The sequence below is a fragment of the Uloborus diversus genome, chromosome 4 (genome assembly GCF_026930045.1).
Source record: "Uloborus diversus isolate 005 chromosome 4, Udiv.v.3.1, whole genome shotgun sequence".
Lineage (NCBI taxonomy): Eukaryota > Metazoa > Arthropoda > Arachnida > Araneae > Uloboridae > Uloborus > Uloborus diversus.
Window position 1 is genome coordinate 121,654,517 of NC_072734.1, and position 72,089 is coordinate 121,726,605.

Consider the following 72,089-nt stretch of genomic DNA (forward strand, 5'->3'; position numbering starts at 1 on the left):
TGTTCGTTGCTTCAGAGTATTGTACTATGAAACAAATCCTATCCTTTTTTTTTCGATGGAAGAAACAAAAAAACGAATGCATTCTCAATGCATCAAATGAGAATATTGAAGAAAGCGAACATTCAGAATCTGAAACTGAATTTGAGGATAACGTAGACCAAAACGAAGAAAACATTAAGAATCAAGTCAAATCAATTTCAGAAAGACGGTCATCTCTTATTGAAAACTGCTAATTTTGTAGCACTAAAGCATGGGAAAACATGGTATCCCAGAAAAAGAGTAGAAGTTGACCATTTGCAAGTTTATGTCAAATGCATGTAAGAACAATTGGAATAAATAAATTTGCTTGGCCGGAAAAAACAAGACGAGTATTGGTATAATAGACTATACATGTTATGCACAATAGATCCACCTGGTACCTATATCAAAACGGGCATTTTCTATTCAAGAAAAAGACTCTCTTGCTGCCCAAAGCTGTTTATGTTATAAGGTACACTTCTTTGTATTAAATTAAAAATAAGTATGTACAAAAAAAAATCTGGGTGTGAAAATATTAAATAAATAAATATAAAAAAACGCCATAACGTACTAACTTGGAACGATTATATTTCCAAAAATAATAGGAGTGACACCGATTTTTTTTGTGCAAATGTTAGACAAACATGTTGGTTATCAACCTAATGTAGTATCAGATATCTGCTATGAGGGCGACAGTTGTAATTAGATTCTAAATATTTGTGTTTTTGTGAAATTTATTGAATAAAAGTTCCAATATCTGCTGGCGCCCTTATAGTGACACCGATTTTGATACATATTTTTGTTGTATGTAAGTGTGGCAAGAAAATGATCTAAAAATGTTGGTGTCATCATGAAGGCGCTTTGAGAAAATTGGCCTTGAATATATAAAAAAATTCATTTTCGGTCATTTTTAAACGGAGTTTGTGGGCGTCGCCCTCGTAGTGTCACCGAATTGAAAGCTGTAACAGTATCTAACAAGGCCATATAGTAATATGGAATTAAAAAATCCATGTCATTACAAGGGCGCTTCAAGCAACAAGCACATTAAAATCTGCAAATTTGAAAAACCGGCAAAAATGTGCCACGCCCCCTAAACAAAAAAAATTGTTTTCTCAAAAATGGTGAGTCAGACAAAGCTCAAATTTCGGATTTACATTACATTTATGATAAGGAACAACATATGTGAAAATAAAAAAAATTAAAAATGTCAACAATCACAAATGCTTTAAACTGCCTGATTCTTACAGACAATGGCTCTTAATTGCACAGGTTTATTTTGATGAGGACTACAATCCGAGTGCTTTGCCTCCCTTACGCATGATATATTTTATTACACATATAAACAACACATGAAAGAATTTACATCACAAAGAAGGGAAAGTACAACCGGAGGGAGGGCGGGAGTCGAACCCACCGCCTCAAGTGTGCCAATGTCAAGCAGTCACTCAGACCGCTCGGCCACCGATAAAACAGTTATAATGTTTAAATTTTGAGTTTAAATTTATGAGTGAAAATGTTTCCCGCGTCATAGTTCTGTGAAAGAATTTGGTGGATAGAGCATACTTTACTTAGAAGAAGTTGTAATTGCTCTCTTACTGTAACAGTTAACTTTTAAAAAATTTGAACTACTTATTTCGTCACAATGAAGAGAGTAATAAAAGAATCCTATAAATACAGTGCTGGCCAAATTATTAGACTAAAGAATTTTTTTTTTGTACACTATTTGTGCTAAAATACTATTTATTTTACTGGTAAAATACAGTACATACTGTACACTGATTATTACGTTATTTTCGCATAATTTAATGTTTGCAGGTGGCAGCACAGTCTGCTTTGTTTTTGTTCTTTGTTTACCTACCTAGGGCCGTGGTAGCCCGATCGGTAGAGTGTCGGATTCGGGGCCGGAGGGTCCTGAGTTCGAACCTCGATGGTCGAAGATCCACCGCCGTCATTAAAGGGGACTGGGCGACGTTAAATATGCTCGTGGTCTCAATGTCCTCCAAGTAAAATGATACCTCTGGGGGTGCTAGCACCAGGAAGCTATTAGCTCCTGGTCTAGTTCTAAATTCTCATTAACTGTTCGATCCGGTGATGGTGCTGCCATCTATCGGTATAAAAAATAATGGAGGCAAGGCACTTAGTATGCAGACCTTGACATAAATACAGTTGTAGTCAGTTGTGACTCGGAATCGGAATCGTTTACCTACCTACCAGGAACATAACCTCAATCAGCTTAAACAGTTCACTAGTTCTTTTTATTAGTGTGCTCTGTTATATTTATAGTTAGTTTTAGGTAATCAGTGAGTATGTGTATGTGAGTATATATAACAGTGAGTATAAACAATTTTTTACCTCCTTTTCTAAAAAGTTAAGAAATGGTGTAAACCATGTAAAAAGTTTGCCAAAAAGACTTAAAATGTTCATCAAGAACAAGGGAATACATAATAAATATTAGATAATTCTTTCACTGTTCGTTAATATGTCTATAGTTATGTAATCCATAAAAATTTGCTTTTAAAAGTCTTAGTCTAATAATTTGGCCAGCACTGTACTTCTTATAACTTCCTTTTCTCGATGAAATAAAAGCAGCACTTCATTGTCCAATTGCATTAAGCTCAAGATATAATGTTATTTTCAGTAAGTTACCGCCTGCAGTCCTCGGCTGGAATGACTGAGCTGGCGGTGTATTTATTTCATGTATAAACAATGTTATGTTTTTGCCTTCACTTTACGAGGTGAACTGCACCAGGTTGACTAAATTTTATTTTAGCTATCAGTGTGAAGGTAATCTGAGATTTAATGGGTAGTTTGCTACCTCCAGCTCTGTTATAGCTATTCCATATTCATGACCGTTAAATAAGCGTGAAACTGTAGTTTCTGGGTGGCGTAATCGAACTGTTTGGTATTTGATCATAGTTCTGCCTTGTTCCGGCTGAGAGACAGGAACTCTCATCTTATGTTAAATTAGTTTTTTCTTTGCTTTGCATATAGCAATTATTTTGTATTACTATAGTATATTTTCAACCAAGAATTTTCTTAAATTTGAACAAGAGTGGGAGCAGAATTTACCACTTATCCGTTGGAGGAAAAAAAAAAATGATTCCAAATGCTGCAGTTTCGTCGTGATAAAGTACTGAATCATCATTAAATCAACTTTCTTTGATTGGTTGTCCGATTTTGCTTAACATCATGCAGCAATTGCAAGATGCTACCTTTGTCTCATTTCAGAATCATTATTAAATCTTACAGAATATAAAATTTAGTGAAACATAACCCTTAAAAGTTTGAGAGAATGAATTTGATTTCAGTTTTTACACTGACAAATACAGTTTTCTTTTTGCATAAAAGTGACATACAGCAAAGCCTCTACAATCCTGATTGGAACTGGGGGGCGGGGGGGGGGATTCGGACTATCAAATCGTTCGGATTAGAGAACGACATGTCTTCTACATAGCAGCAATAAATACGTGTGCCTGTGTCGATGTCTTATTGCACAGTTGCTTCTTGCGTTCTGCATTGTCCGGGGACTTTAGGCCTAAAATTTCTGGAATTCATGAGAACCTTCAGAAACCCAGAAAAAGGGCTCCCACCAGGATTCGAGCCCACCTTACCCTTACACCAAGCAGCCGCACTCCATTTTAGAATAGCACAGCGAAGGATACAAATACATAACAAGTTTTGAGATTGCTCTAAATTACAATTTATATCTTGATTTGTGGCGCTTATTTTCATACGTTTTTAAATATAGAGTTTCAATGACCATGGTAACGACCTAATCATAACAATTAATAGTTTCTTACAAAATATATAACATAAGTGGATGTTATGCAATAAATTGCTTAATAAATTCAAGAAAACGCTTCCATAAACCTCAAAAGAATGCCACATTTATGTTTAGTCAACAATTTAACTTATGTTTTGTATCCAAATAAAGCGATAAAGATGGGAAACTTGCAATCATACAACAAAGTGGTAGAGCGCGTATCTTCCCTTACTGTAACAGTTTACATAAAAAAAAAAGAATTGAACTTATTTCGTCACTATGAGTAATAATGCCACACTAGTTGATCTTGATGTTTAGAGACACTTTATGTCTGCCATAAATGATTAAAAAACAAAACAAAAATGGATCACAAATATTCACAGGAAGCCATAAAGGAAGGAACAAAGAACATACAATGGTGGAATGAGCACCATGGCCTTTGCTGTTTTGTCAACACACGATCTTGCCGCAATGAAATAATTTTCAGGCAATCCAGAAAGTCCCGTTTTGTAACACAAAGAAAATAAAACACAACCAATTGGAACTATTCTTAGTTAAATAATAAACTACAATAGTCAGACTATTTATTTACATTAGTAACAAACCTTTTAAGAAATTTATTGTAGAGTGTCACGAGGGTGTGAATGCCCGTGTCGAAGCTCGATTACAACAATTGGGTAACAAACAAATATGACTTCGTTACCGTCTAGCAATTGCCTGACAGGAATTATTCACAAGAAAAGTCTTAGAAGGCTTTAAAAGATGAAAGTCAGTTGATGTAAGACCAGGATTTTAAGGATAGTGGGTCAAAACATTCCCTTATGACCATAGCCCGTGCAAACTTTTCCGATATTTTTGTGAATTTCACAACTAAGAGTTCCTCGCGATGAGAAATCTAATGAGAGACATTGTATCACATATTGCTGGAATATTGATTATTTTAATCACTTTAAACTTGAATAAACAAGCGTGACCGCATAAGTCAGCATTGCGTCATAAGTCAGCAGCAGCATAAGCCGCATAAAATGGAGGAATCGAAGACTTTAATTCGTGAAACAAAGATCGCAAGTCACGCGATTGATTTTAAAGCAAGGCATTGGAAGAAATCAGGTTTCTTTCGCTAGTTACACGCAAAACGTGTCAGCCATTCGTCGTTGTTGAGTCACATGACTTGGCGTCTTCGCCTCAGATTTGCTAAACCAATGGTTGAACCATGGACTTGCTCCTTCTATTTACTTATTCCTGCTCTATGGAAAGAGCACGTGTGCGTGATCTAACGAGAACAACTATTCCGTGGTAAAAATTGAAAACGGAACTTACTTTCTGATTTCCCATAAACATAATTTTGAGCGACATTCGAAATAGTCAATCAATGCATGAGAAGTTTTACATTATTTTTTTTCATACAATTTGATTACAGCATCGAAGACAGTTCTGCATCAACAAATGACGAAGATTCCGGAGGCAAACCACCTTCATTCTAATCACATTCAGGCACGAAGCAATCGTCATTGAAAGAACTTGGACTTGATACTTTTGTCTTGCGTTGATGTGACGTACGACCGCACTGCCCATGGCTGGTCGTTTGTCCAGGCTGCCGCTAGGACACACCCCTGGAGTTTGTCATGCTTGTTGTGTTGGCCCATGCTGGGAACTGGTCGAAGTCAAAAACGACTTTCCCGTAGCTGCTTATCATTAGAACTTCAATAGCTACACAAATGAGATTCATGAAAATCCCAGGCTTCAACTGAAAAAGAGCGAAATAGATTAATTTCATTCGTACTATTAAAATCCCCCCACCCAAATTTTTAGCAGCTTCATTAAAACATGACCTAACCCCCTTCCTCCCCCATATAGCTATAACTTTTATTCTTTTCTTGCCAGTGCATGGAAAATGCTTCAACGATTCTCAAAGTCTCATAATAAGCATACGGAAAATCTACAATTCCAGAAAATTAGATTGTTTCCAATTTAAGATAAATAAATACCTTTGTGCTGAACAGTAAAGTAAGACAATTTTTTGCATTGAAAAAGGCGTTCCCTGTAACGCCGAAACACGTGTCTGCTATAATTTGCAAATTTGTGCTTCTTCTAACGTTGTTTTGTCTTACTTTACTGTTTCCAATTTGTCTAGATAGCATACACAATCGGGAATCCAGTCTGCAGTCTGTGTGTCATTGAAATGCTGCGTATTCGGTCAATCAACCCCTGTAAATGTTACTTTTCCTTTGCAATAGTCCTTTTGCAGTAAAGCCCCTTCCATGTAAAAAAGTAAAAAAGAGACGATAGTAAGATAAAGTAATTCCGGATCTTGAAATTTGTTCAAAATCAAATGATTTTAAGGAAAAATACATGATTAATTAAACTCTTAAATATTGTGTCATTCATAGTTTCCTACATTAAAAGTGGAAAATTAGAGAAATTTAAGCTTGAAATTTGTGAAACTTAGCATAAATAAATGTAACTACACAATTTGAGCGTAAAAGGGATTTTTAAAATATAAGTAGGGATTCTTAACAATGCCCGTATAGGACCCGAAATTCGACGTTTAGAAGTCCAGCAGGATCCGAAATTCGAAAATTAAGATTACTATTATTACTTCTTTGAAGTTAAATAAACAGCAACTTTTAGGTGGAAATAAAAATATTTCAAAGGTATAAAATTGTTGTCTCTTATAAGTGATAAAGCTTGACCACGGAGAGATGGCTGCTGACCTTGAAGATGAAACATCATTTTGTATCATTCATAATAGATAGAATCAGTCGAGCCTACCTGTTACAAAATAATAACAAACCTATTACAAATGATACAAATTATGTTTCCACTCCAAGGTCAACCGCCATCTCTTCGTGGTCAAGCTTAAACAAACATTCCTTGCGTCACGTGAAGATTTAGAAAATTCAGAGAAAATCGGGAATGTGTTGCAGCACTTTTTAGGAAATACAAATTTCAGAAGGAAAATGAAATGAACATGTATCAAAAATGACTTTTTTTTTTTACTTTTGTGCATGAAAAGGTTTTGTTTTTGCGATCGTGATCATTTTACTATAGGGAATTTTCCGAATTTCTAATACTGGAAAATCCCTTTTTCAGTCAATTTCGTTGTTTTGATGAAAATTCGGGAAAAATTTAGGGGGTTCGGAAGAAGGTATCAAAAATCGGAGAGTTGTCAAATATTGATACTTTTCTTTACACTACGAATGGAGTATTCAATTTCTGATTTCTTTTACAAAGCACAAATATACTAAATGCAAACTAAGCCTGAAAGGCATTCCTAGATGATTATTGGGCGATTCTCGAAAAAATGTCCCGTGAGTAACGCTAAGTTTTTAATTTTATTCAAATAACTATTAATTAAATATGGGATTAACTGTTATGCTTTGATAGTATATTAAAGCATGTATTATTCTCCAACATGCTGTTGGAATTTTTCGCCCCAATACGATTTTTACACAAAAAGTTTAATATTTGGAAAGTTTAAAGAAAAAAATCTTTCCAAAATTTGTACTTTTGACGTGATAAAGTATTGGCACACAAAAATCTTTTCAGAAAAGGTTAATATTTTAACAAAATTTTTTTGCTCATATTGTATGTTTTTATCAACGCAGTATTGCAAATTTAAAGTGGAGAAGAAAAACTATTACACGAAAGCGCAACTTATATTTACCCGTTACGCGCTATTTATGTAATTACGTTTCAAATATACTTGCTGTACTTACCATATCTAACGTGTTCATAGAGCCGGCTTCATAGACAATGGCGTTGGGTGGAGTGGCAACAGGTAGCATGAAAGCGAAGGAGCACGAAATGGTGACTGGGATCATGAGGTACATGGGATGGATTCTCATGGCAACAGCCTGATAAAGACAAACATTTTTTACAAATGTGTGTTTTACAACTGTATTTCTACAGCTGCAACATTATCCAGCCAAAGTCATAGATAGTCTGCACAGTTATTAAGCTGAATAAGCGATATTACATCAGGCTTTTTGAATCATGCGAAAACAAATGTTAGAATGTTACAACGTCGCTTTCAGCTTTTTAGAGTTAATGGACAAAGCAAATCACAAAGAGAAGATAGCAATAAAACTTAATAACGAGGACAAAATTAACGGCTTAAAAGATACACTAACAAGAGACCTAAAGTCTAGGGAGGGTAGAAGGGAGGAGATAAATCTTTCCAATTTAGAAGTGGCAACATTTGTTCACTTTTTCCAGACGGCGCTGTCGGCGAACGGCTTCCATCAATTGCTGCAGATCAATGTAAATTATGCTAAGTTTCTCATTTTATTTTTTTTTAAAGTCAGCTATAAAAGCAAAAAAGAAAAAAACTACTGGAAATTGGTTGTAATAAGAGACTAATATAGTGGACGATGTACGGCTCTCATCTAGAGGAAGTTAGCGCAGTATTTTGATGGAAAATTTCATTTTATTTTTCATTACCAACTTTCCGAATTCATCTGCTATTAATATTGCGCTGTGCAATATTTTATTTATTACGAGTTGGAATTTTTCTATTCCTGTAACTAATTGACAGATGGAGAATGTAGTAGAATTAATTACGCAAATGGGTCATTCCATACGAAATGAGCGAAATTCACAAAAACGTGGTGACCGCATGGTAACAGATTTTTATGAAATTTGGTATACAGGTTCCTTTTATGCCTATATAAAAATATCTAAAATATTTTTGCTTAAAATTTTTTATTTGAATAGTTACATGCGATTGAAAATTGGTCAAATTGAACAGCATTCTCATAAATGCTAAATGTTGCATTTTGAAGGCTTGTATCTTATTAACTATTTAATGAAAACATAAAAGTTATATTTTGTTGCAATATATGGAGTAGGGTAATTAATCTGATGTCAGTAAAATTTTCAAAGTTATTATAGTTAACTTTTAACCGAGTTTCAAAAACTGAAAATATTTCAATTTTCTCATAATTAAGCATTTTATTTTTTAATCTCAATCTTTTAGGAATGCATTAGGTTCGATGAAATTAATACCCAATATTGTGCTATGCATCATAAAAGAAATACCTTACTTTTGAAGTTGTATTTTAACTCCTTTGTCTTCAAAATCAGTTTTAAACTTAGTGACATTTTGTAAAATGATGATTTTCCCCTTCACATAGACACAAAAATTCAAATGAAGGAAAATTCAGACAACTTTAAAATTTTACAAGAAGATAGAGCTGTGTTTCTACTATTTGCTTGAAGAAACTCGAAACTGGTTTTTGATTTCCAAACGTAAAATAAAATTCAAAAAATTGCATTTTCTTTGTGTTTTATGGGTCAATCCATACAGGTTCGACGGATGGATGCGCTCGAACATTTTTAATTTTTTTGAAATTCATATCCTTAAAAGATGGATATGAAAGATGTTTAAAACCACTTTTATTTTTTCTCTAAACTGGACCTTTGATTTTTCAGAGGTTATCAAAAGTGATTTTCGTAGTCAAAAATGGGACTTTTAGACCTTTGCATTTTGGCCAAAATCTATTTGAATTACATTTATGACAGTAAATTTAATGCTTTGATGTTAAAGTGCATGAATTGATAGTCTTACATGCTGAGTTACGTAGTTGTAAGTTAATAATTAAAATAACTGCAACAGGTTAAAGTTCAGGGTAAAATGTAAAAATTTTACTCATTTCAAAGGGGGATAACTCGCGTAGGGGACGGAAACACAAAATGAAATACGGCAAAAATTAATCACTGGAACCATGCTAAAAAGAATATGTAACTGTTGCTGTGTGTGGTTTTCACCCTTTATTATTACAGCCCCTCAAAAATCGGAAAAATGACAAAAATGACATTTTTAGACCCCTGTAAACGAAAAGGGGATGGAATTAAAAATAAAATTTCTTGGCCAATTGAATATTCCATTCAAGTACTATACATGTTATACATATTGTTTTTTGTATTTGGTTTGTAAAAAAGATACAGGTCTTTGAAATTGAGCAGTTTTGCTAGTCAATTCACACACTAAAACAGAAATAAAAAGTGTGAAAACTTCATTGCACCTTCTTAAATTACGTATATTGTGCCCTATATAATACATTATACTGAAAAAACATATTGTAATTTTCAAAATAATTATTTTAATTTTATAACTTAGAAATATTTGAACATGAATGATCTGTATGGAACCTGTATGGATCGATCCTTATGTGAAATTACGAGAGTTCAAAAAACTAGATAAACGACTCAATGATGCAAAAGCAAGTATATCAAACATTTATTTCGATTTTTAAAAAATGTACATTTTAGCAAGTATTTCGTAAACATGCTTTTGAGAAAATGAAACACGAAAGAAATGGTTTGTTTTGCTAAACTTACAATAAAAAGAACTAACTAATGAAATTTTGCCTTAGTTCAAGTTACTCTAGTAACAAAAATACGTTGATACCAATGATTAAAATTTTGAAGCATCTAAAAGACACTTCAATATGTTACCTAAAAAAACTTGAGTAAATTTAGAGCATTCCCTCATCTTCAAAAAAACATCTGAAATAGAGGAAAAAATGAAATTTTCAATTTTTTAAAGTACGATTTCGTCATCAAGAAATTCATAAACAATTACTAAATTAGAGCAGATAGTTAGTTATAGATAGTTTTTCAATCTGAATCAATTTTACTGTTATTTTCTTCATTAAAAGAGGTAGAAGAGTGATTTGAAATCTGAAGTAAATTGGCAAAATTTCAATATTTGTTAATATCTCAGATTCAAAACAAGATCCGAATAAATTTTACTTTACTCTTTCCCAATAGAGAGTTGTTTATAGAATGCGGAAATATTTATTTTTTAAGGGTACGTTTATAACTTATGGAGTTATTGAGTCAAAAACTGGCAGCAATGAACTCTGTAAATTTAGGCTTAGCGTAAGCATCAACTTCTAATTTCAATAACAAAGCAACAAACAGTTTTTAAACTTCCATACTTTGCATTCCCTCATAGATATGCATGGTTTACCAAAATAAAAATTTTCATTGATATCTGTGACATGTCAGCCACAGCTGATTTGCTCATTTCGCATGGAATGACCCAAATATGTTTTTTTAATTAGTTGTAAATTTCATGACATATTTCAAAAACTAATTAAAGCGAAATATTTTTGCTTTCACGACTTTTGACAGATAAAAATAAATGTTAATGTTTTATTATACTTACAACAATAAACATTACACTAACACATAACATTACACATTGCAATAAACGTTACAACAATAGTTTCAAGCTCATTATTTTTCAACAGGCATGTCTAGAAACATTGTTACTCCTCGAGTCAAATCTTCAACGCATGGGGGTAAGAACAGTTGCTGAGAATTCACATGTTTCCGGGAGAATTCTTAAAGCCTACTAATCCGGGAATGAGTGAAAATAGCTGATCTACTACCAGCCATCTAATGTTATTAATTTACCAATTTGATGTTCTGCATTTATTTTATAAATTAAATTCCTAGTGCAATTCTGGAGAACCTAGAAACTCATCATCCCTATGTGGGAATCTGATGGTCGAAGTTCTATGTGCCAAGTGCCATTGACATCAGCGTGTTAAATGCTGAAAAACAAAGTTTCAAAATCCTCTGTGGCATGAACATTAGTGCAAGGGCAGATCCAGATAAATTTTGAGGAGATTATTCATTTTTACTACTTACCTCTTATAACGATCTTACTGACACATTTATGGGAGGAAGGTTACTCCCACAGCATTGTTGTTAAAACAAGTAAAATATAGATATGTAGCCAATGAAAGGAGAAGGTTTCGAGCCTGCTTCTTTCCTTTTATGTCATCAAAAGTAATCTAAAATTACGACTTTAGAACTTAAACTTCGGAAATCTTAAACAACAAGGGAATATTACACGACTCTTTTCATTATCAAAGGGCATCGAAATTGCGCTTTTGAAACTTCAGTTTCGGAAAATACCGGAAAGAATTTCTTGAACCCCATTCCTTCTTCTAACATTACTTGAGACGGTCTAGTATCACGTTTTTAGAACTTCAATTTTGAAAAATGTTCGGGGGAAGGATTTTGAACGTCTTCCCCTCCTCACATCCCCAAAGTTCGTCGAAAATAACCTTTTTGAAACTTCAATTTCGAGCATCATTCCTTCCCTTAATGTCAAAGATGACTTACAATTTCCTTTTTAGGACAATTCCTAAACCTTGCTGATGCAGAGTCGCTCAAAAAAAAGGGGATCTCCCCCTCCTTTTTATCCGCGCATGCATCAGCGTCTTAAATGGTGGCATATGAAAAGTGTGGATGACATTTTTGGGGATAGCTTTTCTAATTCTACAAAGGCTGAAGCTTCTTACGCAGCCGCATTGAAGAAACAAGCATTTATACTGTCGGAGACAACGTACCAGTTCGGCCACGACTGGTAGCAGGACGTTGGCAGTCGCCACATTACTGGTAAACTCTGTGAGCATGGCCGTCATGACGGACAGAAGCAACACGACGATCAATGGAGAAGAAATGTTCAGAGAGAGCAACTGCTCCGTTATCCACGTCGACAGACCGGACTTCTACTGGGAAGAAACAGGAAAGTTTAGTTGGTTATTCGGTAGTAGTTCATCATCATCACGTAATTTAATTATGATTATTACAGTTGACGGTCGATTATAAGAACTCCTTGGGACCACGAAAAAAGTTTTCAAAAAAGAGAATTCGTTAAAATAGAAACGCATCAAAAACAATGTACTCTGTAAGGTAGGTACTATATTTCCATGGCGTGTTCTATCGATGCTAATACTGATGTGGGCAGCTACAAGGCAGTATTAGCAGAAATGAGTTTTTGAGATATTTCAAGAAGCGCGTTTTGGATTCAATACTAACAATAGGAAAATTTTGGAATTATGCTTTTTTTTGAGCTTTTATTCTTCAGCGGAAATCAAATAAGCAATTTTGTACAATGAAGCTACGAACGATAGATGATAATGCTAGCTGGTGGCTTGATGGTAAGGCATTGGCCTTCTACACTTTGGACCCAGGTTCTGACCTGAGGCAGCCAGTCGGTGGATTTTCGAGATGCAGTGAATCATCAGCGCCCATGTTGTATGATTATGCGGTATGTAAAAGATCCCTTGGGCATTCGTTTGGCTTAGAATTTCCTTGGCAAAATTAAATTCCTAGTGCAATTTCGCATCGAAGAGAGCCCAGGTGCCTCCATCTGATGGGAGACTGGGCGTCAAAAACTACTTGTGTCATGCATCAGCGCCTTTATGGTGGCACATGAAAGACTGATGCCTTGTCGGGGAACGCACGAGGTCTAATGAAGGCCAAATGGTCTCTTACACAACTTATCCACTGAGGGGGAAAAAACAACATGACAAAAATGCAAGAAAATGAAACATTTGCAGTTACTGTCCTTTATCTGACCACGACAAAATAGATATTTAGTTTTTGGATAACGCCAAAGAATAAAAGCGTCTAAACACAGACATTCAGAAGTTCAAATCGCCAGATGAAGGTCCACTGACCACTTTAATAAATTTCTTTATAAAAATAAAAGCAAAGACGCAGTAATATAAATTACAGTTTAAATGAAATTTAAATTAATCTTTTTCATAGAGATTTCCTGTCCCTGATATTCAAATTCTTAAGAAAGAGCTACTTTGACCTTTCGTCGAGATCATGAAAAAGAGATTTTTGCCATTTTCAGATCCTTAAAAAAAGGAAAATTTGTATCAGGGTGGAATGGGTATAAAAACAGGTATGTTTGAAATGATTATCAAACTATTCAAATCTGATATCCAACAATTCAAAAACCATAACTGAGTTTTTACATTTCAATAATACACTTCACGTATCCATAGTTATTATTACCGAAATAATTTTATTATTTAGTAAAAAAGCTATTATTTCAAACTCTGTTTTTATACCCATTACACCCCATGGGGGCGGGGTGAAATGGGTAGCATTAATTTTAATTAAATTTCAGAGTGAAAACATGAATTTATTTATATTTATTTATATTTTTTCATTATTATATTAATTCTGTTACTTTATCATCATTGTTCTAGAAGAGAGTACCTCGGAAGCAGCGGCGAGACAGAATCCTCCCCCGAGCAGGATGATGACCCCCCAGGGCACCTTCTGCTGGATGGAACGCCACTCGAGCAAGCCCTTGCTTCGACCAAGGTGCAGTGGGTCTGCAGGGATCAGGAACAGGAGGGCGGGAATGCCGATGGCGGGAGTCGCGTCAGAAATTTTTCTGATGGGGGAGAAAAAATTAAGAAATAAACCATTTTTAAAAATAATCTTTATTTAAAAGCACATTTCTACAAGTTTCAACCTTTTGTTGTTTAGAAACGCTTGAATTTCGAAATAACAATCAAACCCTTGAATTAACTCAAATTGTCCAGATACAAAAATCATTAATCAAATAAAACAATGTATTAGAATTTATAGAATCAAATTTATATAAATAAATTTTATATTAATTGTAAATTTTTAATGATTTTTAGAGCTTTTTTTTGAAATGATTTTTATGGCTTTAGTTTCGATACAGAAGTTAGGAATTCATGAAAGTGAACATTTTTGCAAGACACATCCTACGGTTGAGCATTTGAATTTTCCTATTGTACGATTAAGAATTTAGAAATGAATAAAAAGTTATAATTGAAAAAAAGAAACAAAGAATATCGAAGTTAAGGGACAAAGAGGGGGGGGGGGGAAATGATAAAATCCCATTTTCTCTTTTAACTTATACAATGAAGCTGCAGAACAATTAAAGCGTAAAATTTGGACGTACAGTTCAAATTTCGAGGAATAAAATCCTACCAAAAATATTGAAATTAAGGCTCATATCTGTACCTCAGAGCCAGAAGGATGTAAGTCACATTATGATGATTTTACAGGAGAGAGAGGAAAAACTTTTTTCTGGCGCATGCAAAGGATGGGATGTGCGCTCTTTAAATTTTGGTTAAACAAAAAAATGTTTTTTTTTTTCTTTCTTTCTTTCTTTCTTTCTTTCTTTCTTTTTTTTTTTAAAAGAATTACGTTCACATGGCATTATGCGGAATAGGCTTCTACATAATAATGCCTTAATAAACAGAAAATCGCAATTTTTGAACTGGCTCTGAGGAGGACATTTTGTTTTATTTTAACCACATTAAAATAAAAGAAAAAGGTTTACAGCGCAAAAAACTAACTTCAACGCTCGCAGCTTGGGCAGGTAGAAAAATACAGTGGCTCCCAAAACTGTTCGTACACTTTGGAATTTTTTAGCAAAACCAAACTAACGCGAAACTGAATTCAAATATGAAGACCAATTTTTCTTAACACCATTCTTATGTCATTTTAAATAAAACCTTGTAGTTTTTTCAAAATATTGACGGATCTTCTTTTTGAAATGGGTTAAAAAATGAAGAGACAGAGAAATAATACGCCACGAAAGTCATCGTACACTCAAATATTTTCGAATAAATTCATTATTAAAATTATCATATTTCGTTTTTTTTTATTATTTTGCATTGTGTTGACCCTTAAAGATCATTTGGCTTTAATTTTTTGTGTATTTATTCCTTAATATTGTGCTTATTATTTTAAGATGGCTGGTATTCGAAAAAAAAAAAAAAAAAACCACAAACACCATTCGAAAGTTGAATTTTTTCCCCACAGTAGCGGTAAATTGGTTTGAAATGTCTCTAAACTAGTTAATTTATTCCATTCTGTAGCAAACTGCTTGATAAAATGCTTAAAAGAAAATAATCGGACCGAAAACAAGGTTAGAAAAGGTCAACTGGCAAAGTTGACAAAGCGTGATGGGAGATTTATAGTTAAAAAAATTATGAAAAATACACAGTTGAGTGCTGTAAAAGCTTCTGCAGAGTTAAATGAAAATTTTTACATTAAATTTTCACCTAAATTGTTCGCCAAGTTCTCTGATTAGCTGGATTACATGCATGGGACTCTTCCCAGAGAAATTTTCTTGGCCGTGAGAAAAGCAGAAAGCTTACGCTTTTCGTCGCAAAAACAATGATAAATAAGCTCAAAACGTTTTGGAATAACGTCTTACTTACACACGAAAATAAATTCATCATTTTTGGTTAAATTGTTGTATAATTGTAAGTAGAAGGAAAAATTAGGAACTTAAACTTAAGAGCTTAGTAGGACCAGTTAATCAGGACGGTGAAGGTGTTCTTATGTGAGGGTGCATATCATCATCAGGACTTGGTAGTTTGGAATTTTTTGATGAAATAATGAATCATTCTGTTCATTTAAATAGTTTAAAAACTAATTTTAAACTCTTAGCCAAAAATTTGGTTATCGGAAACAACTTCGTTCTTTATCAAGATAACGATAAGGAGTACCACGGTTTTCAACGTTTGCGTCTAATGTCTGGAAAATTGTCCTAAAGTTTAGAAAATACCCCTTCAATCTCCAGATTTAAACTTAATGTAACATATTTAGAGGTATCTGGAGGCTAGATTACAAAAATATGGCTTTGGAACGAAAATAGAGCTAGAAACAGTAAGACTCGAAGTGTGGTTGAACACTTGCTCAGAAACTAAGCAAAAAAAGAAAGAAAAAAGAATGAAATCTATTCCAAGACGTTTAAAAGGTGTTGTTGATACTGCATGATATTCTACTAAATAATAACTTAATAAAAAGTTAGATCATTCAATAAGGTATAGACATTTTTTAAAGTGTACGAAGACTTTTGTGAGATAAAATTTCCACACTTTTTGGTTTTTAAAAAATTAAGTTTTAATATTTAAAAAAAAGTCATGTAGTTTTGTTGAAAATTAATCATATATCTTATAATTAAATACCTGTTCCGGAATATTAATTCTAACCAATGAATAAGGTCCTTCTTCATTGAAAGTCGTAGGTGTACGAACACTTTTGGGAGCCACTGTATGAATATTACTACGAAAAACAGTTTTGATCCAACAAAACTGCATCGGTAACCCTTCAGAAGCAAAAGAAATGAACTCACACGGGAAAGTAATTTCCCCATCCTGCGATGAATTTCGGACTTCTGAATATCCATAACATCACCAAGAGCAAAAACAACAGCGAGACGGCTTTCTCGTGAAATCTAAAAAAAAAAAAATAATAATAATAAAGTTCATCAGTTGTGATGATATGTCCTATATAAATGTAGAACTAATCAGTTTCACTTTTGGGCAACAATAGATCTGAAAATTCCAATTTTCAGTAACAGATCAATAGTCCAGTAGGACTGACCGATCAATATACCATTTTAACTTATTAGCCACTTTTTTCGCAAACGCTGCGAGGGGGGAGGGAGCATATTTTGAACAAATTGGTATTCTTCACCCCTAAGGATTCAGGTCAATGTTCTTAAATGTTAAAAATTAAGCACATTTGATTTTTGTATGTTTAAAACTTTGCATTTTTGGCATATTTTTATGCGTTCTTCCTTTTTCTTTTCTTTTCTTTTTTTTTTTTTTTTTTTTTTGCAATTTTTTGGTATTTGCTTTCGGTTTACGATATTTCTTATTGTTTTCGAAATAGTACACATTAAAAATTCATGTTGATCAAGAATTCAAACGTATCTTTCGTAATAAATATGCTTGTATTTAATTGTATTGTATGTGTTAGTAAGTATTTGTTAATAAACTGAAAAATATGAATGGAAAAAACATTTGCTATTTTTTTTTCAACTAAAAAAAAAAAAACTTCGTTGATAAAATTACTATCTTTTCTTTTTTTTCAATTGCGAGGTTTTTTTTTTTTTTCTGTACTTGTTATCGGGAGAGTGGCGAGTAAATATTTTCAGTACTCGGAGATTTTTAGTCTAAAAATGTATATTGCATGTTTTACGACTCTTACTTTGTGTTGCGGACAATTTTACTAATTTGTTTATGTATGATGAGCTGTTATTTAATGTGTAGTTATATACAGCTTATTGTTGTGTATTACGAGGTTACGTGTCTAAATCACGTCCTGGTCGCCATTTGTGCAGAGCGTTTATTAGCTGATGGCGTGTTACGATGGAACAGAGAGAGAGAGAGAGAGATGCAAAACGGTAGTGGGATTCGATCCATCCGATCGCGGTTCGTAATCCGGAGTTTAACCATAGTATATGGTTAATAACCATAACTATACTGGCACTGATACGAGTCCCGTTCCATTACGGGCATTTTATTGCATTCTTCAATTATTTTTTTTTTTTAAACAATAACTTTTAATGTTCTTCGCAACTCTGATGCACAATCTTTACTGTTGCTATAAAAAATAACATTTCTAGCTCGTTTTATTCGAACTTATGAAACAAAAATTACTGACTAAAATACTCTAAATGTTCCGTTTCGTCCCATGGAATAGCCCATACACAAAAAAGCATATAATGGTCCCAATGTCGCTCATTTCAAACAAATTTCTTATCAAACGCAAATTTTATTAATATTGCTAGCACACATGTGTGGTTCATTTTAAAATTTCTACTCAGGCAGCTAATTTCTTACCACTCGATGAAGCCTTTTCCAAAGTAAAAATGGCAATCAAACAACTCTCTCCAAAATGGTCAAAGTTCGTAACATCGAAATTTTCGAAATGCAACATGCAAGCAAAATAATAATAACAGAAAAAAAAAACTTACGTCGTCTTACCCAACTCCTCACATTTCTTTTCTATGATTTGCTTAAAAGCGTCTTTCATTTCTTTGGTGTACACTTTTGATCTGAAAAATAAAATAATTCTGAGAAAACAAGCATTATCTATATTTTTAAGTGATTAAACACCGAATCAAAACATTAAATTCTCAAGTTGCAGTTTTAATTATATTTGTTGAGTTGTTAGAATTATGATGAAAAATCTACTACATAGTTCTGGAAGAAAAATAAAACACAAATCGAACGAAGGTTTTATGTTTTTAAACCACAAAATAATTAATGAAAAGATTTACCTTCAGAAAGCTTTTAATAAAAAAAAAAAAAGTTAAAAAAACTGAAACCCGACTGCGGCAAAATACACTAAATAGTAAACAAGGTAGGTGATGTTTGATATCATCTTCTTATTAAGTAAAACAAGTCATTTGATAAGCTAGATATTCCTATTTAACTAATTCTCTATTGAAGTCTTTAATATTTAAGACGGTGCGCTGTGCGTCGCAGATTCTTAAAAAAAGTCTTAGTAGGAGGAGAAAAGAATTTAATATTTTTAAAGAGAAAAAATCTTAAATTTCAGCTAATAAAGATGCGCACCGTATTTTCCGGGATATAATCCGCAAGTTCCATAGACTTGTATTAATGTCTCCGTTTTAAGCATTTCGTGGTTAGATTTTGCGGTTGATATAGTGTCGTTTTATCATGCAGATCATTTTTCGATTTTTAATCTGCGTTGCAGACTGGTGAAGAAAATTCAGCTGCAGGGCAGTGGAGTATGTGTCGGCAAAGATGATATTAAAAAAAAAAGAAAGAAAAGAAATCAGTGTGTGAATTTGACATGAAACGAGCTGATGTGTGCATCGCATGACTTCCTTTTACTCCAATTTAATGTCATTTCCCCATCACTGGCGATTTTAATGTGATTCAATAGTTTACTCTCTAAATATCACCAACAGTGACCAAATTGAAACAGATTATATATATATATAATAAAAACAATCGTCAAATTTGTCGCCAAGTTTTCGTAAAACCTTGGCGCCCAAAAAGACTGGTGATATATCGCCAAGTGTCCGCCAAATTATAACAACACTTGAGTATACATCAAAATTAACAATGATTTACCCCCAAAAAGGAACAAAATATCCCTTTAGAAATACCTAAATGCAACCAAAAGGGGAGGTGCACAACTAGACCCCACTAGGAGTCTATATACGAAATTTCAACTTTCTAGGACTTACCGTTCTTGAGTTATGCGACATACATACGCACTTTTGCACATACGTACATACAGATGTCGCGAGAAAATTCATTGTAATTAACTCGGGAATCCTCCTTCGGGATATTTCGCGCATCTATACGTTCTTAGACACTTATCCACGTGTGGTCGAGTCGAAAAAAAAAAAAAAAAAAAAAAACTCAATATTCATTCGGGGGTGAGTAAAATGGAAATTAAGGTCGATTTTTGAGTGAAATTTTTTTTGCGAATACAATACTTCCTTTTTTGTAAAAGGAAGTAAAAAGATGTATATTGAGCAACCAAGATTGCATGTTAATTTCTTTAGAGAGAATGTGTAACAACAGTACTTACGCCTTCCGAACATGTACCAAAAATAGGTATCCCCAAGCAACGGCGACGCAGAAGAGCATCACTGGGACGTTAAACATCATCCACTTGTCAAACGTCAGATCCGTGGATTCAGGGAAAAGTCTGAAGAAAGAAATTGATTCAACTAAACATTCACTGTTAATCGAGTGCGATTTCGAAAATGCAGTGAGCGTTACTCGCTTGTGAAAGAAACATACTTTTCTGTGACGGATTTCACCACGAGGTTAGGTCCTGTTCCAGTCAGAGTGCCTGTCCCGCCGATGTTCGCCGAATAAGCAATACTCAAAAGCATGGCACGCCTCATCACGGAGACCATTTCGTTCTTTTTGGTCTCATTTCTGAAAAAGCACAGGAACTTTTGTTATGAGCAGTTTTTCATCAGTTGTAAAAAGAACACTGTTTAGATTCCATGTATAATAGCATCGATTATTTTTGTCAAATCGTAACATTGTATGCTTAACTTTGTATCGAAACACGAGAAATCTATAGGGGGCGATGAGTATTTATAAGATAAACTAAACAGACTGCGAATATCGAAATTGAAAACTCATACGAAACCGATTGCTCAGAGTTCTGACAAGGAATCATAAGTTGAAACAGAAACAAATTAAATTTCAGAAGCTTCTTCCTTACACTCTGGTCGAACCAAAAGAAAGTATTTCATCATTCATCGCGAAGTTTATTAATTTTCAAATTTAATAATAAATAATAATAATACCCCTAGAATGTAATTTTTAAAAAAAATATTTTTCAAAAAAAAACAAAAAAAACCCCTTCGTTTTTGAAAAGTACGGCAATGATCTTAGTTCAGTATTTCTCTTCAAACTGCACTATTCGTTTTGTAAAAGATTAAAAAACAAAAAAAAAAAGTACTGTATTTATTTTTTTTGGTTTATGAGTGATTGGATAAAATTGCTTTATTATATACATTTTATTTCAAATCAAAATTACATACGTAATTGGGTTTTCAAAAATGTTGATGTTTGCTAGCGCCAACTTATGTTTTTATCAACGTAGAAGGGGGGGGGGAGGTGATAGGTGTCAATCAACTTCTAGAGGGATGGGGCGCAATGGGCTCAAAAAAGTTGAAAACCACTGTATTAAGCTAAAAAGATTTTGTAATTGCGAAATATTTCTCGGTACTGTTATTATGTATTACATTTCCTACCAGTATTGTTACAACCATACTAGTTCTTTTTTTTTTTTTTTTGTGCATAATTTTATATGCTTACAAGGAAGCAGTGAGGCGATCATTAAAGAATTTTAAATTACAAAAATATTTCAGAAAACATTTCTTATAAATACCGTGATGAATTAGGTCGCTATGAAATGTAGTCACGTTGCGCTGGCAATAGACAAATTTTTATCCTCTTGAGTGAATTAAACTTGATATGAATCAACGCGTGATAAGCTCACTTATTTTGAAGGGAATTTACTTGATGAGTATAGGCATTCTTCTTTTACAAATTGTTTTGCACATTTTTCAAAGGAAGCCTGGCAATGCATTGTCTTCAAATTGCTTTTTTCACGTAAAACTATCTAGGGAACTTCCTTTATAAAGTTACTGAAAATTAGGAAAAAATAATAGTAATTTGGAAAATAATATGTCGCTTCAAACAGCAAATAAGCTAGGTGATAATTCTATGATGAGTTTTTTTTTTTTTTTTTTTGACTGAATGATTTACAAGTTTTCGAAGAATGAAACTACTTTATTTTCTTGCAAGTTTTTCTACTTTTTTTCTTCTTACGTATAAATTATCCGTGGACAGAAAAGACGTTATGAGAAAATATAAGCTGCAGTGAAAGAGCAGAAGGCGATTTCGAGAGACATTGCTTTTTCACACAAATTCATAATATGCGAAACTTTATCGAAATTTGACTTTTATTTTTTATTTTTTAAGAAACTTGTTTAATAAATAATCGATGAAACGGCGACAACAAATGAGGTAGTGAGAAGCAAAGGGATGTATGTGGACATTTTCAAAATTTGAGTAAAACGCATTTAAAGTTTCGGTCCTAAGTAAGTTTTTCATTGGAAAGTTTTTCTAAATCATGCTGTATAGCAGCACCTACCAGGGCTACTAGTACTATCTTTTGTCTCAAAACAGAGAGGTTCACCTACCATTTTTACTATTAATCTCCAAATTTTGAATTTTAGCTCTTTCATCCCTTTGCTTCACACTCACTCGAATGATGTTTTGATAATGTTGTGCTGGTAACCAGAAATAGAAAACTGCGACGTATCTGTAACATAAGTCGGGGTAACCAGAAATAGAAAACTGCGACGTATCTGTAATATAAGTCGGGTAACCAGAAATAGAAAACTGCTACGTATCTGTGACATAAGTCGGGTAACCAGAAATAGAAAACTGCGACGTATCTGTAACATAAGTCGGGTAACCAGAAATAGAAAACTGCGACGTATCTGTGACATAAGTCGGGGTAACCAGAAATAGAAAACTGCGACGTATCTGTGACATAGGTCGGATAACCAGAAATAGAAAACTGCGAAGTATCTGTGACATAAGTCCAAAAGGATATGTATATAAAAAAAAAAAAAAAAAAAAAAAAGAAAAATTCCGCAGAAACTTTGTTCACCTAGTCACGTAATATTATCAAAATAAATATGTGTGTGAAAAAACTTACTTGTCTGATAAATTCAAAGAACCATTGCTGTCTTTAAATTGCAGATTTGTTTGAGGTCCATTCTCCATCGGTATTTTATACTCCACGGAGATTACAGATACTAGGAAGGCAAAAAGGAAAAAAAAAATAATGATAAAAATAAAAATAAAAATAAATAAATAATAGTAATGAAAAAAAAATCGACTTAAAAACTCTACAAAGGAAAACCATTCAATTTACTGAGATCATCATGAGTTATATTAAACATCTTAATCAGAGTGTATAAATTATAAAATGTGCACTTTCCTCGGAGTACCTGTAAAAAACATTCGGTGCTTTCAGATGACACAACGGGCCTTAAAATTTTAGAAACTATTTTTAACTCTACCAGGTGCACCCCGGATTTTCGGAGGGCGGAAATTCTCAACTTGCCAAATGAAACTCAAAATTTACAGAATAATGATAATGTAGTCAAATGAAACTCCAAATTTTGCCGAATGACGATAGTTTTTCCGAATCGTCAGACAAAACTTGCCGGATAAGAAAATCTTTGAATGAGTTCCCCCTGATAACGTTACGTTGATGATGTAAAAATCCTTTAAAAATCCGCACGAATTCGAATAGCTATATCGCTATAAAATGATAAGAACATTCCCAAACTATTATTTACTTGAAATCAATATTTACTACTTACATTATGTTGTGTGTGTGATCTCTTTTCGGGGAAACCCGGAACACAACTCGTTTTTTGAAAATACATGATATATATATATATATATATATATATATATATATAATGCCAAAAAGAACTTTCACACCATTATAAAACAAATCTGGCAATATCTTTCTGCCTAAGAGTGATGTGGTAAAAAGACGGCTAACAGTCATATTGTGAGGCTCTGAGAAGTTGAGCTCCAGCTGTGACAATGTTTACCTCTGTTTCGGTAAATATAGGGAGGGGTAATTGGCGCTAAGTTGAGTTCAGAAACTTTCTTAGTAGTTCTTCAAAAAATATTCCAACTAAAATCCGAGCCAATAACGCCTCTATTTTTCACTTAACTCCCCTAAAACAGGTAATCATAGTCAAAGTCACAGCTCAATTAACCAGCGCTGCACTATACATCACATCCACTATTGTTTTCTAAACATCATAAAAAAGATTATGACGTACTGCGTTTGAGATTCTCCGTTACTCTTTGAGATTTGGATCCAAATTCTTCCATAACAGCTTCGATAATTGGCACCATGAGGGCGGCGGTGGCGGTGTTGCTGATCCACATCGACAGGAACATGGAGGTGGCCATGAATCCAAACATCATCCTGCATGGCAGAAGAGCGGAAATCAAATGAAGAAGCACCACCGGATTTATATTCGCAAGTTATCGAAATTTCTGAGTTCTGCTGAATAAGTTTTGAAACTTCCACAACACGAGGAAATAATGAAGCACTCTTTTTGGGATGTAGAATTCTCTGTAGATACCCCGGAAGTTTAATGTAAGCTTGATGTTGCATTTTTCACGAAATACTGAAAAAGTACGCACTTAAACCTTCAGGAATTTTTTCGTTTTGTTTTACTTACATATACTGTATACACGACCCCGAGGCTTCCCTGCACTTGCAAACCAGCGACTTACCTCTCGGTAATCTCTCGGGACGTGTATCGCTCATTTGGAGGAAGAGTCCCAATACGAAGAAATGAAATTTGGCAGGAGAAGCGTTTGAAGTTGAACACTTCAGGTAATTTGCATTAAGAAAAGTAACTTTGCTGTGCTCTCCCGTGGTTAATATTAGAACAAAACATCTGTTATTATTTTCCAAAGAAGATAACATTATTTGAAAGCCTTTAAACAAAAAAAAAAAAAAGAAAACAAAAAAAAATCGTATTGTGGGACTTTTTTCAAACAAGCGATACGTATACAGTGGCTCCCAAAAGTGTTCGTACACTTCGAAATTGTTTACTAAAACCAAAATAACTCGAAACTGAATTCGAATATGAAGTCCAATATTTTTCCACATCATTCCAATGTCATTCTAAATACAACCCAATGGTTTTTTCAAAATATTGACGGATCTTCTTTTTGAAATGGGTCAGAAAACGAAGAGACAGAAAATAACACGCCACAAAAGTCATCGTACACTCAAATATTTTCGAATAAATTCATGATTAAAATTATCATATGCAGTTTTATTAATATTTTTGCATTGTGTTGACCCTTATAAGTCATTTGGCTTTAATGTTTTGTTTATTTATTCCTTAATATTGTACTTATTACTATAAATTCGCTGGTATTCGCAAAAAACCACAAACACCATTCGAAATTTGAATTTTCTCCTCACAGTAGCGCTAAATTGGTTTGAAATGTCTCTAAATTAGTTATTTTATTCCATTTTATAGTAAAGTGCTTGATAAAATGCTTTAAAGAAAGGAATCGGACCGAAAACAAGGTAAGAAAATGTCAACCGGCAAGTTGACAAAGCGTGATCAGAGATTTAAAACTGAAAAAATTATGAAAAATACACATTTGAGTGCTGTAAAACTTTCTACAGAGTTAAAAGAAAAATTTTACGTTTAAATTTCACCTAAAATTTTTCGCCAAGTTCTTTGATTAGTTGGATTAAATGGGGCCTCTTCCCGCAGAAATTTTCTTGGTCGAGCGAAAAACAGAAAGCTTACGCTTTTCGTCGTAAAATCAAGGATAAATAAGCTCAAAACGTTTTAGAATTACGTCTCACTTACAGATAAAAATGAATTCAACAGTTTTGGTTAAATTGTTGCATAATTGTAAGTAGAAGAAAAAAGTAGGAACTTAATCTTAAGAACTTAATTGGATCAGTTAATCATGAGGGTGGAGGTGTTCTAGTGTGAGGGTGCATATCAGCATCAAGACTTGGTAGTTTGGAATTTTTTGATGAAATAATGAATCATGCTATTCCTTTAAATATTTTAAAAACCAATTGTGAACTATTAGCCAAAAATTTGGTTATTGGAAACAACTTTGTTTTTTATCAAGATAACGATATGAAGCACACGGTTTTCAACGTTTGCGTCTAGTGCCTCGAAAATTGTCCTAAAATTTAGAAAATACGCCCTCAATCTCCAGATTTGAACTTAATGTAACGTATTTAGAGATATCTGGAGGCTAGATTACGAAAATACGGTTTTAAAACGAAAATAGAGCTGGAAACAGTAAGACTCGAAGTGCGGTTGAACACTTACTCAGAAATTACGCAAAAAAAAGAAAGAAAAAGAATGAAATCTATTCCCAGACGTTTAAAAGGTGTTATGAATACTGTATGATATTCTACTAATTAATAACTTAATAAAAAGTTAGATTATTCAATAATATGTAGACATTTTATAAAGTGTACGAAGACTTTTGTGACATAAAATTTCCGGCACTTTTTGGTTTTTGATTCTTTAAAAATTAAGTTTTAATATTTTTTAAATACTTTTCATGTAGTTTTATTAAAAATTGATCATAGATCTTATAATTAAATACCTATTCCGAAATATTAATTCTAATCATTGGATTGGGGCCCATTTCGTTGAAAGTCGTAGGTGTACGAAGACTTTTGGGAGCCACTGTATGTATACAGCGTGTAGCAGTTTAAATTGAAAGACCTTTCTGCTACCATTTGTATTATAGTTGAGGAAAACCTAACCTGGCAGCATTGTGAATGCTATTACGCAGATTCAAATCACAGCATTACGACGCTGCCAGGTTAGGTTTGCCCCAACTATAGATGCATACTTCCAATTGCAAAAATGGCCAAAGGAAGCCAGAGTTAAGGTATGAACAGTTAGAAGTTGGAAAAAACAGTGAAAAAATATGAAATCTGACTTTTTATATGATTTCCAAACCCCCTACATTGCATTTAAAGAAATTAAAAGCACGAAAAACAATTTGAACACAAAAAGTTTTACATTAGTACGACCAATATTCACCCAGCTATGAAACGCAGTGTTTTGTGACTTAGATCATTTTGCACTAGCAGTAAATGACGCCTTTTGGGGGTTATTAATATAGCGGCTAACAAAAGGGTTTAAATTGTACGATTTTTTTTTTGCAGTAAGTTTTTACGTATCATAGCATAACATTTTTGGTCACAAATGTTTCAAACTTTTTGCGTGGAAATATTTTTCAAAGGAGATTTCTTCGCTCAATACAAGTTAGGGGACGCCCAGGTAGCACAAACCATCGGATTTACGTTGGAGAAAGGTTGAAAATGCATCGCAATGGTTGGAAATATGTTTTGGTTAGATATTGGTTTTTTTCATACGCTCATCCGATCATTCGAAGCATCGGAGGATGGTTTAAAACCAACCTATATCCGACTAAACGCATTCCCAACTTATTTCTAAACTTCAAACCTGTTTCACATTTACGCCCATTTATTGCAAGCTCGTTGCTGATTTGCACGTTCAGCGAAGCGTGCGTAATGTGTTCCATAAGCCCCCCCCCCCTCTGCAGTTTTGTCAAGACCCCAGGACTTGAAAGGGGTGAGGGAGGGGTGAGCCGGAGCATAGCCATTTTCTTCTTCATTCCAGGGTCTCATACACATTCACACGTGTCGTACTTGCTAAAACGGCGAGTGTTGAATCCTCGCAAGTACTCAAGTCTTTCAAAGTAAATCAATTCATTTTTCCAACTATTTTTCTTTCTTTCAATAAATTTAAAACTAAGATAAAACATTGTTTTTTTTGTGTGTGTGTGTGTGTGTGTGTGTGTGATTATTAAATGCATTCTACATTTATTAGTTTTCCAAGCACGACAAATCATTGTGGGTGTGCAGGCCCAGATTTTTTCGTTTTAAACTACTTGAATTTTTTCTACAAATTCGTTTTGGCAGGGGTTTTTAGGGGGAGGTTGTTTCTAGGGGTATTTTCTCTTTTTCGGGGGGGGGGGGGGGGGGAAGGGTCTCCGATGAATCGAAATTCTTAAAATTTTTGCGCATATTCAAACTTTTTTTTTTGATAGTTGCTGTAACTAGTTTTCTGGAGAATTTTGTGAATGTTTTGAATTCGTTTCAGAATTTCGTGTTGTTCTTTGTTTAGCTTCGGTAATTTTAAACGCATAATATTTAAAAATAGTTTCCTCATCATACAAATTACATGTGCAATTTACCATAGAAATAAAATTGTGTCTTTGAATGAGCTTTTCTCGTTGATGGATAAAATACATTAAAATTCCTTCCCTAATAATAATAATAATAATAAAAAAAAAAATCAGTGAACATGAACTTTTGAATGAAATGGGAGAGTATAATAGTTCGGCAAAACAATAAAATAAGTACTTTTCATAATATTCAAGTTTCACCCACGTCATTTTAATTGCTATGAAGATTTACTAACTAAATGTTTACGCGTATGCTTTTTTTTTATTTTAATTTTTATTCTTATTTCAGGTCAAAGCAAAATTGAACCTTCAAACAAGCTAGGTTATTTTTCATGGCAGAATTTTAAAGTCAAAAATTTTATTCTGTCTTAAGAATAACCTTGCTGGTAATTAATATTTCCTGAAAAAGAAGAAAAGAAACTAATGTATGCTTATGAAGCTAATTTTGGAGTAATTATTCAGAAAAATAAAAGGTAAGAATTATCAATATCTTAATTTTTGTTCATATTTTATTAAAACGTTTGTAAATGATAGGGAAATGATAAGTTGTATTAAATTCAGCCATTTTATCATTTTATGTTAATATGACTGAAAATTATTCTTTACACTCGTTCTTCTAAGAGCACCTCGTAATACTTATTTTATTAATGAAATGCTACAGTTAAAGTAGATAACATTGGAAGATAGTTGGTTTAGCGTTGAAATTCATAGTGGAATAACGTTAGAAAATGTAGGTTAAGTGTTGTTTTTTTTACATCGAAATTACGTTTGGAAAGTGTTAGTTTACTGTTGTGTTTTACATTGGAACAACATTAGAAAATGTTGGTTAAGTGTTGCTTTTTACATCGAAATTACGTTTTTAAATGGTTAGTTTACTGTTGTATTTTACATTGGAATAACATTGGTTGAACGTTGTATTTTACATCGAAATTACGTTTGTAAATGGTTAGTTTACAGTTGTATTTTACATTAGAATAACGTTGGAAACTAACCAATAACCAACCGTTGGATAACCGTTTTCCGACGTACCGTTTTAAGGTACGTTCCGACGTAAGATGCCGAAGCTGGTCCAATGTAATATGATAACGTTGGACCAATGTTCGTGTGCTAGCTGGGCGTAGGGTTAGTATAATAGTTTATATTTCGTTTTTTTTTCTACTTTTCTTTTTTTGGTTGCGAAAACAGAAGTCTTGCAAGTCAAACGAGACACGCTGTAAATATCGAAACTGCTGTTCTCTATTTCCAGAATACATTCAATCACATTCCATCAGACACTCTATTTGAAAAAACTAACAACATCTTTTACTGCACACGTAAATATATAATGTCAGTTAATTTCTGTTCCATACATTTACAGTAATCAATTAATTCTGAACCTCAAAGCCAGACTGACATAAATCTCACTATCACTACTCTTCTGAAGAGTTTATCAGTGCATACAAAAGTTGAAACTCGAGCTCTTATAACATTTGTAAACAAAGGCGCCCATATGGGGGCTCATGTCTCTGGTTAGAAATTAGAACTATCTAGCTTTTAGTACCTTTGCAAAAATGTAAAAACATTTGTTCTCCAGCCGTTAATGAATCAGTTATTAAAAATGTCATATTTTAATAACTCTATTCTGCACTGAAATCAGTTTCCATGGGGATAATATCCTGGTAAACCATGGGGAAAACATCTTAGCTCCCCCCCCCCTTATAATTTTGCATATGGGCGCCCTTGTTTGTAAACAATTTAAAAGGATTTTTTTCCCGTAGAATTACGTTTCTATGGCTCCATACGGAATAAGATCCTGCTATAATGCATGAATAACCTTAAAATCGCCAGTTTTGGACTTGATCCTGAGGTACAGAATTAATCCTTCATCATTTTCTTCTAACTTACTACGAGGTGTATTCCAAAACTATGGTCCGTTTGGTCCTAGATAAAGATTAATTCATGAGAAAAAGCTTTTATTGAAAGCATTATTTAACAACATATTTAGTTTCCTTTTTCCCATGATCGCTGTTCAAAACAATTCAGCTTCTGCAAGACGGATCCACCTTCTTCTCTGCACAGAAATCTACCACCTGGGAATGAACCAGTTATTAACGTCAATCTAGTATTCATCGTTGGTTTTGAAATCGTTGTCTACTCAGCCATCCGAGACAAAAAGATTTTTCAGGGACAAAAAAGAGGATGTAGTCGCTTGTCGCCAGTTCGGGACAGTACGCAAAGTGATCAAAATTTTCCAACGAAAACCTTGAATCTTCTCCTTGGATTCGGCAGCAGTGTGAGCGCATGCGTTAAGGGTCCATACACTAGACATAACTCACGATGGATTTCCGCAACTGAAGATCTTTTCTTCCAGCAAAAATCTGATCACACTGTCCACTTTTCACAAATGACAGAATCTATGGTTGTCGTCCATTGCAGTCTGCTCATCGACTGAACTGACAAACGATTACTGAATCAAATCAACGACTGTAGCGGAGTTAGTTCGGTTAGTAACAGTTCATGCTTGAAAATTCATTCATGTCTTCCATTAGTTTAATATTGGTCACCAAACCTAACTTTTGGAATACGCCTAGTAATATCCCCCCCCCCCCCGGCTACTTTAGACTGTTAACAGGGTATTAACTGTCTGAGGTCCCATCTCTACAAAATTGGAATCGCTGATTCTCCCCTCTGTACTGTCTGCTAAAGCTCTAATTCTATGATTCAGGGCTGTACTATCTGCGACTCCGGGCAGGCTATAACCGCTGATCATTCGGACTTGTGCACTGCGCTGAATGATTTTAGTCCTGCTGTTAAAAAGTATTGTAGAGCACGTACACTGATAATTAGTGCTGTTTATAGTATGTGGCATCTGCAAAATAAAGCATATTTTTCTCCCAACTGAATACATGCGATAAACAATATTTTTTAAAAGGTTTCAACACGTTAAATGTTCTACAATTAACCTGTGAGACGTTATTTAGATAAAAGAATCGAGTAGTTGTGTAAGACAAGTCAGTTAGAAATAATTTCAATCCTACTTTACCAAGATGCTGAGGCCCCGACGAAGCGCAACACGTTCAACGCAATCCGCTTATGAAGATTACACTCTTCGATGGCAACGGCCATGAAAAGACCGCCAACGAACATCATGTTGGTACCCTGAAAGGGAAAAAAAGGCATTTGCAAATGCTTATCAATTCTTCAGATCTAGCTGGGGGGGGGGGACAGTGAACAATAATCTAAAAACATTACTATAGTCACTATATTTAAAAAATATAGTGACTATTTTAATACTCTATTGCTATTACAGTCAGGGACAAATACAGACTACCATTTTAGTAGCGGGGGTCATGCTAAAGAAGCACCCCCCCCCCCTACTTGGGTGTCAGTAAAAGTACGAAATCTGTCAGGAATAGAGCTCCTAATAGACATAAACGTTGGAAATTAATTTCATAAGCAATAAAAGAGGAAATTTCAAAAATTTACTTTTAAAAATAATTAATTTAAAATATTTTGAAATCGTTTATATTTTATTCATACAGTGTTTAAACATAACGTGGACAGATACTATTGTCCACGGTTTTGGGCGGGTCATAAACCTCATGACCTTCCCCTTGTATCCACCACTGATTAAATAAAACCCTCATTAATCCGGACCCTATTAAACCGGACTTCGTTTAATCAGGACAGCCATTTTAATTAGATGTGCGCACTGTATAAATAAAATGCAAGTTAGGCGCAGCAATGTATTTTTCCAGGCCGTATTTTGTATTTTCGTATGTGTGTGTGCAGTTTTATATTTCATTCTCTTGAATTCAGAATACAATTTTTCCTGTGTACAGTTTTTTATGTATCCCTTGACTCAATTAATAAGCTCCTTTGTTTAATCCTTACTTTCATTAACTATTGGTCGACCTGAATCCCCTATTTATTCCGGATTATTGAGGTTCTACTGTATTTATTAAATATAAAAGAATATTAAGATATTCTTTTAAATTATTCAGGGTAATTTTGGCATACAGTTTATTTATTTTTAATACCTCCACTCATAGTTTGATGGATATTAATTCTAGAAATATACTTTTAAGAAATATTTGCGATGAATTTTCCAGAACATGAAATATATTTAAATGCGCCGACAAATAATTTAAAAAATTCAATTGAATTTTGAGGTCGTCTACGAATGCTGTCATACATTGAAGGAAGGGGGGGGGGAAGGTTCGTGATAATGTGAATGTTTGTGACAAAGGGGAGGAAGAAGTGTGACATCACACTTTTTTTTATAACAATATGCTTTTAAAAACCAGCGTGACATATGTGACAAGGGAAGATGAGGGGGTAAAGTGAAATGTGACACGTCGTGACAAAGGGGAGGAGGGGGTCACATTTGTTGAAAAAAAGTGTGATATCATTTATGGACAGCGCCTTAGTATGTTTTCAAGTCAATCTTCACATTGAGCAATTACCATCTGAAGTAGTCGTTGAATCTTTAAATTTCAAAACAAACGTATCACGTGATAAAATTGAAAAAAATTGCAGCATTACAATCAGTCCCTTCTTTATCAATATAGTATCATGTTACAGTCGGGTCTCGATTTAAGCAAGGGATGCATCCTAAGACCACTCGCGTAAGTCGAAATTTGGCGTTGTGGAAAATTATATGTACATATAAATTTTTAAAGAGCATAACCAATTATTTCAGAGATTTGTAAGCACTCATATAACTGTTTTAAACCATTCTTTAACTACATATCACCGTTTCTTTTATTAAAAAAAAAACTGAATACTGTTACAATGCACAAAATCAATTATTAATGAGAGAGACCTAAAATAAAACAGTACAGTTGGTTCAATAAGAGTAATAAAATTCTGCACTATAATAGTACTGTACAGTAGATATAGTTATAATATTTATAGCTTAAAACATGAAGATGATGATGATCTCCGCTGCGTGATCAGATCGTTATTCTAATATTATTTCTGAACACAGTTGTTTCGCCTTTTCTTTTATAACATTTTCATCTATTGTTTTTCCCTCAAGCACACCGATAATCTTTAACTGTCTAAAAATTTCTCTTTTTATTTCTCTATCCTCACAATCTTTAGATAAAACAGCATATTTAGGTATCAATGTATTTCATCAACTTTCATATTTAAAATGAAGGGGAAAAAATGAAAGTGTGAAGTGATTGTAGACACTGACATAGCGACGTTTAGACTAGTTCGGTGTGGGAACTTCAGCTGTCAATGATGTTAAGAGGGGAAACCAGTGAAGACGGGTCAAAAAATCCACTTTTTTGTCATAAAATATTAGTAAAACCATTGCCAAAACTTCAGTGAAAATTTCTGTTTAGTTCCGATGCTATCATAGGCGTCGGAGCCGGGGGAGCTGGGGGAGCTTGAGCTCCCCCTGGAATATTTCAGACCGGCTCAGCTCCCCCGGAAAAATTCTCGCACAGCAGCTTTCTTTCGTACATTGCTTACCTCAAACCTGATTTCAAAAATGTGATCTGCCTTTTCTAAGAATTTCCACCTAATAAGCAACAAAAGCAGAGGACAGAGGGAGTGGTCAGTGCACTTGAGTCCACCTTCACCTTTTTTCTCACTTTTTACACACCTCTTGATTCCCGGAAGAAAAATAAAAGAATTTTAGACAAGCTATCCTACCGGCTGCGGAAAAGTGGGCTTTGCCCCGCGGCCTGCAATGTCACGTTATCACAAAAAGGATAGTGAGTCAGTTTGGCATTTAAATATGAATAATATGGAAGGCGCTACAGACATAACTATAAAAAAAGGTTACTAAGGTAAGCAACTTGTTCAAATCAAATGCTTTCAACTTTCCAGAAACTTATCTTATTTTAAGATATCTGACTTCTAAAGGCACAATGTAAAGAATTTCCAGCGGAGTCCTTTGAAACTGGTTGATTAAAATAAACTTCCAAAATATAACGTGAAAGTTAAACTAAAGGACCAATTGGTCGTGTTCTTTATTCATTGCAATTACCTACATAAATAAAAACTCGGGGAGGGGGGGGGATCCCCATTTACAAACAAATTAATTAATTAATTTTTTTTTTACTCCGTCGTTTATTTCTCTCTTTTATCACTTTTTACTCCTTCATAAAAAGTTAAGCCTCGAACAAAGAAAAATCTTTAAAGACTTCCCAAAAGTCTATGTAATTACAAAACAAGAAACAGTCCTAAACTAATTCTCGAGGGAACATAAACGTACATATATTTCGGGTTTAAATTCTATGTTTCGATCAAAAGGTACCTTCAGATCGCAAAAATGCCATTGTTCGATGATCTATCGAAACCGAAAGTAATCTGTTGCCAGATAGAGACCCCCCTGTAGCGCCCGAAATAGATATTATTCAAACAAATTTTTTATTTATTTTTAATGGGAAATCAAAAGAAAAAACATAAATCGGTGGCGTACTCAGAAATTACTTTTGTAGGCGCAAATCATTGCTGTGATAAAAAACGCAATTTTTAGAACTATCTTACTGTAAAAAAATTTTAAAAAAAAATGTGCACGTTATTTTGTTTCATTTTAAACCGTCAGGGATGGATTTTTTTTCATGAAGTTATAAAACTGAAAAGATAAATATCATTCTAAAGGTACAGGAACATTTCAAATTTTTTGCTCTCCTAATTTACGTTTTTTTTGGTCACATACAGATATATTTTCATGCCGAAATTGTAACTATTCATTTATTATTTTTAATTTATTAAAAAAACTCCTACAATATTTTATAGTTTCTCTCAAAGACTTTAACTAAAATTTATCTGAACAATAAAATACATAACGAACACTTCATTTTAACACATTTCCAACGTTCTGTTTCTCCACCCTCTTGTTTCATCTTTTTCCCTTTTTCTAGTTCTCAGAAAATAAGAGTCTTCTAAATGCTACGCTGCCGAAGTCCTCCTTTTCTTTCAAAATTATTACAGACGATCGCCTAAAAATTTCGTTTTCAGGACTCGGTTCCCTGAAAATTTCCGAGAGTCCCTGAATACCTTGTTCTCCAACAACATGGGAAATTAAATAATATTCCCTTTTTGAGAATTCAATTTCAAAAAGTTGCCCGGCGACTAACCAGGGCCTGATTACGTCACAGGCCAATTAGACATCGGCCTAATTGACCTGGCCTAAGGGGAATAATTATGCATATCATTACAACTATACGAAAAAATTCCATGTATTTTTAAAAGTAATAATTTTTAAAAAAATGTCATTTTATTTAGAAAAGAACTTCCTTAAAGGAGAATTTTTATTAATTCTGCCACTAGCGAATTTATTATGCCACAATTTCTAGTGCCCCGAAGGGGATTCGTGAATGCACATGATAAATAATTTACATAGTTCTGGGGCCCCGAAAATGCATTCCGACAGGGCTAATAGAGTCTTCAGGGAGCCCTGAAATTATTGCAGGCCTAGGGCCTCACATTTTGTTATACGGGACCTGCCCCCTAACGCTGACAAATATCATCCGCAGTCGCGTTTTTTAGAAATTATAATTTCGAAAAAAATAAGGAGAATGAACTTCTGAACCTTTTCTGATAACAGCATTGAAGAGCGCTCCCTCGGACAACTTTGAAAAATTACCAGAGTAGAACCCTAGTACAGCCTTTTCCCCTGACATCATTGAAGATTGTCTACAATAGCGATTTTGGATCTTCAAATTCGAAATATTGAGAGGGAAATGTAAATCGATTTGAAAATTCGTTCGAGGACAATCCCTCGAGTCATATTACTAGTTCCACTAACGACAACAAATATGGTATATAATCCGTTTTTAAGACATTAATTTCGAAAATTTTCCAGGGAAGTTTATTCGAACCTTTTCTCCTCTTAACATTCCAAAAATCGCTTAAAAACTCGTTTTTAGAACAAGAATTTTTAAATTTTCCCTTATACGCTCTCATCTTCGAGAACTGACTGATCCCCTTTCAAAACCAAAGTTTTATCACCACATTATCTCCATATATAATGTATTTATTAAATATGATTGAAAATTTTGCTGGGAAAGAGAGAGAGAGAGAGAGAGATGGAGAGAGAAAAGCTTTGAGAAGCTAATATTTTATGGGGGAAAAATTTCAGTGCCCCCCCCCCCCTTAAATTATTTTCTGGTTATGGCATAATGTGTCTCAGCTCCCCCTACTTCCACCAAGTTCCTACGCCTCTGGATGCTATGAGCAGAGCACTTAAAGTGACTGTGGAGATTCGAAAACGTTCACAGTTTTTCTTTCATACGCACTTTTCTCGTAACAGCTTTTTTTTTTCAACTGATGGGCATTCTAGTTATAACAGTTACTGACCAATCGTTCTTAAAATTTGTGTGAGTATTCTTTATTCAATTATACTCTGTATGAACCTAACTCTTTGATGATATTTCATTAAAAAAAATTTTTAATGCAAGAAATGTGAAAGGAATGGTAGAAAAACATAACATTGTAATCAAACACCTCAAAAACATACCATTTTCCTATTTTTTTTTTGATCACAATTAGGTTTATATTCTTAGGAAATATGTTGTTTATGAAAAAGAAAAATTGTAATGATTACAGACAAAAATTGTGACTTCAGTAATGCCCACCAGCAGCAAGCTCTGATGGAGACTGCCCCATGAACCGCATCTCTTAACTCCACTAATTCTGGTGGAAATGGCTTCTAAAAATTACGAAGTGTACTTCAAAAGATGAATAAAATATCCTCCAAGTTTATAGAAATTCTGGTTATTTCTTTCCTGTTAACAAATTCACGAAAAACAACACTAAACATTTTAGGCTCCTAAACTTGCATCCCTCCTTAAAGGGAAATCCATCCACGAAACCAATTTTTGGGAGCCAATAACGAATCCGATACTTATGCACTGCTATTCCCATTTGAAAAGTTTCGCGTTGCAGGCGATGAATTACGCGTTAGCTATAAAATTCGTCACTCGTGAAACGCTCACCTTATAGCCAATTCGCTTAAGTCGAATCGCGTTGTAGCGCGTATCCACTGTAGTCATTAATCTGAGCGATGCTAAATTACTGCTTTAAAATGTAAGAAAGTCCTGAAAGAATAAATAATGATGTACAAACAACTCGTTGAAATAGAATGCCTCAAACATTTGCACAATGGGGATCATTATAAAGTTACTGAAAGCTGTTTGTTTAGAGCAGATGCTGAAACCTAACAGGTGCGTTGCGAATACAAAATCATCTCTTGCTTATTTTATACTATGTAAATATACGTATTGTAAATTATGTTTCGTTCTTTAAAGTTACTACATCAGGAAAATTGTTTTATCAAAAGGGACTATATAAGCATGACATTACATAACATAATTAATTAATTCAACAGTTACCAAAAAAAAAAAAGAAAGAAAGAATATATATTGCATTATAAAGTATTACTAAGGAAAGTGATCGCATCTGATTCTTTTAAAAGCTTGATTCTTTTAAAAGCTAGAGGTCGTTTACATTACACAAAAGTCAGCTTATTGCACAGGTTTTCAAACCGCAATAAGAAAAAAAAATCTATGAAGGAAAATTTTCGAGCGATCAGGGCGGTGCGTTCAATTGCCCTCCTTCGGATGTAAAAAACATAATGCAATTAAGAATTTTTGTTTGTATTTTGATGTTTTTTTTCCAATAAAATGCCCTCCACCTCTTCCCTTGGAAAATTTGTAAATGAAGGGCCTGCATACTCCTTAACCACACAAATTGTGTTATAATTGAAAAAAAAAATAAATAAATAAATTAAAAAAAAAAAACTAGGTAGCTATTGAAAGAGCATACTGAGACATTTTTTTTCTTTTTTGTGCATAAATTATTGCCCCTACCCCTCATCGAGAGATAAAATCGTTAAATCTGCCAAAATTTAAGAAAATAAACCAAATTTCAAGATTTGGCGAGAAAAGATGGACTGCAGAACTACGGGATTTCACCGTCTGCTTATGTGGCAAGATTCCCATCCACAAAGCATGTGAAGGTTGTCATCCATTTTTCACTGAGGACTCTCTAAATTTGGCGACTGCTGCTATTTTGGCAGACGGCAAGACCTCACATTTCGATAAAAGGGACACGAGGGCAAACAATTTATACGTCCAAAAACATGCTTTACTGCGCTGTTTCGATTGCCACTTATTCAACGTTATTTTTCATTGTTACATAATAGTATGTACAGTTTCCTGGTTAGCAGCGAAATGGGAATGATCGATGATTCCTACTTCCGGCTTTAAGCCGGTTCATTACATTTCCTTTGTAAGCACGCTCTTAATGTGCAAAGAAGTTTTGACCACACAGGAAAGTAAAAAATATAGAGGCTATTGAAGAAATAACATGCATTTTACCATATCCTAACTACTCAACCAGAAACACTATATAAAAGGGACGAGTCTCTATTGATATTCAACATTTCTATTGAGTTTCTACTTATCGAGGAGTTTTTATTCAGTTTCATGCCAATAAATACAAAAACAGTACGAAAATGTGAGTCAGTAGGTTAAAAGGAGCGAAAATGAGGGACGGGTCAAACTAACCCTGAATCAGTGAACTTACGTTCATGTATTCCTTGCTGGCATCGTTGGTGCTCATGACTCCTAGCAGAGGCAGCAATACGATGGGAAGTAGTGACGTCGCGGCAACAGGAATGGGCTCCACCACCCAATAACAGGCCATTAGCAATATTACGTAGCCACATCGAGATTCCTGAAGAAAAAAAAAGTATGAAACATTTAAGATAATTTTAATGATGCGTTTTAGACAATTTAATAACAATGAACGAGATTAATTAAACGCATTAAATGACTTTTTAACGCACACGTTTGCACTTTTTCCCCGGATTTTTTAACTTTGGCTTTCAATTGTGATATATCCGAATTGTGAGGGACCTCTATGTATCACAACATGAAATATCAACTTTCTTTAGAAAAAAAAATTAATTTGAATTTTGACCTCTTGAATTCAAATTATGTTTCTCGAAATCACGAGTGTGTGTGTGTGTATGTAGGCATGTGTGTTTATGTGTGTGTGGGGGTATGTGTGTTTATGTGTAGGGGTATGTGTATGTGTGTGTAGGCATGTGTATTTGTGTCTGTGTGCTGGCATAAGTGTGTGGGTAATTGTGTGTATGAATGTGTGGGGGGGGGGGGGGGTACGTGTATGGGCGTGTGTAGGCATATGTGTTTGTGTCTGTGTGCAGGCGTGAATGTGTGTGTATGTGTTTATGTGTGTGTATGTGTTTGTGTATGTGTGTAGGTGTTTGTATGTGTATGTGTGTGTATGTGTGTAGGTGTTTGTGTGTGTTGTGTGTGCGTGTGTGTGTGTAGTTGTGTATGTATGCGCGTGTGTGTAGGATATGGATGCAACCTGGAGACCGCTTTCGCTATAGGAGCAGCATCGTGAGGAGCCGGTCGACGGTGATGGTGCGGAGGGTGACGGTGGGAAAATAAAATGATAGCACGCCAAAAACAGTCAAGTGAAAGCAATAAGCAATCGTGGTTGCTCAACAAAAAAAAAAAAAAAAGGGCGTGTCGCAAAGACATGCGATAGAAGTGAAACTTTTGTACTGTAAGGAGGCAATTTAATTATTCATCACTCACTTCTGAATACCATAGATTGTGTTTATTATTCATTTATTTACGTAAAACAAAAAACATTACATGTGTTACTGTGTATCATCTTCTTTGTTCTTAAGAAGATAAATTATCGTTTTTGTACACATGCTATTATTGCCGCACAGAGTAATCTGACTGACAATCAAGTGGCTCAATCGGCAGAGTCCTAAGCTTCGAACCCATTGGACCCCGGATCGAGTCCCAACCAAGACGTTTCAGACTTATTCACAATAAAATTGTACATTTTACTGAAGAAATTAGATTATAAACAATGAGAACACGAACAATACTCGAAATGCGTTGGTTATACACACGTGTTTCAACGTAGGCTCTGTTTGTTACCAACAGCTGTAATCAAAGCAGCACATGCAACCATGGATAACGAAAAAAAAAGAAAGCGAGAAGAGCGCATGTGCGACTTTTCGTCACACGAAACAACGACGTCGCTTTAGTCACACAAGAGTGTACCGATCAGAATTCCAAAGCAGTCGCACAAAAAGTTTCACTTTAAAAATTTTTAATTAAAAAATAATGGTTTGTGCGTGTTACGGGTGTGACAGTACAGTCATTCATACAGCACGTACAGATCATCACTTTTCCATATTATATACATAAAAACTCCTTATGTCCGAACACATAACAGTTGGAAGCCAAAGTTAAAAATTCTGAGAATAGAGGGCGAATATATGCACAAAAGTGTCTCATTTATGCAAATAGATTGAGAAAGCAATTAATGAAGTAAACATCGGCTGAGAAAGAATCTATACTGTCTGAACACCGATGAGATGGAAAGGCAAACATCCGATTTATAAGGCAGAAAAGGACGTATGTATTAGTTTACAGGGGCGACAGTTTGTTCGTTACAGATATGTGCTTTTGCCTCTTAATTATTTAGACGCAGTTTTGTAAAAATGACAATTTGTTCACGGCAATAATTTTTTTAAATCTAAATTCTATTCGATCTATATTTTCACTACAAAAAAATAATTAATTAAAACTTTTTTAAGCATAATTTTGAGCTAGCCATTTTGCTTTTCCATTTCCGGACGAAAAGAGAATAGTTTATTTTCTGCTTGTCTTTTCCGTGGAAACTCTTTTTGTTTTCTTTCAACGCGTCATTAATAAACATTTTGATTTTGAAACTGAGCAGAAATAGAGTTAAACTCTACAGTTGGAACTAACTAAAAGAAGAGTTAACAAATTAAAACAAAACAAAAGAAAAGAAAAAAAATCTAAAATTCAAAACCGTTAAAGAATAAACACTGACCAGTTTTTATTGTAATGCAATAATTATTCTAATATAATGTTGAAAAAAACTAATTTTTCAAAAAATCATATCATCAATACTTTACTATTTTACTACTGTATAACCTTTTTTCAAATTTTTACGTGTCTTCAAGTTGTGATAAATTTTATTGCAACTTACATTTGTTGTACTAATAGCCACAACGAATTCTGGTTTAACCAATGGAACAGGACCCGCTAACATCATAACAGAAACCATCCATGTTTTTCTTTATTTTTCTTAATTCCACATTTTATGTTTTACTTTCAACTAGTTTTTTTTATTTAAACTGTGTCCCATTCCCTGTATTGTTTTATAAAGCATTGCTCTTGGCTAGAATACGAGTCTTTAGCCGTCCCTTATCAATGTTCCCCGGTACGTTAGACAGTTTTTCCAAGGAAAGGTCAGTCCTTTAAAATCCGGGATGTTTGGTAACCCTGTTGCAACTGTCATGATAAATTCGAAAATTTTCAATGCTTGAAACCGGTTAGTAAGCTTGTGATAGGTTTTATAAAAGAGTTTTCATGGTTTGAATTATCCCAGTTTGCTCATTTATTTAAGTAATTTCTTTTCAAAATGTTCAAGTACAAAAATTAAATAAATTGAAACCCATAAAAAAAAACAATTAAAACAAAATAAAATAAAGTTGAAAAACATAAAACAATGATTAAAAATTGGCAAAGAGAATCTAAAGAGCTAAAAGAATTGGTTCCTTAGCTTTAATCAGAAATCATCCCACACTCTATTCGACTTAGACGAGTTCATGTGAAAATTTAAATACGCAAATCATTGCTGTAATTTCGAATAAATCCATTCGAACGGAACATTAAGTGTCACTTCATGGCTCTTCGGTTATGTAATACAGATGGATTCTTCCGCAGAAGTTTCCATTGAATCACGCTCGGGCGATGTCACTTCGTCAAGGAGCAGTTTTAGCATGATTCGCAACAAGGACAATTCCTTGAATCGTTATTCAGTGTTCGACCAACCTTGAAAACCCCGTAATAAGTATTAAATCGGAATGCATTTTTGAGACTGATTTGCAGGCGTTAAAAGCAGGCTTAGAAAAGTTTTACATTTGTGGATTTCGAAAACGATCGGCACATATCCACAGGGTCGGATACAGAATACCATTTTAGGGGGAAGGTAATGCTAAGTAAGGACTCCCCCCCCCCCTCTTCATGAACGAACCTATGATTTTGGGCACGAAAAATTTCAGAAACTGCTTGAGTTCCAATAAAAAGCACATAATAGGCGAGAAATAGGGCCCCTAATTGACATAAACGTTACAAATTAATTGCATAAGCACTGGAAATAAGTAGTATTTCAAATATTTACTTCCAAAAGTAATTAAGGAATTGAAAAGATTACTAAAATCGTTTACATTTTATTCAGTGTTTGGACACAGTGTGGACGTATACTATTGTCAACAGTTTAGGGGGAGGGGGCATGACCAGTAGCTGATACAGACTACCATTTTAGGGGGTTCATGCTACTAAAGAATGACAATCTCCCTCCGTCCCCATGAACGAGTCTATGGTTTTAGGTACGAAAATTTTATGAAACTGTTACTGTTTCAATAAAAAGCATCAAATCAACCACGCATAAGGTCCCTTAAAGGCACAAGTGATACAAATTAATTTCATATCATACGTAATGGAAAAAAAACCGAGCTGAAGTGTGCATTACATGATTTCCTTTTACTCCAATTTAATGTCATTTTCCCATTATTGGCAATTTTGATGTGATTCAATAGTTATTTCTCTAAATATCACCAACAGAGCACAAATTGAAACCAGATTTAAAAAACAATCGCCAAATTTGTCGCCAAATCGGTGAAAAAACTTGGCGACCAAAAGACTGGCGATAAATCACCAAGTGTCCGCCAAGGTGTAACACCAATAAAGCTTACATCGAAATTAACACTGATTTTCCCCAAAAATGAGCAAAAGACCCCTTTAGAAACACCCGAATGCAACCAAAAGGGGAGGTGCACAACTAGACTCCACTAGCAGTCTACGTACCAAATTTCAACTTTCTAGGACATACCGTTCTTGAGTTATGCGACATACATACGCACATACGCATATCCGCACATTCATACATACGTACATTCAGACGTCACGAGAAAACTCGTTGTAATTAACTCGGGAATCGTCAAAATGGTTATTTCGCGTGTCTATACGTTCTTAGGCGCTTATTCACGTGTGGTGGAGTCAAAAAAAAAAAAAAAAAAAACTCAACATTCATTCGGGGGTGAGCAAAATGGAAATTAAGGTCGAGTTTTGGGGAAATTTTTTTCGCGAATACAATACTTCCTTTTTTGTAAAAGGAAGTAATAGTATTTCAAATATTATTAATGAGTTGAAAATACTGCTGAAATCGTTTCCATTTTATTCATGCAGTGTTTGAAAACTATGTGGACGGATACTCTGTTGTTGATGGTTTTGGCGGGGGAGGGGTGATCCACATGACCCTCCCCCTTGTATCCACCCCTGCGCATTACAATCGCCGTTATTTTAGCTATAACCGGATAGCGACCGTACAGTTTTTTTCAGGTAAGGTCAGTTGGGGAACATTTAAAAATGGGGTTAATGTAAATAGAATGAAACATGGGGTAAACCGAAACAAATTTTATCATCACCCTTGTGGTGATTTTTGCAACTAAACTACTGTTGAGTAAGGACTAGGCAACATAAAGAAGGCATCATATGTGGAGATTTTTGAAACTAAAGTACTGTTGAGCAAGGACTAGGCAACATAAAAAAGCCATCATGAAAGTTCGCCTGTTTCTAAACCATTGTGTAGGCATAATCATTGTGTAAAGATGACTGAAAAATGTTGTTTCATAAAATTTAGTGATCTTTTATTTTCCTATCCAGCAGCTCTACACATGTGAAATAATAGGATTCAACGAGATGCTAAAAACATTTAGTTGTCAATTTCACATTCCCTGCAATTTTTGATGTGAAATTTAGGTGTTTCCATTTACCAGATAATTTCTGCACTCTGGGATGAATGAAAAAGATTGTGGGCCTTTTATTTTACGAAAGATACGATTAATTTTTGATGAATATTACTTTTGATGTATTTTATAAAAATTTAGCGAATAAATTTTTTTTTCTTCATTTTTCTTCTTAAATGCTTTTAGATATAATGAAGAATTTGACGACCGCACCAATTTCCCAATTATCGAAATATCCCTTTTCATTCATTTACAGTGCTGGCCAAATTGTTAGACTAAAGAGTTTTTTGTTTTTGTTTTTTTGTACACTATTTGTACTAAAATACTATTTATTTTACTGCTAAAGTACAGTACATACTGTACACTGATTATTACGTTATTGTAGCATAATTTAAAGGTTGCAGGTGGCAGCACTGTCTGCTTTGTTTATCTACTTACCAGGAACATAACCTCAATCAGCTTAAACAGTTCACTAGTTCTTTTTATTAGTATGTTCTGTTACATTTAAAGTTAGTTTTAGGTAATTAGTGAGTATGTGTATGTAAGTATATATAATAGTGAGTATAAATAATTTTTTACCTCCTTTTTTAAAAAGTTAAGAAATGGTGTAAACCTTGTGAAAAGTATGCCAAAAAGACTTAAAATGCTCATCAAGAACAAGGGAATGCATACTAAATATTAGATAATTATTTCACTGTTCGTTAATGTGTCTATAGTTATGTAATCAATAAAGAATTTGCTTTTAAAACAGCCTTAGTCGAATAATTTGGCCAGCACAGTATTGGAGGATGACATACAAAACGCGAAATTGGAAAAAAAAATGTTACTGTTTTGTGTTGTTAGTACATTTTAAATTTTGTTTTTTCAGATGTGCAGTGAAAGAATGTTTTAGAGTAGGTATAAAAATGTTGGAAACATGCAAATTCATTTATGATTTCCTCAAATTTTCAGTTGTGATAATGGTCGAATTTGGACCACTGAAAAAGAATCTAGTTTTCATCGATCAGTTTTGAATAGCATAGATTGTGATTATCATTCATTTATTTACGTAAAATTATTACATATGTGTCACTGTCATTTTCTTTGTTTTACAGGAATTATCGTTTTCGTACTTTTGTTGAAATATGATTTAAACGAGACAGAAAAAACAACATGAATAAAGCAAGAATTGTCTAGAAAAATGATGGGTGTAGTTGTAATATTCGCATTGTAATCGAATTGCAAAATTCGACGTCCTATCAAGAGATCCAATAACAAAACTAGGAAGGTATAAAAAACACCTGTGGATATTTGGATTTAACACATGTGGAGCTCTTTATTCTACATGTTCCCTTTTACCCAAATAATGAAGATTCTGTCTTTGGTGAAAACGAAGTTTCACAGTTGATGAGTCAATCTTCCAGAAATGAATTTATAATACTATCTGAATTGACAAGAAAGACGAAAAATGAAACGGCAACATAAAATGAAAATGTGGCCATGTAACTAAATTAAATGTGTCTTCTGACTTTGGCCACTTGCTAGTTAAAAAAAAAAAATTAATTTCCAAATTTTCATTTACGTAAAAAGCTTCTGAAAAACCCTCATTTTCCCAAATGCCCCTAAAACCTATTAAACTACAAAGTGGAAGCTCTCCTTTTCAGGAAAAGTAATACATATACTCGATAGTACCGACAAATAGTTCACAAAAATCAAAGTTTTTAAAATTGGTTATCTTGAAAAACATTTTAAAAATTTAATTTTTTTCAAAAGGCTGCCGTAGCAAAAAAAAAAAAAAACTAAACTCACATATCCAAATGGTGCATATCGTTTGAAAAAGAAATTTGGTGTGTTTGTGCGCGCGCGCGCACGTGTGTGTGTATGTGTGGTGTGTTTACTTTCATTTAAAATTAATTGTAGTTTCTAAAATTAAAACTTTATAATTTGAAGATTCAAAATATCAGATAAAGTCTACTTTTTACCTTTATCAGCAATTCGAGCATCAATTATATGCATATTGGTTGGTCTATTTCAGTTCGTTTATAAAGTAAATATTGTTGCAAACATAGGAAATATTTGAAAATAAATTCTTGGTTTGTGTTATTCAGCTTTCCATGCATAAAAATAATAAACAATACACATACTGAACTTTCCACGCAATCAATTTACTGCATCACCTGTGACTCTTAATCCTTGTTCTTCGCTACGTTACTGTCACCCTTAAATTCATAAAATAAATTTTCACGTGAATGGGGTCGTTTCCAAAATTTTAAAAGTATTATTTTCTGAAACAGCATGCATGAAAACATAGGGTTTTACCATTTTTAAATATTTTGGCAAATTTTAATATTTTTTAACAGTAATTTTAACCGATGCGCTGATTTAATTTCATTTTTTACGCTTCTGCACATGACATCACAAGAGATGAAACGCCATTCACTGATGACATTAGCGCAGAGCGCAATGTTTAATTTGCTTCTTGATTATCATATCGTGGAAACGCGGCGCACAGCAAGCGTAAGCATTCAGAGTGCCAGTGAAGTAGCGCGCTAAAGTTCATCACTTGTAACGTCATAAAGACCATGCTTTGTTTGAAAAATCGGACATTTAAAAAAATTAATTAAAAATGAAACGTTTTGAAAAAAAAAAAGTTTTTTCATCGTTTTATGCTATTTTTTGCTCATTCTATCAACTTCAGTGCCTAGGAGTAGTACTTATGACTGACAGAAACAACCCCATTATACACTGAGAAGCTAGGGTGGATCTTTCCCTGATTTCTCAGAAACTTTTCTTCGAGTAATATAAGAATGACGTTGAGTTTTCTATTCTCATCCACCTTGGTCACGCTTTACAGATGAAAGAACCTGCATGAAGGAGGAAATATTTGCTAATCATTTTCTCATTAAGGACTAGTGCGTTCCTCGTATTTTGATCGTTGGAAAACGCTTATGTTGCCGTTTAACAGTCCTAAAGTCTACGACTACAAAATATGCAGAAAAGACTAAGAAAGGAAGTTAGGGGGAACTTTGCTGCATTTTTACATCGAACAGCTCTCACTAACTGAATGTAAAAGGATAACTTTCCGATAATTTTATCTTATAGTTAAAGTGTGTTTGTTGTTTTTTAGACGGAGTGGCGATTGCTTTTTTTGAGGAGGAGCTTTTGCTTGAGGAGTGTCAGTGTCATTTTCGAATCCAAGTTAAAACGCTTTTAATTTCTTTTTCCAACTGAGATAGAAGCTACCGATCTTGAGGCCTAAAAAAGTAGCTCTTTCTAACGTTGCAAAAAAAAAAAAAAAAAAAAAAATGTGGTGCAATTTGTTCACTTTTTATTTACGGTTTTAATGAAGAAATTAGTGAATGGAATCGAGCAAAGCTTTGAAAAATTGGAGTTAAAAACAAAAATAACTCCCATCTTAATTGAGTTAGAGAACTGGAACAAATTCTACCTGACGCAAAAAGTTTCGTTCTTTCGTTTTTTACATTAAAATATGCACGTAACTTTTCTCTGAAATATTTGGGGATTTATGTGAAAATTGTATCTTAAATAGGAATGAGAAAGGAACTACGTATCGAACTTTTTTCGAACCGGTCTCCAAACCTTTACTGTGCTAAAATAATCTAACTGAAATTTTCAGCGAAATTGACCAGATAGTTCACGAGTTTTGCGCGTTCACACAAACACCTTTTGGAGACCTTATTTCATACTATGTAGAGGTTTATGTTGCAACAAATTTTACTGCCACCGTTAATATTATCTGCGTTATTTTTCTTTTTTTTTTTGAAAAAGTTTCGTTAAAAGTTGATAAATTATTACAATTGCTATAAAAATATCTTTTTGCAATACAAAGGTATCTTCGGCTGACTAAAAAGCATAAAAGTTGAAATTTTCACGGTTTCCTTTTTCAGCAAATTGAATTATACTAATTTTCTCTCTTCGTTAGCATTCTGTAATTTGAAATATACGGTGAGTATCTTTTACACAAAGTTAGAATCAAAATATATTTTTTCCCAATGAAATATCTGAATAGAAATTGGATATTCTTGAAACAAAATGACCAAAAACAAGGATAAAACGCCTTTTTTTCCCCTTTGAGCTAAATACTCACAAAGTCTTTTCAACCATTAATAATACCTTCTGACGAAAAGAAGAAAAATTTATTTAAACCTATTAACACACTTTGTCAACTCGCATAAGGCAATTTAGAGTTATTTCGCTGACATCATAAAATTTTCGAAAATCATAGTTTTTTTTTTAAATTTATTAAATCGGTCAATTTTAGGTCGTAAAAGAGTGGATTTTTTTAAAGTTTAACATGTAAGCGTGTCAAGAATAAAATATGATTTCTAGGACTGCGGTACTTTATAAAAAGTTAGGGTTTTGTAATTTTTCCAAAAACGGATTTTTTGACCCAATTTTCATAAATTACGACTCTTTCTGTTTTTGAAGGTTTTTATCAATTGGAACGGTATGTATATCTCTAATGGTTTGAAAATTAGCTATTGGAAATCCACAAGGGTGGACAACCTGTGTATTGAATGTCTGACTAAATTTCGTTGGATTGTTTGAAATGTTTTTGAAACAAGGATGAATTCGAGGTCTACTACTCACAGAATTGCTAGTTTAGGAATTCATTACTGTATACACCTTTATACCGACGTCAACCGTCAATTTATCCCTACAGAGCCTCTACTTCGTATTCGCATTTACCGTAATTAGAGCACCACACCTTTTCTCGCATTCTTTCCTTCCTTTTTCCCTCTCCCGTTCTATGCATAAATATCGTATTCAACTTCTTTGAGAAAATATTCGGCGGGAAACTTTTAAAATTTAATTGTAATATTAATATAAAATATGATTATTATTTCTATTCAATAAAAATGTTTGTAGTTTGATTTGAAGCTTTCCTCTTTTGTTTAAATTTTACGCTAGATAAGATAGAGTTAATAGTAAACAGAATGAATTCAACTTTAAGTGCAAACAGGCACTACTATTTCTTTATTAAATTAAAAAAAAGACAGAAAATATAGTTTGAATTTCAGATCTTGAATTCAAATTATGTTTTTCGCAATCTCGAATTGCGATAGGACCCTACTCGTTGGGTTTCTTGTTTCTACTAATAACTTTATATCTCAACCATAATTTCAATTCAAGACGTCAAAATTCAAATGAATGCTAGGGGCCCTTGCTAGATGTTATATGCTGGATACTGGATGTTATGTGCTTTGCACTCTTTTCACGTAAAAAGGATTGTGTAAAGTTGAGAAAGTCGTTTATAAATAATTCGATCCCGAGACACATGGAAGCCTGCGTTATAAGCATAGAAAAATAAAATCAAAGGACGGAAGTCATTCAGCGGTCAAGTGAAAACAATAAGCAATTCATGATCACTCAAAAAAAAAAATCCTTTTGGTATTGTCGGTGTGTTTAAGTTTTATTGTTCAGCATGTTTCCCACTACCAGAGAGCAAAAGAGATATCTCATTAAAAGTAACTTCCAAAACTGGTAATAGTCAAAATGGCCCAGGGCCGTATGTAGGGGGAGGGGGATAGGCTTTATAGGGGGTAATAAGAAGTAGGCAGTTGTAATATTAAGTAAAACAGACTGTAAAACGATTTGAAACGTTGCAAAATGTATACGTATTAACTTTTTGTAGACAGTTAAGTTGGCATAGCCTCAGAATTGATGTTTCATACAACTATTAGAAGTTACTGAAAATTATTCGAATTACCTATCACATTTAAGTGTAAGGAATTGTCTTTTGAATGAGGTGTCATAATACAACTACGTGGCTTCCACAGAATTTGAGTTATAACATTTTAAAGCACTGCCGGTAGGTTAAGCAAACGTGCTTTTTAACAAATATGAAAAATTAATTATAGACGATAGATTTCTCGCTACAAAATGAGGCTGTTTCCCTCAGTCTAAAATAGTACTTTTAGTCACTGAAATTGATAGAATAAGCAAAAAGAAAAACATGGAGCCAGTTTTCCCAATAGTTCTTTTTTTTTAATCATGTCCGATTTTGGAAAAAAGGCGTGATCTTTATGACGTCAGATGTGATGTACATTGGTGAGCTGAATGTTTACGCATTGTTTAAAAAAAGATTGCCATTAAACAGTAATATCAATGGCAATCATAATGAGAATTTTGAAGGAAGGCTTTTCTGAAGCAAACATGAAATTCATTAGTATTATGAGCTATAATATTTTTATGTTTACCTAATGCCAAAATATTGCATTCTGCGCTGATGGCATCAGTGAATGGCATTTCATCACTTGTGATGTCCTGAGCAGAAGTGTAAAAAATGAAATTGAATCTGCTCATCGATTAAATTATATTGTTTTAAATACTAAAATTTGTCAAATTATTTTTAAAAAATAGTTAAAACCTCTGTTTTTAAGCATGCACTTTCAGAAAAAAAAATCTTTTAGAGTTTCAGAAACATCTCATTTGTAGAAGTATTTCCGCCAACGGCATTTACTACGTACAATCACCCCATTAAACTAGTCAAACTTCAATGTGCTGTGATTATCTGTTAAAGTTGTAGAATACATTGCTTAAAGTCAAAGTTTTAATTGTATACACTACCTATTTGAAACATAATTGCTACCTTCGTAGCTAAATTCCAGTTCATTATTCGAAAAGCAAGTTTCAATATATTCTTTTCACTGCGACTTCACATAATTCTACATATTTCGACTTTCATTACATTATTTGACTTTTATATACTTCTTTAAAATTCATTGATTGCAGCGACAACTTTCACATTGATTATTAGAATATTTTTGCAAATGTAATCTAAACCATAAATGAACAAAGTGAAGGCTAATCATTTAAACAAAATTATACGTAAATTTAAGAAGTCACAGAGAAAGATTTCTGAAAGTTTCATGAAATCTGGGATGGTCTGGTCGAAAATTTGTTTTTGGGTTGATTTGACACGGAAGGACCAATATCTGCCTCACTGCTAGCGAGACATCATTTGTAATTAGGTAGAATCTGCCGGAAAGCACCAAATAGTAAGAGGCATGGTCTCGCTAATCCAATCTATTCCAAAATGATAACAAACAACCTATTACAAATGATACAAATGATGTTTTTGCTTCAAGATCATCCGCCTTCTTTTCGTGGTCAAGCTATATCGTAATTTTGATTTCTTACACAGACACATTTGTCCTCCTGTATTTGCTCTCGAAATGTGAGAAATGTAAGAATTTTTTCTTTGTGGGAAAAAAATGTTAATGAAATTCAATCTTTGAGAGCATTTATCCTCTCTCCTACTTTTTCTTTTTTGTATCGCTCTTCGATTAAATTTACATGAAAATTTGGAATTATGTAAAAAAAAAAAGTGTTTATAAATTGCGACTTCTATATAAATCAGACATCTATATTAGAAATTAGAAAATAACTGTAAACATACAGGCATATATAATATAAATACGGATTTCACCCAAGAATGTAACACATTCTAGGAACGATAATGAAATTTCGAAAAAGATTGAGAATTTCTCAAATAATAATAATAATAATAATAATAATAATTCAAAAAACAAGTAGCAGATCATGCAAACTGCAAAATGTGTTGTTCGGTGAAAAAACAAAATACTTATTTATAATGGAAGTTTTTCATCGTTCTTTAATTTGATGAATTTGTTATGTTTATTTAATATTTTCCCACTTTTGCAGTAATTAATAAATAAATGGACGAATAAATAAAATGAAGAAATCATATTCACTAAGTAGTTTTTTAGATCTTTACATAGAAACGCGACACTGACTAACAAATTTTGTTCGGTTGTGCTGTATAAAAGAAATGTTAAGTAATATCATTAGGCACGTAATTGGTATTAAAAGACGCTTAATCTGTCTTTTTATTGCTTCATCTTAAGTTTTCCTTTGCATACGTTTACCTAATTTATCATAGTAATAATTTAAAATAATATGTATTATTTCCAATACATTACGCCCACTTGGTAATTTTTTTTTCATTCGTGATAAAAATAATATCGGAAATTTTTTTTTACTACTAGTTGTATTAGAAAATATTTAGCTGTTACGCCTGGCTCTGCTCGAGTTTTAAATCCAAAATATTAATTTTAGGAGAGGAACAAATAAGAAAAAGTGAAAACCAATCATAGACACCCATTCCCCCCCCCCCCCCTCTCTCCGACCATACACAAGACAACTATTGATTTCACTCAGGCCGCAGCTTCAAAACTAATGAGTGTTGTAAATGCATCGTTCTTTCGTAATACAACTTAATGTGTGTAACAAAAAAAAAAGATAGTAAATCAAATCTGCAATTTCTTGCGGAAAGCAAAAAAAAAGTGCTCCTTTAGTGTGCGTTTGCACGAAAAGCATGAAGTAAAAAGTAATGTGATATTACATAAAATACATCGCTAAGCTCAGTCATTCCATCCGAGCCTCCAGCTCAGTTACTTCCTATTTCGGGCTGATTGAGGGCTAAAAAGCACGAAACTGCAGTCCTCGGATAGAATGACTGAGTTGGCGGTGCATTTTATGTATTTCTGCCTTAGCCCTGGCTTAGGGCAGTAACTTACTGTATTGCGATATTATTTGGCGCGATATCGTGACCACTGATTTGATTTGACGCAGAATGACAAATGGCGCAATTTCAATGAAAAATTAAAAAGAAAGAAGTCGCAGTACACAAAAAAACATTTAAGGAAATTCAACATTTAATAGCTAAAATTCTTTAGATCATTAAACCCGTTTGTTTCAAAACTGAAAACGAAACCTTCAAACAGTGCTTATTAGGCATTCTTACTCGTGTATCTCACTAAATCTATAATGGTTTCTCATTCTTCGTAATGGCTAGAGGACATTGAGAAACTCCATTTCTGAAAATTATTTTCGCGTTAGTCAACTTTTCAATATAATTAAAAATTAATCAAACTGCGCGCAGAATGGGTGTTCAAAAACAGCACTTCTGGGCATGACGTCACTAATGATGAAAGCTACAATAACATACTCAGGGCTGGATTTACCTATCAACTGAAAAAGTTATAGCTTAGGACCTTCACTTTGTTGGGGGCCCCGGCTTCAGAAAAAATTGCATGGTTCGTTACTAAAAAATATAAAGGACTTGAAAAAATAAATTTTATTTTCAAGTGTTTGAAAATTTAAGAAGATGTAGTTAAAAATGTTGAATTTTTAAATTTCTAACGTATGCGAGGGGGAGGGAGAGCAAGGCCAAAATGTGCCAGATTGTGTTTGTTGGTGGGTCGGAGGGATTAATAAAAATCTAATACATTAAAAGTCGATGTGAACAAGCGACCATGAGTTTTTTTTCCTCCCTCTATCGATAGGGTTCTTAGTACTTTTCTTGCTTTGATGAGCATGTGAAAACCGCTCTGTTTTCAAAACATTTTATCTAAATACAGAAACATTTTCGCAAGTTGATTTTTTTACGACGGCAAATACACATATGAATGTATATAGAGTACCCTCAAATTGGTTTTTCATTCAAAATAATTGATACTTGATGCAAAACGTAATATAATTTTCCTGCAAACCGCGAAAAGTTAATATTTTTCTCCGCGCATGATTGTGAATTAAATAATGGGCTTATTTTTCGAAAATTGGTCTTAAATTACAGTTAATTGTCACAGTAAGATGTTATAACACCCTTTTTTAAAACTCATAAAGTGGTAAATATTTTTATAGCATTAAATATTTAAATTTCAGGGTGGCGACAGATCAGGGAAATCAGGGAGATCAGGGAAAAGTCAGGGAACTTTATTAATAAGGGAAAAATCAGGGAAATATCAGGGAATTTTGAAAAAATAACAAAAAATCAGGGAAAATTGATTTTATGAAGAAATTTTTTTTTTTTTTTTTTTTTTGCTTTACAAAATTAAGTACTCTAAATTCCCTACGCATTTTCCGGCAATTAACTGCTCAAAAAAAAGTAAAATTAATGAGGTGCGATTATACACTGCCGCATATTTGTGCATCTTTTTTCCTCAACGTCAAAGTATTGAATCTTACTTATTAACCACAGGATAAACTTCCTAAGGTTGCTTCTGTGTCTGTTAGGCTGTTTATTTTACCTAGCTTCAAATTTCCTTTTACGCTTTCAATGCTACGTAAAATAAACAACCATGCAGGCACAGAGGAAGCCTTCATTAATGCCTTAGCTCCTTTGCCTTTATTCCATTGTCTCGAAGTAATTAAGTACTGTAATCACGATTTCAAGAAGAAATCTTTGGTTTTTGAATTAATACTATAAAAGATTAAAAGTTATTACTTCTTCGCGTTTTTAATTTAATTGCTAAAATTGAACTTTGAATAAAAAAACTTTGTTTTTTGCCGTTATACTATTTGTTGTCACCGCAGATTATAAAGGTTTTCTTTTCTTCAGATTTAAGTAATTCTTTAATTTTATAACCAAGTTTTTTCTATACATATATATTTTGAAATCAACTAATTGCTTTTTTTTCTTTTTTTTTTCTTGCATTTCGAAGTTGTTTGTTACAAAAGCAATCTAATTTTTTTTTTTTTTTTGTTACATACTAAAATCATTTAAAATAGAGTTAACTTGTGTACTTAAGAAAATATCTTTATTTTTTATTGTTAAAATGCTGTATTCATTCATTAAAACCTATGTTCTTGATTAGAGAAAAGTTCCCTATGAATGGATGTCAAATGGTTTCATCTGTTTTGCATAAATATGTCAATTAGTTATATAAGAATAACTACATTACTTCTATTCTTTCACTATTACTTGTTATTCTTGCAACAATTATTATACTGTTTGAAAACTTAGTTCAAAATAATTTCAATTACTTTTTAGTTCTATCATAAATACACGTATGTTTTTAAGAGTAATTTTAATAGTTTCTTAAAATTCCTGTGTTAAGTGGTTTCTGGAAGGAAAATACTTTTTTTTTTAAATTTTTATAATCTTTCCATAGTATAAAAATTTAATATACTGTTTTGTAGGTCCCCCCCCCCAAAAAAAAAACTGTCTCGTTTTTTTTTTTTTTTTTTTCTGCCATTTTATTAAAAAAGTAGCTTTTTTTCAAAATATATCTTTAGTTCAACAACTTTACACAACTTAAAACGTTCAAAATACTGCATTTTATACAAACATACAATGGATTTCAAGTAGAGCAAAGAAAGAAAACCATTATCATTGGTAACGTAAATCAGGGAAATTTGGTGAACTTAATCAGGGAAATCAGGGAAAAGTCAGGGAACTTTTTTTCACAGTTCCTGTCGCCACCCTGAATTTTATGTTAAAGGCATAATTGATGTAAAACTTGCCCTAAAAAAGTATTTTTCTACCAGTTTACTTTAATTGATGTACAAGCCCTAGAATAGGTCTCACAAAATATGTACCCAACATTTTAGAGCGAAAGAACAATATTTTTTTTAATAAGATGCAAGTAATCAGAAATTTTTTGTTTTGTGAAAAACGCGTTTCAAGTTAAAACTCGCAAAGGTTCCAAGTGTAAACAGACCCTATAGCGAATCTACTGATCGAGTAACGCTCTGACGTCATCAACAATGAATATTCTCACCTAAGGCCCCTATATATACGAGCCGGCGCATCAGCTTAAGATCAGCCTTTTTGGATCGGAGCGCGAGTTTGATTGGTTGTCTTTTCTGGCGGTTGTTCGCATTTGGTGATTGTTCAATGCGAGCGATTATTAGCGGCACGTGAATTGTTTACTAAATAAAGTATTATTTTCGGCAAATTTGGCGAAACCCGAAACTGTGCTGTGGTAACCCTAGCAGTGCAATAATGAAAAATCCGATCCAAAATGGCTAAACTTAAGCTGATGCGTCGGCCTGTCTATATAGCGGCTCTATTCTCACCATAGCATAATAATTTGATTCAACAAGCAGAGAATGCTTTATTTTGACAAGGCTGAACTCGATCCGGTAACTTAACTGTTTTACTGGTAAGACTGCCATTTCAAGGGAATGAAGAAACGAAAAAGTGGTCAGCAATGAACGCTACCTACTGGAGTTTAGGGTTAATCGACTGGAGTTAGGGTTAAAATTTCAACTATCAAAATACAGTAGACCCTCATTTTACGCGGGTTTATTTTATGTGGATTTGGTGATATGCGTTTTAAGATTTGGCACCATTATTTTGTTTTACGTGGATGAGTTTTGATTTTACGCGGATGCAGCATTGCAAACAGATAAAGACAACTGCAAACTCTTTTAAAACTCAAACTCCTAAGGTTGCATATAACGCGTAATAAACTGTATTTTGGAGTGCTAATAAACGAGTTTGGGCGACCCGAGACATTTTCTCCGGAGACAGAGTTATTTCCAGAATTAAAGTTATTAAACTCATACAATGCAGAGCTCACTGGAAGAAAAGTTTTCAGAAGGGACATGAGAGAACTAAACCAACGAGGATACCGACATCGATGACACACAACCAAAAGCTCTTACGCTGAAATTTTTGAGTTATTCCTTGACAATGACAGACGATCTTTCTGATTTGTAAGTGAAGGAAGATCCCGTCATGGAAATGACGCGAGTAATCATAGAAGCTTTAATGCTCCATAAAGAACAACAGAGAAATATAATTAATGACTGCCAAAAGAATATTATATCCATCTCTTTTTTATAAGCACTAAGTTAATCCATGTTTTCATTACACACGTTGTGCATATGTGTCGGAATATAAGTGCACATTAGACTTATTATATATATTTTTCTATCACTAGAATGAAGTACTCTTTTCATTGTTGGAACTTAACCCTACTTTAACGCAAGTCATAATTTATAAAAGTAAAAAATTTTTGGGAGAAAAAAGAAGAAAGACCCCCTGAGCGATCCCCGAATATTTTTACCGGTCTGTGGATCACAAAAGGTTGAGAAACGCCGGGACAGTGTTGCCAACTTATTTTCTGAAACAAAAAGTAGAAAACTGATACTATAACTTTGGCAGCAGAATGGAACATTGCGTTCTTCAGTTTCTATGGAAAAAATATCTAAAAGTCCTAATGGTGCAAAATTTCCCCATATGGCTCAAAGTTGACCAAAATGGCTGTATGAATTATCCAATAGACCTGTTTATATATAATAAAATAAAAAAAACCTAACGCTAAAATTTAAAAGAACATTTCATTTTACATGGAAAAGCTAAAAATGATGTTTTTAACCCCAAAGCAAAAAGGTATGAGGTTATAAATTTCAGTTGTTTGTACATCTGTGTGTCTTCTGTCTGTGATACCATAGCTCCAAACCAGACAAACCGATTTTGATCATTTATATATTTATTGTTTTAAAGGTCACTTGATGGGGAGTATTCTTAGCTTGTAGGGCTTTGATTACCGGAGATATTAATTAAAAACCAAATTAGTAATCTTTCGCAATTTCAGAAGTGAAAACTTACCCTCACATTTAAAGTATTGGTACCAATAAAAAAATAAAAAAAACGAGTTTTCCTGCGTATGATGGAATTTGTTTGGAATTTCCAAGCTGCAAAGAACAGGAATTATAACATTTAAAATAAATTTGAAATACAATTCCAAGCCTCACACGATTGGTAATAATTTAATTGTTGGCAGATAAAGACAAAGCTCAATGATTTAAAATATTTATCTGCTGCCATTTACTGTTTGTTTGTTAACAAATAACATATTCTTGTTTTAGCATATAGACTAGGTATTTAAAAGGATTTTCAGTTTTCTCTCTAGATTCTGCTTTTGCGATTAGCAAAACTTTGCAGTTATTTTTTGTCTTTTTCTGAGTTTTCAAATGTTATCTGGAAGAAAACTGAAATACATTTAAATTTTACACATTTGGCCTGCAGATTTATCTGAATATGATTTGCGACCTGTTTTTATTTTAAAAACTTTTAATTTTAGGTTAATTTTGTTTAATAAAATCTCAGGCTAAATTGTTCGTACTAGAAAACAGGATAAAAAGTGAAATTGGGAGAAGTTTTCTTAAATATCAAAAGAAAAGAAAAACTTACTTTGGTTCCGGATGCAAGGGGTAACGGCAGTAATATAAAAGGTACAAGAAATCCAAAAATATATTTCCACACTCGTATGCGACTTGAAGTCAGATGATTGGAACCGCTATCACTCACCATATTCGTACCTGCCGCGAAAAGTTATTAAACTGCAAGATGCGTTTCCACGCTTCTTTTTGAGGCCATGTGGAAATGGAAATAACGTGAGAGGGCGCTGCGGAATGCCGCTGGAAAAATCATTGACGTAAAACCCTGTTGAGTTTTGCCCCCCTTTCTTCCTGAACTTCTGTCGAAGTAAATGAGGAAACGAATTTACAGAGTTGATGTCGATGCGTTGCACAAATTGCGAGAAATGAATGCAGGATTTAAATGAAACTTGTTCTAGTTATATTTTCATTGTGTAATGTTAGTTAGAGAAGAAAAAAGTTTGTTTATAACTTGAAACGGGGAAGAAAAAAAAAGCATTTGATTTATGACTGATAGAAAACAAATTTGTGTTTTCATTTGGAAAATTGTCTAGTAGAAGGATCAGCCGCTCTTTCTCTCTCTCTCTTTTTATTTGAAAAAAATTACATTACTTATAACCTTTAGGAACGGCAGATGAAGAGATATATAGTTACAGTGAAACCTGTGTATAACGATACTGCCTATAACAACATTTTTTTTTTTTTTTTTTTGGCCCCAGCAAAATGTTAGCATGAATAATCAAACTGTCTATAACGATAAATTGTCTATTACGATATTTTTTTAAGTCCCAACAGTATCGTTGTAGACAGGTTTCACTGTATTTCGTACTTATTTTAGCATTCACTAGGCCCGTGATTCCGAATTTTTCACAAGGGAGGGGGGAGGGGAGAGAAAGAGAAGAAAGGGCGAAGGATAGAAACTCAATGTAGATTGCACTGCAAAACAGCATCAACCACGTCTACTTGAATGAAAATACATTAATTTCTCAAAGTCGGGAGGGGGATGCACTTGACTCCCCTGAATCACTTGAATGGTCCGGCATTCATTTTCGTACATTTCACTACATTCCACATCATTCACTACATTTTCGTAAAATTATTTGCAAACTGATTTCAAACACAAGTTATGTGTTTGTTGTATTTAGAAACTTACAGTAAATAATTTTGTCTCGTCCTGAACCGAGGCGGTTTGCAACCTTTTTTGACTTGCAGAACGGCACGTGTATGCAAAAAGTTGCGCAAACCGACGCGGTATTATTTTACAAAAAAAAAAAAAATATTTTCGTGCAAAAGAAATTTTACATCATTAATTCTTTTAGTATGGTTTACTTCCAGGAATGTTTAAATGTAAAGATCAGGAATCACTAAATATATATATATATTATACATAAGTAAATAAGGCTTGGTGAAAAAGCAGTGTGGAGGCTGTTAAAACGCAAAATATATCATATAAATGTAAAAATTATTATTATTATTTTTTTTTTTTTGACTAAGATTTTTTTTTTAACGTGGAAAGGTAAAAACTTCAACGATCGGGTATATTTTTCCGATCCAGTGGTTGATAATCCCTGCTTTGGATAACTTTAATAATACTTAAAAGTCTCGTTTTTTTCTTTCTTTGCTAAAGCATTCCTGTTTCCTTCTTTACAAAATTACTCGACTTCTAAGAAAAAAGGTATGTAAATACCATCAATTAAAAGATGAGGTACAGAACTAAATGCTCCCTCAAAATTTTCAGAGCCCATTAAGTGAGGCAAAAATCTTTGTTATTATTTACGAAAAATGTAACTAAACCACCTCATTTTTCAGATAAACGTAAACGATATTTAACCTAAAAATCTGTCAAGAGAACCAACGCTCTTTGTTGCCTTCTTATTCCTTAGGTGCTTCAATTTTGACCCTTTTATATGCAATTTATTTCTTTTACAACTTCATACCTTTTATCGCAAAGCCTCAGCGATTCCACATCGTGTTCTTATAAACATAAGATTTATATTTCTGCCCAATGAACATTGGGGGTTTGTATCTGCTTCGAAATGTACCTTGATTATATAGACCAGCGGCTCTCGACCGGTTGGCCGGCGGACCGACACCGGTTCACAGAAAAATTTAACCAGTCCACGGAGATTTTTGCAGTCCACGTTAAAAAAAAAATCGTATTCAAAAACATAAAAAACTTATTATTATGAGAACAATATCACGTACGACATCTTTTTCGCGAACGTTGTCATTAACTTTCGTACTTTTCTATGATTTTTCAGCAATGTTTATTACTTCTGTATAACTATTACAATAATTATAATAGCTTTTTTTTCTTAACATTTAAGTATTTGTTTTTGAAACAGTTCTTTAACACCAAGTAAAGTTGTGTTGACATTTTTATTGATTCATTTATTATTATTAAAATATTTTGTAAATGAAAGGGGGAGGGGACACTCAGTCGTTTGCAAAATTCTTTCACAAGCACTGAACGGTCTTCAAGTCCAGTTTTTTTTTCTTTTTTTTTTTGCAAAGAAAGAAAAAAAAAAGCATCACCGGTCTTCGAATTTTATCAAAAGTTCTTGCCTGTCCACGGGTCAAAAAAGTTTGAGAAACGCTGTTGAGACATTTTCGGATTGCAATGAGAAACAAAAAAAAAGGGATATATGTTCGTATAATAGTCTAAAAAATATATAAAGCGATGAATACGCAGTGAATGTCATTACAAGTACTTTTAATAGTTTTGATTTTCGATTGAAGAATTTACAATCTAGATTTTACAATGCAAACGTTTGGAATCTGTAGGGATTTTATATTACCGATAAAACAATATTACCGATTTTAAGTCAAAACAATATTTTAAATCGTTGTATAATGAACTTACCTCAAATGAACCTTCTGAAAAGAAACTCAAAAAGTCATTGAGAAAACATTCGTAAATACCATTTCATCATTTCCTATTGGTTAGTTCTGACACATCGGATTTTCTACCGTTTTTATATGCATACCTAAAGTGATCCAAAACTTTTAGCTAATAAACTTCCAAGCTCTTTAAGACTTTCAATAAATTTTAGCTAATTTTTCCTTTTTAAATGAATTCCTTATTTACTTATTTATTTATTTTAATTTGAAAAAGATAGGAAGATTAACTGCAAATCGTTGACAAAACTTTGCAATATAACAAGTAATGAAAAAAAAATTGGAAATTTCAAAAAAAAAAAGGCGTCAGTGTTTTTCGAATATAGCTTAGCCAAGCTACCGTTTCTTACCGTCCCTTTTTTTTTTAAACTTTCAAAAGTTCGTGAATAATGACACATTTGTAAACGCTTGCAGTTGACGCATCAGGGGAAAAAATGATATGCAATGATTAAAGAGGGTTACTATTTGACGTAAGAACCTCTAAACATTCAAACTTAAGAAATCTAATGAATTACAGTTGAATTTCGATCACTATACAATATTTATTTGTGGATCGAAAATATGTGCTTATTCATTCCGAAAATCATGTGGCATATCAGTCTAGTATTTCAAGGCACTTGAGTAGGTAGTAGGTATTCTTAGTTTTTCAGGTGTTCTCAGAGGTACTCAAGGAGTTTGAACTTTTGTTAACATTTCCAAAAGCTGAAGAACAGAGTCAGGTGTCTCATCCGCATCCCCTCCCATCAGTTTTAAAACCAGCTAAAAGGAACCATTCGAGCATCATCCTCTTGGGGTGGTCTCCTTTTTTCTCCTCTGCCGTTTCAGAGTCCTCAGTGCAAACAAAGGTCCCTGTTACAATGGGGATGCTAGGGGTTCACTCATTTCACCTTTTCTCGATAGTCAGAATCCATGATCCCAGACAACTAGTATTCCCAAGGCTGGGTTTTTCCACCCAGAACGATACGTTGATCATGATTAGATGCTATATATAAAAATCTGCACGAATCCGAATATCTATATCGCAGTAAAATGATAAAAACATACCCAAACTATTAGTTATTTACTCGAAATAAATATTTGTTAATGATATTATATTGTGGAAGAAAAACTCAATACAGTAATTTCCCGATTATACGTGGAATAGGGTGGTACGTTAACCGCGGTTAAGCGAATTCGCAGGTAATCCGCAAATTAGGTAAAAGCGATGCTAAAGTATGCAATAGCTTAAAAATATCAATAAAACTCGCATACATGTCAACAATAGCTGAAACGAGAGCAGGGTAAATAAAAATGAATGTAAAAGCTAAAAAAAATGGATAACTCATCATTTCAAACGGATTACATAGTACACACATACGCGAGCATATAATCGTGAAAGCAGATCAATTGCAACAGATGAAGCTAGGTTACACCAAAAATTCATAGGAGATGAGGGGGGGGGGGTAGTTTTAAGACTGATCCGGTCACTCGTTTAAGCGCGTAAGTAGCGCAGATCTAAAAATCAGGTTTGGTTTCAACAAGTCAGATTTCAGTGATCTTTGAAAGCCTGATGTCATTAGAAGGGGGAGGAAAAAAGAAATAGGAACGTATCAAAATATATTTTGCACGTTTTAAGTTAAAATGTATGAATTCATCTACATTCTGTTAATCATTACCGATTATTATTATTATTATTATTATTATTGAAAGTGTAAAAAACCGCGGATAATATTTTCCCACGGATAAGCCGTCTGCGGCTAATCGAAAGTTTAATGAAATATTAAAAGTATTAACCAATGTGTTTCATAATTTTCAAAAGATATATACAGTAAAACCTGTAAAGTTGACCACCCTTGTAAGTTGACCACCTGTCTATGTTGACCACTTTTGTCAGGAACGGAATTAGTCCTATCTCATATAATGAAGGAAAACCTCTGTAACTTGACCACCTCTCTATCTTGACCACTTGTCTATTTTGACCACTAATGTACGCCAAATTTGGTTTGCAGTATTGTAAATAACCCTTTGTAAGTTGACCACTTGGTTTATTTTCTTAAACTTTCTTCAGCAAATTATTTTATTTTATTATCTATTTATTTATTTATTAATTATTATTATTATTATTATTATTTTCTTTTTGATAGCTTTCCAAGAATGTTTTAATGCTTTGATGACAGACTAGCATTTTACTAACTGAACAGCAGCATAAAGCTTATGCTGCTCTTTATTCTCCAAACCTGTTTTTCATTTGTTGTTCTATTTGAGATAGCTTTTAGTACTCCGTTCAATGAAAATACGTGTCAGTAGAAAAGTTCAAAGTCTTTTCTCTCAGTTGCAATATGTTGTGGCAACACAGGAATTGTGCTACAAAGAGCAGGCCCGGATCTATACATTTTGGGCCCTCTATTGCTACAAAATATGTAGGGACCCTCCCTAATGGCCAGCAATATCTATTTGTAAAGTGAATAAGTTTTAGTGCTAGTTTTTTTTTTTCTATTTTTCTTCAATTTCTAGGGTCTTTAGCCCCTTTAAGGACGCGGGCCCCTCGCACTGCGGATACGCAGATCTGGGCCTGCTAATGAGTAAAGTTACATATTTCTGGTGCAAGGGATTAAGAGATACATTTTAATTTTGCCTTTATGAACTGGGAGAGTCGAGCGTGTTGCTCTTTGTGCCATAAGTTTTACATAAAAAGGCTTCAAAAAAAAATTATTTGAACTTGAGATTAATAAAAAGTATGAAATATTAAAATTAATTGAAAATAGAGAAAGCCAGAGAAAATTAGTTGGCACATATGGAATTTCTAAAACTACAGTGTCTAATATAGTTAAAAACAAGGAAAAAATAACAAAATTATTTGAATAGTATTTTTATTATTGTTTCACTTTTAATGATGTTAAACAATGAAAGTTAGTTGAACAGAAAGAGTAAGGGTGAATTACTCAAAAAATAAATACATGGTGCAAGAAAAAAAAATCATTACCGCCCTTTATAAGTTGACCGCCAAAGTACTGCACCGCGATCGGTCAACTTACACCGGTTTCACTGTACCCGTATATCGAATGAAAATCACATTTATTTACTTATATGCTCATAGTGGGGGAGAGTCAGGAACAATAGGACAGAAACCCCTTTATGCCAAAATAAAATTAAAAATTATTTGCTGTTGGTCAGCAGAAATAGCAGTAAGAGTAAAAACCTGCTACACCTTCAGGAGAAGTTAGAAATAGTTTTTCACATTTTATTCCGGTATAAATTCAACGTTGTCCCATTCCTCTCGATTGGCCTCTATGCAAATACTTTATTTCAAATTTTAATACATTTAAAATAGTCAATATTTGAGTAGAAAAAAATCCAATGCGTAAAAACCATCTCTTAATGTAAGTAGTTGGGGTCAATTCAGATAGCGACCGTCACATGTCTAAAAATGTATTTCTTGATAGTAGTACGTGCAATGAGTGATCACAATTCACAAATGGTTCAATGTGTAAACACGAAAAGAAACAAATTAATCATTTTCACTATTTTTGGAGAATTGTGAAGACGATTTCAATGTTATTAGACTATTATTTCCAAACTTTATTTAACTCTAGAAGTATTTGTCTTCTTTCGAACAAAAGTTTTCAACAAAAATTAAACATTCTATTTTTTTCTGAATTCGCAGTTACTTAATTTGTAGTAATACTCAGCCGACAAAAATGAGGGCTTCCGAACCATGATTACGAAGAACGTGTGTATTTTTTCTCTCTCTCTTTTTAATTTTGCGCAACTTTCAGAAAAAATGACCGTTTCATTGATTCCTAGTGGTTTTAGCATAAAATATTAGCGCCAGCAATAAGTATGCAGAATACGAAATCCGGACGTCATTTAATATTTTCGGTCTCTGATGTATGAAGGACCTAACTAATACTAATGTAACACTACCTAAAAAAGATCGAATTTTTATTTCTATTTCCCTCCATTTCATCATCATCTTCTTTTTCCTATTTTCTTTTCTTTTTGTTTAAAAAAAAAGCTTGAATCGAAAAGTAAAATATGCTGATAATAAAATATTCAAAAAAGAACGATATTTCAAGAATGGGGAAGTTTCCAAAATTTTAAAAGTATTTTTTTCTGAAAGAGCATGTTTAAAAACATAGGATCTGACCATTTTTGAAATAATTTGTTTAAGTTTAATATTTTTAAAAAAATTACTTTAATCGACACGCTTTCAATGTTTATGCTTTCTGTCCGATGACATCACAAATGATGAAATGCCATTTTGTGTTGCCATTCACAGAGTAAAATATTTAATTCGCATCTTTACTCACGTGTATTGGCAACGATAGGGTTGATTACAAGCGTAGAGCGCAATTTTAATTCTCTTTTTGATTATCATAACGTGGAATTGCGGTAGAAAGATGCAGCAAAGTACATCATTTTGTGACGTCATCAAGACCACGCCTTGTTTCAAAAATCGGACACTTTAAAAAAATTAATTAAAAAATAACGGTTGGGAAAATGGAAGTATTTTCTGGGGTCCATGTTATTATTATTATTATTATTATTATTTTTGCTCATTCTATCAATTTCAGTGACAAAAAAGTACTATTTTTGACAGAAGGAAACAACCCCATTGCTCACATTTTAACTTCGGACAATAGAATGCTCCGAAGTTAAGATGTGAATAAGCAATTCTTGAAATATCGTTCTTTTTAAGATTTCATTATCTATATATTTTACCCTTCGGTTCAAGATTTTATAAAAACAAAAAGAAAAGAGAAGAAGATGATGATAAAATAAAGGGAAGGAGAAATAGGAATGTTATCTTTTAGGTAGCGTTGAAAGCAAACACAAAAACTTGGGAGAAAAAAAAAACTGATGGATCGAACTGAAGAAAACTTTGAAACAATTTCAAATGCGACGGCTAAAAGGTAAAAAGAAAACAAAAACTCGAAAAACTATAGTGAAATTTAAAAAAATAATAATTGAATAAGCTGGAAATTTGTGCGTGAAATTTTAATCAAAAACACTATGAAGCTTTTGTTACATAATGTTTATTAAAATTACAGAAAAGGTTCACCAAATTATCCAAAATAAATAAATAAAAATTAAATAAAACACAGAATTACAATCAAAGTTTTAGTAAATGTGTGCAGCTAAAACATTTGTTTTTCTTTTTTTTTTTTTTTGCTGAAGATTTTATTTTGTTTTAAAATGCGCACGTTTCAAAGTTATGATATGCACTGAGAAGACGTTTTTTATTTGTCGACACACCCAAACTTGCTCTGGTTAAAAATTCTTTTCATTCCAAAGAACGTGCAAAGGCAAGAAAAATCGTAGCAACTCACTACTATGGCAACAGTATACAGATCAAACAAAGGTCAACCTTTCGAATTAATTATAGTGGTCACTAACCTTTTCGCGGACAGTGGTTATCTTTGCCTCATACCCGTTCAAACGATTAACGACTTAATTTCCTGAGTTTAGGATTTTTCGCATTTATCTCAATGCACAAGAATTTTTTTTCTACCAAAGGCGGATTATGCAGCTGAGTGTTGAACACACTTTAAAATTTACACTTTGAGATGTTTTCACATAAAAATAACTGTGTTTGCTTCAAAATGCTTGTCTAAATTTAGACATATTTTAGTCTGAAGGGCTAAATTTTCACATTTCGAATTGATCAGTACATTACTGTTACTCTTTTATAGTAAATTTAAGAGTCTAAACATTATAAACATGATATATTTAAATACCTTCTGAAAATGGGGTGGTTTCCTTCAGTCAAAAGTACTACTTTTAGTCACTGAAATTGATATAAAGAGTTAAAAAAAAATAACATGGATCCAGAAAATACTTTCAATTTCCCAACAGTTATTTTTTAATAAATTTTTTAAAATGTCCGATTTTGAAAACAAGGTGTGGTCTTTATGACGTCACAAATGATGCAGTTTGGCGCATCTTTCTACCACGTTTCAATGTTATGATAATCAAGAAGCGAATTAAATATTGCGCTCTACGCTTGCTATCAACCATATCGTTGCCAATACACGTGAATAAAAATGTGAATTAAGTATTTTGCTCTGTGAATGGCAACATAGAATGGCATTTCATCATTTGTGATGTCATCGGCAAGAAATGTAAACAATAAAAGCATAAAAGCACACCGATTTAAGTAATTTTTTAAAAATATTGAACTTAAAACAAATTATTTAAAAATTGGTGAGATCCTATGTTTTTAAGCATGTTCGTTCAGAAAAAAATACTTTTAAAATTTTTTAAACGACCCAATTGATAAATTTAATTACTTAATTAACTGGAGATTAATTATATAAATTATCTGTGACATTCATAAAAGAATTACTAAACAAAATACATACATTTCCCAACTCAGTTTTCCCAATCTTCTTTCCTTGATCAAAGAACAACGCTGTTAGCACTTAAAAACATGTTTTTGCGTGGTATTAAATTCGTGTGCAAAGATTTTTGAATGAATAACTTTGAATAAATTATTTCGAAAGCATCGTACGGACGTTACTTAATTTCATTAACCGCGTTATTTATGTTTCCAAAAGGATCTTGACTTCATCTGAAAAAGATTACCAAGGATTCTGACAAGGTGAGCTGGTGTGTTAGGAAACTCTGTTTCATATTCCTTTGATTACAGTGAAAATATTTTTATCGCTTTGGAGCAACTGTTTTATACTTTTGTGCACGTTCATTTTTTAATCATAAAGTAGCGTAGCTTGCGAGTCATCCCACTTTATGGAGTGATTTATGAGCTACAGTAAAATGGCGACAATTCCACTTCACGCTTTGAAGTAGTTGAAATATGGCGAGTTAATGAAAATGTCGAAGCTACTAATTTCATCTAAATTTGATCAGTTTAACGACCCTTTAAATTAAATATTGTGACGATAAGTGTACTGTTATGTTTTTGTTTTTCAAACATATTTATCCAATTAAATTTTTACATTCCGTAAATTGACTTTCCGTTAATTGATCTCTAGTGCATTTTGAACTAAGTCTTAGTACTTTCCAGCAATGGGTATCTTTACTAATAATAAAGCTGAAAGTTTCTCTGTCCGGAGGATGTCTGGATGTCTGTAGGATGTCTGTGACGCGCATAGCGCCTAGACCGTTCGGCCGATTTTCATGAAATTTGGCACAAAGTTAGTTTGTAGCATGGGGGTGTGCACCTCGAAGCGATTTTTCGGAAATTCGATGTGGTTCTTTTTCTATTCCAATTTTAAGAACAAAACTATCATAAGATGGACGAGTAAATTACGAAATTATCATAACGTGGAACCGTAACATGGGCACAAACCAATTGGCGAGATACGAAATTATCATAACGTGGAACCGTAACATGGGTACAAGCCAATTGGCGAGAAAATTCACCATACATTATTTGTAAATATACAGGCGAACCAAAAGACCTTTAAATTTTTCTATTACGGGCAAAGCCGTGCGGGTACCACTAGTGAAGAATAAGAAATCTGAACATCATTTGATCTGATTTGGTCTCAGTTGTACTTTGTTTATTGTTTTTTATTCACTCGAAATAATAATTTTATTTTAGAATTTATTTTTCAAGTAGTGTATTCATTAAGCTGTACCTTAAAATTAACAAATCATTAGTCTATATATTGCCTAGTTGCTGAGTTATAAGAAAAAGCAGATCTCAGAATTTCCACGACAAACATAATGAAAAGTGTATAAAAATCCTTTATAATACGGTATTAATACTGACTCTGAATAGCGCTGTAGCAAATACATAATTCTTTAACATTCCTCACTTCTCGTTATTATTGCAATTACATGACACCTTATCAATTATCTTTTCCAAAAGTTTCTTTCTTCACTGCAAACGTCCTCGATTTAATTACAGGTTGCGATGGCACAACTTGCTAAACAAAATTATTTATGAAAATCGCGTGACATGTGACAAAAGGGGTGGGGGTAAGGTGATGTGTGACACGTAGTAACAAAGGGAGGGAGAAGAGTCAAAAATGTTGATAAAAGAGTTACATCATTTATGGACTGCCCCTAACATTGTGAAAGATAATGGACAAGAAATTGAATACCTAGAATATCTCGTTTTTCAAATGCAAGAAGCTCATTGCACACCGCGTTTGTAATGTTTTGAAAACAACAAGTGTTTCCCCAGCTGCAGAAATCCAAATGGTTGTAAAATCAATCAATTTGGCCATCAAGTAAAACCACCACCAGATGTTTCTGGAATCTGGTCAGAAGAGGTCTAACAAGCACTGCAGATGTGAACAAATAGTGAATTGCGATAAATTCATGCTGTTTGTATCAATTGTAAATGTATTTGAACTCTCTTTCTTCGCCCACATAAATAATATAACATATGCATAATTCATATAACATATGCATAAAATACAACCTTGTGCACAATTCACCTGTATCTTTTGTTATATTTAAACGAATGAACTAAGGTTTTTATGTACAAACATAAATATAGCGTCAGAAAAAAACACACACAAACACACACAGATTTGTTAAACAACAAAAAAGATCATGGTCCCCCTAGATGGCGCTGACGCTTTCGGCTTCCGAAATTTATGACTTTTCTGTGTTAAACCGATGCAACTTATGATCTGCTGTGCATCCACCAATCACTGTCTATGTTTCAAAGTTTGTTTATTTTTGATTAAACATCGCCCATTTTGACCGCAAGACGCATTGAACGGAACCCTTGCATCCACCAATCAATGGCAACGTAATGGAAACAAGGGTTCCATGTAGCGCCCTCTTTGTTGCCATGAGTTTCAGCGATTGTCACGGCCTATAAGAATACTGTAGGGCCATGAAAAGATGCTGGTAGATTTGTGCATAATGTTACATTAGAGTCATTCTACGTCTACTGACTGGAAGCACTATTCTTTGAACAACATGTCTTAACCTCTGCTCTCCTAATCAAATTTTACGCATCATAAATATTGAACCAAAACCCTTCAGATAATGCGCAGACTATAAAACTATTTTTAAATCGTATTTATGTATATCCTCTGTTCTTGTTCTGTTTTTCTACCGAATTCAAAAGAACTCATACATCAAATTAATTGGCAAACGCCGATTTTCTTTTGAGTTTTAAAACGATTTAATTTAACACAAGACATTAAAATTTACATGCATTTTGTATTCCAAATTTGTCACCAACAGCGAACACGAAATTGCTATTTCTCTTTATTAGAATTCCGGAGGAAAACCCAGGTAAAATGTTTCATTGAGCATGCACGTTCAGGAGCAACAAAAATCCGAATTTAATCGCATATTGCCAACCCGAATAAGTTGTCCGGAAAATACCAGTTTGTCCGATTGTCCAACAATTCATCGTCCGATTGTAATTTTCTCTTACAGCACTTATGTCTTATTGAATGGAGAATTTCGTGTTGTGAGGAAGAAACCGAATCGAACGAAAGGTGTTAAAAATGAATGTCATACGACAGTAATGTGTCATCATTCTGCAATGTTTCTTTGAATACGTTTTCTATTCCGTTAGGAATAACTTTTTTCTCAAAATTGTTTCCCATGCAGAACTTTTTTGAAGTTCCATGGAACCATAAATTCTACGCACTAATATCTTTTTAAAGATTCAGCATTTTAATCAGTGATAACGTGAACAAAAATATTGTCAATTCTAACAATAGATCAGTTGATATTTCTTCACAATAACTATAATTTTAAGTAAATTGAGCCCTTGACGAAGAAACGTGCAGAACGAAAAATGGAGTTTAAAAGCAACATGAAAGGAAAAAATGTTAATAGTAACCTAGTTAATAGTAATAACGACAAAGCAAAAAAAAAAAAAAAAAAAAAATCTGGTTCGGCCTCTAACATTTTTACATTACTAATGATTTGATTAATTCTGGCACTTTTTTTCTTGTGTGTGTGTATGCAAGAATTTCATGGGACTTATTTTACATACTTTCTTATTTTCTATTATTTGTCTGTTTTCGTTTTTTTTTTTTTTAATGCATTGTGTCTTTTTTGGTGTGCATAAGACATTTTTCCCACATGAGACGCACCCAAGAAAGGCGATATTCGTGGGAAAATGTCTAGTTTTCAAAAAAGTATGATTTTTAAACATTGAACAAATTTTTAGGTTATCATATTCGACTGACTTTTCAAAAAATCCCAAAGCTATGTCGTTACCATCTGACTTTTCGTTATTGAGCAATCACGGATTGTTGAGCAATCACGAATTGCTTATTGTTTTTATTTGACCATTGAATGACGTTCCTATGATTTTATCCCCCCCCCCCCCCCCCCCCCCGCATTCCTCTGCAGCATCATCGTCGAATGGCCCCTCCCGATGCTAGCTCCTCTAGCGAAAACAGTCTCCAGGTTGCGGTCATATCCTACACACACTTGCATACATACACACACGCATGCCTACACACATAAATGCCTACACTGTCGCATACATATACACATACACACGCCTACATACACACACACTAACGCCTACACACACACGCGCACACATACGCACACAAACGCTTGCGTATCTACGCACGCACATGCCTACACAAACACACACCCGCCTACATACATAAACACTCGGAAAAACATAATTTGAATTTAAAATGCCAAAAATTAAAATTCTATTTTTATTATTATCTTTTCTTTCTCCTTTCATCATTATGATTATTCATCACGTAAAAAGTTCTCAAGGGCGTTTCACATTTCATCATCGTAACCACTTCAAAAGCTTCAATATTGATGCGTACGTGTCGCGGATGTCGCTTGACCGTAGTCACGCCAGCAAAGCATTCTAATCATTATTCTTTAAATATAAGAAAACGTTTTAGAAAGTTGATACTTCATATTATGATTCATAATGGTTCCTTATATTTGAACATATCACAACTAAAAACAAAGTATAATTTCCGAGAATAAATTGCAAATATATGCTCAAAATATCACACCCGTGCAAATGAATGAGCACTAAATAAAACGCAAAAAATAGCATCTTAAGCATAGGAAAAATAAAATAGACATTTAAAGAAGTTTAATATCTGGGAATAAATTGTAAATATATGCGCAACAATTTCATACCCATGCAAATGGATTGAGCACTAAATAAAACGCAAAAAGTAGCATATGCAAATGCATCGGAAAAATAAAATCGACGTTTTAAAATTTTTCATAAACTTACTCTGTCTTGGAGTCAGTTAGGTTCGGCGGGAGAAGCTTCTTTGACAAAACCGAAAATAAATAACAGTAAATATAAAGTTAATTGTTAATAAAGTTTAACGAATTAATTTCATAGATAAACTGCAAGTAGAGAATTCACAACGCCAGAGCTTGAAAACATTATATTGCGGTGATTTAAGAAATTACCGAAGGAGGTGAAACATTTTTCTCCACGTTTTTTCTTTGTGGTATAATATAGGTTTCAGACAGTTTACCGAAATTTTAAAAGCATTTTTTTCTGAAAGAGAGCATGCTTAAAAATATAGGTTTTAACCTTTTTTAAATACGTTTATAAAGTTTAGTACCGTATTACCCCGCATTATTCGACTGCCTCAAAATTCGGGGGTCACCAGCTTTTCAATAACACTTGCCTGGTCCTTTCCGGCATGCCGGAAAAATCGAGGTTAGGAAAAAAATAATGCTATAAAAAATATATATATTCAGCTTAAAAATTTATATAAGTTCTATCATATCTTATTAGTATTAATAAACAGTTTAATTTTGTAAAAATATTTGTTATTTTAACAAGAAAAAT

At 33.4% G+C, this 72,089-nt stretch overlaps 1 protein-coding gene across 2 annotated transcripts; it reads right to left on the minus strand.

The window, feature by feature from the left end:
- Nucleotides 1–955: 955 nt before the first annotated feature.
- On the minus strand, nucleotides 956–57,635 carry LOC129219720 (Na(+)/citrate cotransporter-like). 2 transcript variants are annotated; one of them, XM_054854006.1, is made up of 13 exons: nucleotides 57,504–57,635; nucleotides 38,245–38,394; nucleotides 30,737–30,852; nucleotides 23,769–23,917; nucleotides 22,619–22,718; nucleotides 20,170–20,310; nucleotides 19,955–20,074; nucleotides 18,360–18,440; nucleotides 16,731–16,832; nucleotides 13,820–14,000; nucleotides 12,151–12,312; nucleotides 7,501–7,638; nucleotides 956–5,528 (listed from the first exon to the last, which is right to left on the minus strand). In XM_054854006.1, the coding sequence occupies exons 1-13, from the start codon at nucleotides 57,621–57,623 to the stop codon at nucleotides 5,382–5,384; spliced, it is 1,707 nt and encodes a 568-aa protein (XP_054709981.1). In that variant the 5' UTR covers nucleotides 57,624–57,635; the 3' UTR covers nucleotides 956–5,381. The 2 variants fall into 2 exon arrangements, with proteins under 2 accessions (XP_054709981.1, XP_054709982.1); XM_054854007.1 differs by lacking the exons at nucleotides 956–5,528; nucleotides 7,501–7,638 and adding an exon at nucleotides 10,086–10,291.
- Nucleotides 57,636–72,089: the final 14,454 nt, after the last annotated feature.

What these genes read in the sequence shown, in the direction of transcription:
- LOC129219720 (XM_054854006.1), bottom strand. Translation starts at nt 57,623, where the DNA reads ATGGTGAGTGATAGCGGTTCCAATCATCTGACTTCAAGTCGCATACGA. An exon ending in GTCTCGCCGCTGCTTCCGAG is followed by an intron (nt 12,313 to 13,819) that starts GTACTCTCTTCT and finishes TCTTCCCAGTAG; the next exon opens with AAGTCCGGTCTGTCGACGTG. An exon ending in TACCAGTCGTGGCCGAACTG is followed by an intron (nt 7,639 to 12,150) that starts GTACGTTGTCTC and finishes TGTCTTTATCAG; the next exon opens with GCTGTTGCCATGAGAATCCA.